The sequence below is a fragment of the Rutidosis leptorrhynchoides genome, chromosome 11 (genome assembly GCF_046630445.1).
Source record: "Rutidosis leptorrhynchoides isolate AG116_Rl617_1_P2 chromosome 11, CSIRO_AGI_Rlap_v1, whole genome shotgun sequence".
NCBI lineage: Eukaryota > Viridiplantae > Streptophyta > Magnoliopsida > Asterales > Asteraceae > Rutidosis > Rutidosis leptorrhynchoides.
Window position 1 is genome coordinate 349,608,221 of NC_092343.1, and position 72,089 is coordinate 349,680,309.

The 72,089-nt window shown below is 35.6% G+C and overlaps 1 protein-coding gene across 1 annotated transcript; it reads left to right on the forward strand.

The window, feature by feature from the left end:
• Positions 1-37,810: 37,810 nt before the first annotated feature.
• On the forward strand, positions 37,811-44,087 carry LOC139875841 (DEMETER-like protein 3). Its single transcript, XM_071863135.1, has 15 exons — positions 37,811-38,189; positions 39,534-39,629; positions 39,728-39,818; positions 39,908-40,076; positions 40,325-40,426; positions 40,949-41,040; positions 41,119-41,187; positions 42,367-42,546; positions 42,647-42,683; positions 42,789-42,846; positions 42,956-43,005; positions 43,095-43,160; positions 43,249-43,363; positions 43,473-43,511; positions 43,601-44,087. The coding sequence occupies exons 1-15, from the start codon at positions 37,811-37,813 to the stop codon at positions 43,738-43,740; spliced, it is 1,683 nt and encodes a 560-aa protein (XP_071719236.1). The 3' UTR covers positions 43,741-44,087.
• Positions 44,088-72,089: the final 28,002 nt, after the last annotated feature.

Genomic DNA, 72,089 nt, shown 5'->3' on the forward strand with positions numbered 1-72,089 from the left:
TGAGGGTGAAGGAGAGCGATGTACTGAAGACTGCGTTCTAAACTCGTTATGGTCGAGTTTCTGGTAATGCCATTCGGTTTAACTAACGCACCTGCCGTGTTTATGGATCTCATGAATCGCGTATGCAAGCCATACCTAGACAAGTTCGTTATCGTCTTCATAGATGATATCCTAATCTATTCAAAAAGCGAAGAAGAACATGAGCAACATCTTCGACTCATGCTAGAACTTTTGAGGAAAGAGTAACTCTATGCCAAATTCTCCAAGTGTGAATTTTGGTTGAAGGAAGTTCAATTTATCAGTCATATCGTGAGCGATCAGGGTATCAAAGTTGATCCTGCAAAGATCGAAGCCATCAGCAAGTGGGAAACCCCCACTACTCCTACTCATATTCGCCAATTTTTAGGCCTCGATGGTTATTATCGTAGGTTCATCGAAGGTTTCTCTTTGATTGGGCATCCTTTGACCGCGCTAACTCACAAGGGGAAGAAGTTCGTTTGGGAAATCGAGCAAGAGTCGGCATTCCAAACCCTGAAGCAGAAGTTAACCACCACACCTATTTTGTCCCTTCCCGAAGGCAGTGATGACTTCGTTGTGTATTGCGATGCCTCCTGACAAGGTTTTGGGTGTGTATTGATGCAATGGAAGAAGGTTATTGCTTACACCTCCCGACAACTGAAGATTCACGAGCGAAACTACATAACTCACGATCTCGAACTTGGAGTTGTCGTCTTTGCACTCAAACTGTGGAGACACTATCTGTATGGAACCAAGAGCACTACCTTCACCGACCACAAAAGACTCCAACACATATTCGATCACAAGCAACTGAACATGAGACAGCGACGGTGGATCGAGACGTTGAACGATTATGATTGTGAACTTCATTACCATCCTGGGAAGGCAAATGTTGTAGCCGATGCCTTGAGCCGAAAGGAGAGAATGGTACCTCTTCGTGTCCGAGCCTTGAATATCACCATCCACACGAATCTCAATAGCCAAATCCGTGTAGCTCAAGAGGAGGCTCTAAAAGAGGAGGATATTTCTCATGAGCACTTGAAAATTCTCATCTCTCGATTCGAGGTCAAGGAGACTGGACTCCGATATTTTGCCGGAAGAATTTGGGTGCCTAGTTATGGGGATTTACGAAGCCTAATTCTAAACGAAGCCCATAAGTCAAGGTATTCGATTCATCCAGGAGCTGTTAAGATATACCACAACCTCAAGGAGCAATATTGGTGGCCAAACCTTAAGAAGGATGTTGCTGTTTACGTTGGAAAGAGTTTAACTTGTTCCAAGATCAAAGTCGAACATCAGAGGCCATCCGGGTTACTTCAGCAACCCGAAATCCCGCAATGGAAGTGGGAAAGAATAACGATGGACTTCATCACGAAGCTACCGAAGACAGTAGGAGGATATGATACCATCTGGGTTATTATTGACCGTCTTACCAAATCTGCTCACTTCCTAGCCATGAAGGAAACTGATACAATGGAGAAACTCGTGCAGCTATACATAAAGTAGATTGTATCTCATCACGGTGTGCCCTTATCGATTACTTTAGACCGAGATACCCGTTTCGCTTCTATATTTTGGCGTTCTTTGCAAGAAGCTTTGGGAACACGTTTAGATATGAGTACCGCGTATCACCCGCAAACCGACGGACAAAGCGAACGCACGATTTAAACCTTGGAGTACATGTTACGAGCTTGTGTTATTGATTTCGGGAAAGCTTGGGAGAAGCATTTGCCTCTAGCCGAATTCTCCTACAACAATAGTTACCATTCGAGCATTAAGGCCGCACCTTTCGAAGCTTTATATGTGTAGTGACCCGAACTTTTCCATGTTTATATATATTAATTGAGATTGATGTTTACATGATTAAATGTTTCCAACATGTTAAGCAATCAAACTTGTTAAGACTTGATTAATTGAAATAGGTTTCATATAGACAATTGACCACCCAAGTTGACCGGTGATTCACGAACTTTAAAACTTGTAAAAAAACTATATGATGACATATATATGGTTATATATATAGTTAACATGATATTATGATAAGTAAACATATCATTAATTATATTAACAATGAACTACATATGTAAAAACAAGACTACTAACTTAATGATTTTGAAACGAGACATATATGTAACGTTTATCGTTGTAACGACATTTAATGTATATATATCATATTAAGAGATATTCGTACATCATAATATCATGATAATATAATAATTTAAAATCTCTTTTGTTATTATAAACATTGGGTTAACAACATTTAACAAGATCGTTAACCTAAAGGTTTCAAAACAACACTTACATGTAACGACTAACGATGACTTAACGACTCAGTTAAAATGTATATACATGTAGTGTTTTAATATGTATTTATACACTTTTGAAAGACTTCAATACACTTATCAAAATACTTCTACTTAACAAAAATGCTTACAATTACATTCTCGTTCAGTTTCATCAACAATTCTACTCGTATGCACCCGTATTCGTACTCGTACAATACACAGCTTTTAGATGTATGTACTATTGGTATATACACTCCAATGATCAGCTCTTAGCAGCCCATGTGAGTCACCTAACACATGTGGGAACCATCATTTGGCAACTAGCATGAAATATCTCATAAGATTACAAAAATATGAGTAATCATTCATGACTTATTTACATGAAAACAAAATTACATATCCTTTATATCTAATCCATACACCAACGACCAAAAACACCTACAAACACTTTCATTCTTCAATTTTCTTCATCTAATTGAACTCTCTCAAGTTCTATCTTCAAGTTCTAAGTGTTCTTCATAAATTCCAAAAGTTCTAGTTTCATAAAATCAAGAATACTTTCAAGTTTGCTAGCTCACTTCCAATCTTGTAAGGTGATCATCCAACCTCAAGAAATCTTTGTTTCTTACAGTAGGTTATCATTCTAATACAAGGTAATAATCATATTCAAACTTTGGTTCAATTTCTATAACTATAACAATCTTATTTCAAGTGATGATCTTACTTGAACTTGTTTTCGTGTCATGATTTTGCTTCAAGAACTTTGAGCCATCCAAGGATCCATTGAAGCTAGATCCATTTTTCTCTTTTCCAGTAGGTTCATCCAAGGAACTTAAGGTAGTAATGATGTTCATAACATCATTCGATTCATACATATAAAGCTATCTTATTCGAAGGTTTAAACTTGTAATCACTAGAACATAGTTTAGTTAATTCTAAACTTGTTCGCAAACAAAAGTTAATCCTTCTAACTTGACTTTTAAAATCAACTAAACACATGTTCTATATCTATATGATATGCTAACTTAATGATTTAAAACCTGGAAACACGAAAAACATCGTAAAACCGGATTTACGCCGTCGTAGTAACACCGCGGGCTGTTTTGGGTTAGTTAATTAAAAACTATGATAAACTTTGATTTAAAAGTTGTTATTCTGAGAAAATGATTTTTATTATGAACATGAAACTATATCCAAAAATTATGGTTAAACTCAAAGTGGAAGTATGTTTTCTAAAATGGTCATCTAGACGTCGTTCTTTCGACTGAAATGACTACCTTTACAAAAACGACTTGTAACTTATTTTTCCGACTAGAAACCTATACTTTTTTTGTTTAGATTCATAAAATAGAGTTCAATATGAAACCATAGCAATTTGATTCACTCAAAACGGATTTAAAATGAAGAAGTTATGGGTAAAACAAGATTGGATAATTTTTCTCATTTTAGCTACGTGAAAATTGGTAACAAATCTATTCCAACCATAACTTAATCAACTTGTATTATATATTATGTAATCTTGAGATACCATAGACACGTATACAATGTTTCGACCTATCATGTCGACACATCTATATATATTTCGGAACAACCATAGACACTCTATATGTGAATGTTGGAGTTAGCTATACAGGGTTGAGGTTGATTCCAAAATATATATAGTTTGAGTTGTGATCAATACTGAGATACGTATACACTGGGTCGTGGATTGATTCAAGATAATATTTATCGATTTATTTCTGTACATCTAACTGTGGACAACTAGTTGTAGGTTACTAACGAGGACAGCTGACTTAATAAACTTAAAACATCAAAATATATTAAAAGTGTTGTAAATATATTTTGAACATACTTTGATATATATGTATATATTGTTATAGGTTCGTGAATCAACCAGTGGCAAAGTCTTACTTCCCGACGAAGTAAAAATCTGTGAAAGTGAGTTATAGTCCCACTTTTAAAATCTAATATTTTTGGGATGAGGATACATGCAGGTTTTATAAATGATTTACAAAATAGACACAAGTACGTGAAACTACATTCTATGGTTGAATTATCGAAATCGAATATGCCCCTTTTTATTAAGTCTGGTAATCTAAGAATTAGGGAACAGACACCCTAATTGACGCGAATCCTAAAGATAGATCTATTGGGCCTAACAAACCCCATCCAAAGTACCGGATGCTTTAGTACTTCGAAATTTATATCATATCCGAAGGGTGTCCCGGAATGATGGGGATATTCTTATATATGCATCTTGTTATTGTCGGTTACCAGGTGTTCACCATATGAATGATTTTTATCTCTATGTATGGGATGTGTATTGAAATATGAAATCTTGTGGTCTATTGTTACGATTTGATATATATAGGTTAAACCTATAACTCACCAACATTTTTGTTGACGTTTTAAGCATGTTTATTCTCAGGTGATTACTAAGAGCTTCCGCTGTCGCATACTTAAATAAGGACGAGATTTGGAGTCCATGCTTGTATGATATTGTGTAAAAACTGCATTCAAGAAACTTATTTTGTTGTAACATATTTGTATTGTAAACCATTATGTAATGGTCGTGTGTAAACAGGATATTTTAGATTATCATTATTTGATAATCTACGTAAAGCTTTTTAAACCTTTATTGATGAAATAAAGGTTATGGTTTGTTTAAAAATGAATGCAGTCTTTGAAAAACGTCTCATATAGAGGTCAAAACCTCGCAACGAAATCAATTAATATGGAACGTTTTTAATCAATAAGAACGGGACATTTCAGTTGGTATCCGAGCGTTGGTCTTAGAGAACCAGAAAATTTGCATTAGTGTGTCTTATCGAGTTTGTTAGGATGCATTAGTGAGTCTGGACTTCGACCGTGTTTTCTTTAAAAATGATTGCTTAACATTTTTGTTGGAAACTATATATTTTTAACATATGAATATTATGTGATATATTAATCTCTTAACGTGTTTGATATTATGTGATAGATGTCTACCTCTAGAACAAGTCCCATTGACTCACCTAATAATAATGAAGAGTCAAATGTAAATTGGAATGATTTGTGGACTGATTCACAAGTTCCCGAAGAGGAACCGGAAGAAGAGTCGGAACCGGAAGAAGAATCGGAACCGGAAGAAGAATCGGAACCGGATGAAGAAATAGAACCGGTGGGGGAAATAATAAAACGGTTAAGTAAAAGAAAATCCTCAACCAACCGACCAAAGTTAATTATGGTCAATGGTGTTTCCGCCAAGGAAGCAAAATATTGGGAGGATTACCAATTCTCCGATGAATCGGATTCCGACGAGAATTCCGATGATGTTATAGAAATTACCCCAACTGAATTTAAAAAGGCAAAAGAAAATAATAAGGGAAAGGGCATAAAAATAGAGAAATCTAATTCCAACCCCGATGAACTTTATATGTATCGTCAACCCCCGAAGTCCTTAAGTTGTAACAATGACCCGGGAACCTCTAAACCACCAGGTTTTTCTAAACCAATGTGGACAACGACGGCTCGTATTAGGGGAACATCATATATCCCTAGAAACTTGGCAAAACGAACCAAAACCGAAGAAGAAGAAACGAGCGAGTCGGAATAAGATAGTTGTATTCGTGTGGTGTAATATATGGAATATAGTGTTCTTATGCTTTATGATATATGTAAAAATTGCTTGTATTAATAAGTATTTTTTTTTTATGAATCTAACTCTTGTCTATTTTACAGTTTAAAAACACATAATGGATAGACAACCCAATATTTTAAGAGACCTACCCGGAGACATGATTGATGAAATCTTGTCTAGAGTCGGCCAGAATTCTTCGGCACAACTATTTAAGGCGAGATCAGTTTGTAAGACATTCGAAGAACGTTCCAAGAATGTCTTGGTTTATAAGAGACTTTCGTTTGAAAGATGGGGGATATCACATTGGGAAACCCATAAGTTACGATGTGTTTACTTTGACGCATATATTGCGGGGAACCCAAATGCTATTTTACGCAACGGGTTAAGAAATTATTTTGACTCAATATATCCGAATATTGGACTTCGTGATTTAGAAAAAGCGGCTAACATGCAACATAAAGAAGCATGTTATGCTTACGGATTAGTAATGTTCGCTTCTCACCAAAGTGAGAACAAGAACATCGGGCTACAACTATTAAACAAAACGTTTCCACAAGTGACGGAGTCGGTAATTGGGGTAAGAAATGAGGTTTTTAGATTATTACGGGACTGTTGGACATTACGTAACCCTCGTCCCTTTGATGACGTTACAACACACTGTCTTATCAACGGCCATAACGGTTATGTTGCACAAGACCAAGGATGGGAAGTAGTCCTAGTAAAACCAGAATGCATGACTTGTTTCTGGACGTATGAATTACGTGTCTTTATTGCCTTTGCTGAACGACTTGTGTACTAGCTAGAATTGTCTTCACAACTATCTTGTATCAAAGTTATTGTGTGCTATATTTCATGCTTTATGTAAAATAAGCGGTATTGTAAGTTTGTAAAATATTGTATAAAAGTTTGAACGCGAAATATTATTATAATCAGTTTTTCATATAGAATTGTAGTAGTTGAATTGTATATTAGCTACTAAGTATGAACTTAACGGGTAGGTACTACCCGAATTTAAACTTATAAAACGCTAATATGAAGAAAAAGCTTTTATAAATGAGTTCATATTATGCTACGAAATACTATTAACTACTCTTAATATTCTGTATGATTAACTTGTTCCATTTAACTATTTTGAAGGAAATGGCACCGACTACTCGACACACCGTGAATATGAATGAAGAGGAATTCCGTACTTTTCTAGCTTCAAACATAGCCGCAGTACAGGCTGCGCTACATACCAACAATAACCTTGGATCTAGCAGTACAGGAAATCGTGTAGGATGCACCTACAAAGAATTCACTGCCTGCAAACCTTTGGAATTTGATGGAACCGAAGGACCGATCAGATTGAAACGGTGGACCGAGAAGGTTGAATCGGTGTTTGCCATAAGTAAGTGTACTGAAGAGGACAAAGTGAAGTACGCTACGCATACCTTCACAGGTTCTGCGTTAACATGGTGGAATACCTATCTAGAGCAAGTGGGACAAGATGATGCGTACGCACTACCGTGGTCAGCATTCAAGCACTTGATGAACGAGAAGTACCGTCCCAGAACCGAGGTCAATAAGCTCAAGACAGAACTTAGAGGGTTACGAACCCAAGAATTTAATATTACCACGTACGAAAGACGATTCACAGAATTGTGCCTATTGTGTCCGGGAGCATTCGAAGATGAGGAAGAGAAGATCGACGCGTTTGTGAAAGGATTACCGGAAAGAATCCAAGAAGATATAAGTTCACACGAGCCCGCCTCCATACAACAGGCATGTAGAATGGCTCACAAACTAGTGAACCAGATTGAAAAAAGAATTAAAGAACAGACTGCTGAAGAGGCCAATGTGAAGCAAGTCAAAAGAAAGTGGGAGGAAAACGGTGATAAGAATCACCAATACAACAACAACAGCAATTACAACAATAATCGCAACAATTATCCCAACAATCGCAACATCAATCGCAACTACAACAAACGGCCCAACAACAACAACAACAACAACAACAACAGCAACTACAACAATCATCCCAACAACAATAATAACCGCAATAACAACAACAATCAGAAGCAACTATGCCAAAGGTGTGAAAAGAATCACTCGGGGTTCTGCACCAAATTTTGCAACAAGTGTAAAAGAAATGGTCATAGCGCGGCGAAGTGTGAGGTCTACGGACCAGGGGTTAATAGAACGAAAGGAACAAATGGTGTCGGAACGAGTAATGGCGGAGCAAGTAGTGTCGGAGCAAGTTATGCCAATGTAGTTTGTTATAAATGTGGAAAACCAGGCCACATTATTAGAAATTGCCCGAACCAGGAGAACACGAATGGACAAGGCCATGGAAGAGTTTTCAATATTAATGCGGTAGAGGCACAGGAAGACCCGGAGCTTGTTACGGGTACGTTTCTTATTGACAATAAATCTGCTTACGTTTTATTTGATTCGGGTGCGGATAGAAGCTATATGAGTAGAGATTTTTGTGCTAAATTAAGTTGTCCAATGACGCCTTTGGATAGTAAATTTTTACTCGAATTAGCAAATGGTAAATTAATTTCAGCAGATAATATATGTCGGAATCGAGAAATTAAACTGGTTAGCGAAACATTTAAGATTGATTTGATACCAGTAGAGTTAGGGAGTTTTGATGTGATAATCGGTATGGACTGGTTGAAAGAAGTGAAAGCGGAGATCGTTTGTTACAAAAATGCAATTCGCATTATACGAGAAAAAGGAAAACCCTTAATGGTGTACGGAGAAAAGGACAACACGAAGCTACATCTTATTAGTAATTTGAAGGCACAAAAACTAATAAGAAAAGGTTGCTATGCTGTTCTAGCACACGTCGAGAAAGTACAAACTGAAGAAAAGAGCATCAATGATGTTCCCATTGCAAAAGAATTTCCCGATGTATTTCCGAAAGAATTACCGGGATTACCCCCACATCGATCCGTTGAATTTCAAATAGATCTTGTACCAGGAGCTGCACCAATAGCTCGTGCTCCTTACAGACTCGCACCCAGCGAGATGAAAGAACTGCAAAGCCAATTACAAGAACTTTTAGAGCGTGGTTTCATTCGACCAAGCACATCACCGTGGGGAGCTCCTGTTTTGTTTGTCAAGAAGAAAGATGGTACATTCAGGTTGTGTATCGACTACCGAGAGTTGAACAAACTTACCATCAAGAACCGCTACCCACTACCGAGAATCGACGACTTATTTGATCAACTACAAGGCTCGTCTGTTTATTCAAAGATTGACTTACGTTCCGGGTATCATCAAATGCGGGTGAAAGAAGATGATATTCCAAAGACTGCTTTCAGAACACGTTACGGTCATTACGAGTTTATGGTCATGCCGTTTGGTTTAACTAATGCACCAGCTGTGTTCATGGACCTTATGAACCGAGTGTGTGGACCATACCTTGACAAGTTTGTCATTGTTTTCATTGATGACATACTTATTTACTCAAAGAATGACCAAGAACACGGTGAACATTTGAGAAAGGTGTTAGAAGTATTGAGGAAGGAAGAATTGTACGCTAAGTTTTCAAAGTGTGCATTTTGGTTGGAAGAAGTTCAATTCCTCGGTCACATAGTGAACAAAGAAGGTATTAAGGTGGATCCGGCAAAGATAGAAACTGTTGAAAAGTGGGAAACCCCGAAAACTCCGAAACACATACGCCAGTTTTTAGGACTAGCTGGTTACTATAGAAGGTTCATCCAAGACTTTTCCAGAATAGCAAAACCCTTGACTGCATTAACACATAAAGGGAAGAAATTTGAATGGAATGATGAACAAGAGAAAGCGTTTCAGTTATTGAAGAAAAAGCTAACTACGGCACCTATATTGTCATTGCCTGAAGGGAATGATGATTTTGTGATTTATTGTGACGCATCAAAGCAAGGTCTCGGTTGTGTATTAATGCAACGAACGAAGGTGATTGCTTATGCGTCTAGACAATTGAAGATTCACGAACAAAATTATACGACGCATGATTTGGAATTAGGCGCGGTTGTTTTTGCATTAAAGACTTGGAGGCACTACTTATATGGGGTCAAAAGTATTATATATACCGACCACAAAGGTCTTCAACACATATTTAATCAGAAACAACTGAATATGAGGCAGCGTAGGTGGATTGAATTATTGAATGATTACGATTTTGAGATTCGTTACCACCCGGGGAAGGCAAACGTGGTAGCCGATGCCTTGAGCAGGAAGGATAGAGAACCCATTCGAGTAAAATCTATGAATATAATGATTCATAATAACATTACTACTCAAATAAAGGAGGCGCAACAAGGAGTTTTAAAAGAGATAAATTTAAAGGATGAAATACCCAAAGGATCGGAGAAGCATCTTAATATTCGGGAAGACGGAACCCGGTATAGGGCTGAAAGGATTTGGGTACCAAAATTTGGAGATATGAGAGAAATGGTACTTAGAGAAGCTCATAAAACCAGATACTCAATACATCCTGGAACGGGGAAGATGTACAAGGATCTCAAGAAACATTTTTGGTGGCCGGGTATGAAAGCCGATGTTGCTAAATACGTAGGAGAATGTTTGACGTGTTCTAAGGTCAAAGCTGATCATCAGAAACCATCAGGTCTACTTCAACAACCCGAAATCCCGGAATGGAAATGGGAAAACATTACCATGGATTTCATCACTAAATTGCCAAGGACTGCAAGTGGTTTTGATACTATTTGGGTAATAGTTGATCGTCTCACCAAATCAGCACACTTCCTACCAATAAGAGAAGATGACAAGATGGAGAAGTTAGCACGACTGTATTTGAAGGAAGTCGTCTCCAGACATGGAATACCAATCTCTATTATCTCTGATAGGGATGGCAGATTTATTTCAAGATTCTGGCAGACATTACAGCAAGCATTAGGAACTCGTCTAGACATGAGTACTGCCTATCATCCACAAACTGATGGGCAGAGCGAAAGGACGATACAAACGCTTGAAGACATGCTACGAGCATGTGTTATTGATTTCGGAAACAGTTGGGATCGACATCTACCGTTAGCAGAATTTTCCTACAACAACAGCTACCATTCAAGCATTGAGATGGCGCCGTTTGAAGCACTTTATGGTAGAAAGTGCAGGTCTCCGATTTGTTGGAGTGAAGTGGGGGATAGACAGATTACGGGTCCGGAGATTATACAAGAAACTACCTAGAAGATCATCCAAATTCAACAACGGTTGAAAACCGCCCAAAGTCGACAAAAGAGCTACGCTGACATTAAAAGAAAAGATATAGAATTTGAAATTGGAGAGATGGTCATGCTTAAAGTTGCACCTTGGAAAGGCGTTGTTCGATTTGGTAAACGAGGGAAATTAAATCCAAGGTATATTGGACCATTCAAGATTATTGATCGTGTCGGACCAGTAGCTTACCGACTTGAGTTACCTCAACAACTCGTGGCTGTACATAACACTTTCCACGTCTCGAATTTGAAGAAATGTTTTGCTAAAGAAGATCTCACTATTCTGTTAGATGAAATCCAAATCAACGAAAAACTCCAATTCATCGAAGAACCCGTCGAAATAATGGATCGTGAGGTTAAAAGACTTAAGCAAAACAAGATACCAATTGTTAAGGTTCGATGGAATGCTCGTAGAGGACCCGAGTTCACCTGGGAGCATGAAGATCAGATGAAGAAGAAATACCCGCATCTATTTCCAGAAGATTCGTCAACACCTTCAACAGCTTAAAATTTCGGGACGAAATTTATTTAACGGGTAGGTACTGTAGTGACCCGAACTTTTCCATGTTTATATATATTAATTGAGATTGATGTTTACATGATTAAATGTTTCCAACATGTTAAGCAATCAAACTTGTTAAGACTTGATTAATTGAAATAGGTTTCATATAGACAATTGACCACCCAAGTTGACCGGTGATTCACGAACTTTAAAACTTGTAAAAAAACTATATGATGACATATATATGGTTATATATATAGTTAACATGATATTATGATAAGTAAACATATCATTAATTATATTAACAATGAACTACATATGTAAAAACAAGACTACTAACTTAATGATTTTGAAACGAGACATATATGTAACGTTTATCGTTGTAACGACATTTAATGTATATATATCATATTAAGAGATATTCGTACATCATAATATCATGATAATATAATAATTTAAAATCTCTTTTGTTATTATAAACATTGGGTTAACAACATTTAACAAGATCGTTAACCTAAAGGTTTCAAAACAACACTTACATGTAACGACTAACGATGACTTAACGACTCAGTTAAAATGTATATACATGTAGTGTTTTAATATGTATTTATACACTTTTGAAAGACTTCAATACACTTATCAAAATACTTCTACTTAACAAAAATGCTTACAATTACATTCTCGTTCAGTTTCATCAACAATTCTACTCGTATGCACCCGTATTCGTACTCGTACAATACACAGCTTTTAGATGTATGTACTATTGGTATATACACTCCAATGATCAGCTCTTAGCAGCCCATGTGAGTCACCTAACACATGTGGGAACCATCATTTGGCAACTAGCATGAAATATCTCATAAGATTACAAAAATATGAGTAATCATTCATGACTTATTTACATGAAAACAAAATTACATATCCTTTATATCTAATCCATACACCAACGACCAAAAACACCTACAAACACTTTCATTCTTCAATTTTCTTCATCTAATTGAACTCTCTCAAGTTCTATCTTCAAGTTCTAAGTGTTCTTCATAAATTCCAAAAGTTCTAGTTTCATAAAATCAAGAATACTTTCAAGTTTGCTAGCTCACTTCCAATCTTGTAAGGTGATCATCCAACCTCAAGAAATCTTTGTTTCTTACAGTAGGTTATCATTCTAATACAAGGTAATAATCATATTCAAACTTTGGTTCAATTTCTATAACTATAACAATCTTATTTCAAGTGATGATCTTACTTGAACTTGTTTTCGTGTCATGATTTTGCTTCAAGAACTTTGAGCCATCCAAGGATCCATTGAAGCTAGATCCATTTTTCTCTTTTCCAGTAGGTTCATCCAAGGAACTTAAGGTAGTAATGATGTTCATAACATCATTCGATTCATACATATAAAGCTATCTTATTCGAAGGTTTAAACTTGTAATCACTAGAACATAGTTTAGTTAATTCTAAACTTGTTCGCAAACAAAAGTTAATCCTTCTAACTTGACTTTTAAAATCAACTAAACACATGTTCTATATCTATATGATATGCTAACTTAATGATTTAAAACCTGGAAACACGAAAAACATCGTAAAACCGGATTTACGCCGTCGTAGTAACACCGCGGGCTGTTTTGGGTTAGTTAATTAAAAACTATGATAAACTTTGATTTAAAAGTTGTTATTCTGAGAAAATGATTTTTATTATGAACATGAAACTATATCCAAAAATTATGGTTAAACTCAAAGTGGAAGTATGTTTTCTAAAATGGTCATCTAGACGTCGTTCTTTCGACTGAAATGACTACCTTTACAAAAACGACTTGTAACTTATTTTTCCGACTAGAAACCTATACTTTTTTTGTTTAGATTCATAAAATAGAGTTCAATATGAAACCATAGCAATTTGATTCACTCAAAACGGATTTAAAATGAAGAAGTTATGGGTAAAACAAGATTGGATAATTTTTCTCATTTTAGCTACGTGAAAATTGGTAACAAATCTATTCCAACCATAACTTAATCAACTTGTATTATATATTATGTAATCTTGAGATACCATAGACACGTATACAATGTTTCGACCTATCATGTCGACACATCTATATATATTTCGGAACAACCATAGACACTCTATATGTGAATGTTGGAGTTAGCTATACAGGGTTGAGGTTGATTCCAAAATATATATAGTTTGAGTTGTGATCAATACTGAGATACGTATACACTGGGTCGTGGATTGATTCAAGATAATATTTATCGATTTATTTCTGTACATCTAACTGTGGACAACTAGTTGTAGGTTACTAACGAGGACAGCTGACTTAATAAACTTAAAACATCAAAATATATTAAAAGTGTTGTAAATATATTTTGAACATACTTTGATATATATGTATATATTGTTATAGGTTCGTGAATCAACCAGTGGCAAAGTCTTACTTCCCGACGAAGTAAAAATCTGTGAAAGTGAGTTATAGTCCCACTTTTAAAATCTAATATTTTTGGGATGAGGATACATGCAGGTTTTATAAATGATTTACAAAATAGACACAAGTACGTGAAACTACATTCTATGGTTGAATTATCGAAATCGAATATGCCCCTTTTTATTAAGTCTGGTAATCTAAGAATTAGGGAACAGACACCCTAATTGACGCGAATCCTAAAGATAGATCTATTGGGCCTAACAAACCCCATCCAAAGTACCGGATGCTTTAGTACTTCGAAATTTATATCATATCCGAAGGGTGTCCCGGAATGATGGGGATATTCTTATATATGCATCTTGTTATTGTCGGTTACCAGGTGTTCACCATATGAATGATTTTTATCTCTATGTATGGGATGTGTATTGAAATATGAAATCTTGTGGTCTATTGTTACGATTTGATATATATAGGTTAAACCTATAACTCACCAACATTTTTGTTGACGTTTTAAGCATGTTTATTCTCAGGTGATTACTAAGAGCTTCCGCTGTCGCATACTTAAATAAGGACGAGATTTGGAGTCCATGCTTGTATGATATTGTGTAAAAACTGCATTCAAGAAACTTATTTTGTTGTAACATATTTGTATTGTAAACCATTATGTAATGGTCGTGTGTAAACAGGATATTTTAGATTATCATTATTTGATAATCTACGTAAAGCTTTTTAAACCTTTATTGATGAAATAAAGGTTATGGTTTGTTTAAAAATGAATGCAGTCTTTGAAAAACGTCTCATATAGAGGTCAAAACCTCGCAACGAAATCAATTAATATGGAACGTTTTTAATCAATAAGAACGGGACATTTCAATATGGCCGTAAATGTCGTTCTCCTATTTGTTGGGCCGAAGTAGGTGAGAAGCAAATCACCAGACCCGAAATTTTCCATAAAACAACCGAGAAGATTATCCAAATTCAAGCGAGGCTCAAGACGGCCCGTGATCGCCAAAAGAGCTATGCCGACCTTAAACGTAAAGATCGCGAATTCCAAGTAGGTGATCGCGTAATATTGAAAGTCACACCATGGAAAGGTGTAATCTGTTTTGGAAAGCGTGGGAAGCTAAATCCGCGATATATTGGTCCTTTTAAAGTCATGGAGCGTGTTAGACCCGTTGCTTACCGTTTGGATCTTCCGACTCAGTTGAGCGTAGTTCATCCCACTTTCCACGTGTCGAATCTGAAGAAATGTCTTGCAGAACTAGAACATGTCATACCTCTTGAGGAGCTTACAATTGATGACAAACTCCATTTCGTAGAAGAGCCTGTTGAAATTATGGACCGTGAGGTCAAAACCTTGAAACGCAACAAGATTCCAATTGTCTGAGTCAGTTGGAATGCTAAACGAGGACCCGAGTTTACTTAGGAACGAGAGGATCAGATGAAGCAGAAGTATCCTCACCTCTTCACAACTCTACCGTCTACCTCAGCTTAAAATTTTGGGACGAAATTTTCTTTCACATGTGGGTAATGTAACGACCCGACTTTTTCGACTTATATTTGTGCTTTATATTTTCACGAAACTGCGTATTTATACGTACTGTGTTAGATTATATTCTGGGATCTTATTTCATGTTGATTACTTTCGTTTATATTTTAGAAAGTGTTATTATGTACGTAGTTACTTAACTTGATCCTCGAATGCGTTTATGACCGTTAGTGTCACTTGACGTTTAGAACGAGCTATGTATTTTGGTACACGTTTAACTTTTTTTCATACTTGGAATATTATGACTACGTAATACTAATTGTTATTTTCTAATGACAATTACTTGGCTTATTGATTGCTTAATTACGCTTAGTAACTTACTAATGCACACTAGTTAGTCTTAGTGGACTTTCTACCCTATTGGACTTAAGCCCACCCTACTCTAGCTAATGGACTCTTATGTTAGCCCAAATTAAATGGATTAATGACCCATTAAGATGTAGGACAAAACCCATTAAGATAAGGCAACATACTAGCATTTTTGTTAACCATTACTACAAATGTGGCATGGGATCCCAACAATAAGAACCACCTTTAGACCACCACTAAGTAAAAATCAAAAAAGTTGTCCCCTTGTCCCCCCATGTAACCCACGACCATGAGGCCTCACCACCACTATAAATACCAAGCTTATTTCACCCATTTCACACTTGATCTCATTCACATTTTACACACACTTGCTCTCTAATTTTCTCTCTAGTCTTTCTCACACTAAATATTGTAAGTTTTAAATTTTCTTCTTCTTCTTCTTCTCATAATCACGACATCATCATCATAGAAAGATCAAGCTTTTTATCTTTTTGATCTCGTTATATCTTGTAGATTCAAACTTTGATTTGAATCCTTCAAGAACATGAAAGATTCAAGCTTTCTAGCTTTGAATCTTCATTACTTTGTTGGATCTAACTTTTCTAGCTTATGATCTCTTTATTTTGTTAAAAAGATCAAAACTTGTGTTTATGATCTTCATGAAACTTGAAGATCTAGCCTTTTGCTTTAAAGATCTTCAAGAACATAAAAGATTCAAGCTTTCTAGCTTTGAATCTTCATTACTTTGATGGATCTAAGCTTTATAGCTTAAGATCACTTTGTTTTTGCTAAAAGATCAAAACTTGTGTTTATGATCTTCATGAAACTTGAAGATCTAGCTTCTTGCTTTAAAGATCTTCAAGAACATAAAAGATTCAAGCTTTCTAGCTTTGAAATCTCATAATTGTTTGTTAAAGGATCCAAGCTCTCTAGCTTAGGGTTCCATTACTTTGATTGATCAAATTTATGTCTTGCTTGTTTGATTGAATCGAAGTTTGTAGCTTTAATCTTGAATAGAACTTGTATTTGTGTTAAGACTAAGAGCATGATGTAACCTTGGTTCATCATCCTTCTAAAACTCTTAAGTGAGTTGTATTACTTCTTAGTCTTGATATTGTGTGTTGATGGTTGAAACTTGGTCAAAGTGATGCTAAAACATCAAAGAGTTGTACACTTGAACCTTACACGCATCAAGGATGAGAACCGTGATGAGCATCAAGCACCAAGAAACCCACCGGAGCACTTGTTTACTGTTTTTCGGGGTCTGACCAGACACCTAGGACTTCTGGAAAGTTTATTTTCAGATAGTTCGTTTCGAGTAGATGACATTTCGTTTAAGACTCGCCTAAATCCAATATACGGTTTAGGATTTATAGCCTTCCGAAAATCACTACGCCTTTGTAACGACGTGCTGAAAATTTTGACCTACTCGCGCTTGAACCGTCGCCACAGTCAAACGACATCGAGTTAGGATCTGAAAATTGGAAAGAGGTACAAGGACTCACATACGGATCCTTGGCCACTAACCACACATCTTTTCAGTTTGTATAGAGGTCGTAAAAGCTGTCCGAAGTCATCCTTTTGTTTCGATCTCTATTCTTGTTGAAAACTTACTTTATCTTTTACGAATGATGATGATGATGATGATACTTAAGACTTAATTTATTTACTTTAAAACCTTTTGGGACAATATACTGACTTAGTAACCTTTGACTTAGGTTGAGGACCTTTCGGACCGACTTACTACTTGCATACTTTTCATATCGACTTTTACCGCATTTATCACTGTGAGTTATAGCTCCCTTTCTACTTTACTATTTTTGGGACTGAGAATACATGCACTTTTTATGTTTTACTTACTTGACACGAGTACTTAAACTTTATATATGTGTGGGTTATATAACGGCATAAACTTTCCCCTTAGCACGGTAACGTTTTAACTATTGGTTTTTGAACCGGTAGACGCGAATCTTAGATATGGATCCATAGGGTTTGACATCCCCACTCGGGCTAGTCGTGCTAGAATTTAACGGGTGTTTAATACTTCGAGAACATACGCACTCGCCAAATGTACTTTTAGGGGGTAATATATTATTTTCACGTTAAGTTAGTTACCGGGTGCCCATGGATAAGCATATACTTTTCATACTGTTTTGAAAACGAAATCTCGTAGTCTACATTATATCGTTAATTACAAAAACTATAGCTCACCAACATTCGTGTTGACTTTTTAGCATATTTTATTCTCAGGTAACTAAGATGCTTATTGCTTCCGCTGTAATAGACTGCTGTGTTAGACTTCCGCTGCATTGTTTAGAGATGTCTAAATCATGGAACTTTTATCTTGCATTCACAACTTATGTTATTTTTGAATAATGGCTTTGTAATGACCTTTGAATCACGTACTTATGTTTATGCTTTCTATTCGTAGAAGCACGTTATCTTTTGTAAAACTTTTGACGTTATCTTTTTATGAATGTAAAACTGATTTTTAAACAGCATATAGTGTTTGACCTTGTAATGAACCTGTTGTTGATGATCCGTACACGATGATTTTGTACGGGGCGTCACACTAATGACAAACATAGTCGAGTCCCTAAATAATGTGTTGTGTCTTGCTTGTATGATGCTAATCAAATCGTTTATTGAATATACGTTTGATTACACCACAAATCACTGTAACAAGCAATCGTTGTATGCTTCAAGTTGGAATTCACCACTGTACAGAAAAATGTTGAAACTCTTAAAGACCGTGAAACAAAATCAATGACATAACGAATAACACCCTATGATTTAAATCAAAGTGTGTACAAGGTCCACTCATCTTATGAGAAAGCCGGCGATGAGGAGACCAAATTCACCGTGACTTATAATAAGAGAAAGTGCTCATGTGGAAGATGGCAACACCAAAGATTTCTATGCGCTGATGCCGTTGCTGTTTGTGGACATTTGGATGTTGATGCAGGTGGGATTATTAGTAGCAATTACACAACTACCAGGTGGAGAGATCAATATAACGAATCATTTGTTCCACTTAGAGACCAAGCATATTGACAAGATCCAACATGGATCATTCATGCCGATTCATCGAGATTAATCATACATAGAGGAAGTAGACGTGGACGACGTATACATAATGAGATGGATGAGCCTAACATTGGTGAAACAAGTGCAGGTTTGAAATGTCGTATTTAATGTGGAAGTGGTCATAACAGAAAAACTTGTCCAGACTCTAATTTTTAAGGTTAATTTGATTGTGTCACAATCAATTTTTATTTATTTAATATTCGTGTAGTTTTTAATGTAATCATTTCAGTTATTATTGTAAATTTATTTGCAAAATGTGTTGTAAATAGAAGATGATATGCAACATAAACATAATAGCCAGAGCATAAACAGAAGATGATATGCAATATATGAAGGTTTTTCGTATGCCCGAGAGACATATTAATTTAATGTGGCTAATATGTTATGATCCAAGTCGGGTCATACCCAATAACAAGCTTACCGACACCCTAAACGTATTCAAGCTTAACGATTAAATCATTAAGTAAATACGCGACACTTGGATTTTAGAAAAATCGGTTTTCTAAAATGTTATCACTTGAGATAAATTATTTGGATAATTTATATATAATTGTTTATAAGTTTTAAATGACTATATTGTGTTACATTTTATAAAAGGTTTATAAAATATAAAAGTAACATAAAAATATACATGTTTTATATATATATATATATATATATATATATATATATATATATATATATATATATATCAAGTTTATATATATGTAAAGACATTATTATATAAAATATATGGTGGCAGATTTTGGGTCTCCAAGACTCATATGCATGCCATGTTATTGTTACTTTTAAGAACATAAAAAGTCCATATAAGCATGGGGAACTCTTGGACCAAAGCAAGACTTATTCTCTCAAGTGTAACTAGTGTTTAAAAGCTTGAAAAAAAAAACTGATTTCAGCATCCTGCTGCTGTCCAAAACCGTGAGGTTTTATATATCAAAGGAGGTTCCAAGTTTTTTTTCAAGCTCACATTAAGTGTCTAATTAAATCCTAACTAAAGGCTAGGGTGTTGGTCATAAGTTTGGGGTATAATCTCTTGAGGTTTCATGCTTTTGGAACTCCATTCATCATCATCTTTTATGGTTGCTGCTGTCCAAAATCAGTGAGCATATTAAAGAGGTCTTCAAGCTTGGTTGGAAGGTGATTAAGTGTCTAAAGTCTATTTAACTCAAAAGGTGGTGTTGGTGCATCAAAGGCTTGGAGTTCTTTACACTTGTTCATCATCTTCATCATCAATTAACCTCCTAACTTGGAGTAGGTACATCCCTTGAACTAGCTCTTTTACATTTGAGCATATTTTCTAGACTTGATCTATTTTGGAATTCATATCAAAATGGTTTAAATATATTGAAAGTTTTTCATGCATAATTGCTTCCGCTTAAATCTTGTTACATGCATGTTTATGAAACTTGTTTATATGATGAATTCCTACAATGGTATCTAGAGCCAAAGTCTTAGAAATATGCTTCTTGTATTTGGCTTTAAAACCCATTTATCTTACATTCTTGTAACATGCATGAAATGAGAATGTAAAAAATAAAAATTTTGGGTTTTGGTGGGGATGGTTTTTTGGCCGAAAATATGGGGTCTCCAAAGTGGGTTTGGAACTTCATTTTGGCCAAAAATATTTGTTGTTTGTTGTTGTTCACAATCGAGCCTAGACCATGTGTTTGAATGTTTGAATGATTTGGTTGTTATTCATGGTTGTAATATTCATTCATTTGGTTTGTATTAATTTGTAATTATTTTGTAATTTGGTATTGTAATTTATTCTATTTTGGTATGTAAAAATAGAGTAGGATGTAATTTCTTTTTCCTAGAAAAATGTAGTAGGTTACATATTTTTTGTAAAAAGAGATGAAGATGCATGAAGATGAAGGATGAACACAAGATGGTGCTTTTGAAGATGCAAGATTAAGTGGGAGATTTTGTAAAATCTCTTACTTTGTGTTTAACCCTTTTCCGGTGACATTTGTTTTTTGGCTAAACAAATGTCCACCACATTGGCTCTTGATTGTGAACATTTTATTATGCTTGCATGTTTGTTTATTATGTGTGTATGTTTGGTTACTACAAGATAATTCACATGTTAACAACTTGCAAAAACAACATTATAATTGGTTATAATAAAACAACAAAAAGGACACTAATAAATGGTTATTAAGGACATGATGTTAATGTATATAAAATGGTTTATATCATGTAATTGGCTTTACTAATATGACATGAAAATTGGTTTTTCATAATATACTATACACCAAATGCATGTTGGTGTATGGCAAATGTTTTCTTAATCTAGAATTTATGAAAACTTAAAATCCCTTAACTAAAACAAGGTAAACAAGTTAAACGCAATTCTTTTGTGGGAACACTTGAACATAGTAGGGAACTCATAATGGGATAAAGGTCACCTAACCATTATGAACTAACTAATATGGTTAAGGTAAAATTCGCATGCTTGTGGGATAAAGGTCACCTAACCACTTGTATGTTAATTTTACATGTTTACACAAGTAGGACGACTTGATTTGGGAATCATGAACTTAGGGTCACCGAAGCATGAGGAACAAATAGGCGTTGATGGGATAAATATGCCATGCAAAAGGATTGCATGATCCCATAATTTAGAAGTTGCAAAAGGATTGCAATTGTCATATAAATGACTACCTAGCTAAATCAAATAACGGGATAAAGGTCACCTAACCGAAATTTGATTTACAGTTGGATTCTAATATTTAATAAGTCAATTAAAATTTAAAAGGGTATTGTTTATTAAATTTAAAATCGATACTTAAATGAACTTTGTTAAATTTTGTAGATGGCCGCCAACAACAACAACATGCAAAACGCACCTATTAACTTGAACAACCTATCGTTAAGGTCTCTCCTCGAGAAAGACAAACTCAACCATACGAACTTTATGGATTGGTCCCGCAATCTTAGGATTGTCCTCAAACTTGAGGATAAGGCGTATGTGTTGGAAGACCCCATTCCCGATCAACCCGACGAGGATGATACGGAAGGCATGGCTTATTGGGATAAGTATTGTGCCGATTCGGTGCAAGTCGCTTGCCTAATGCTTGGGACTATGATACCCGAACTCCAAAAGGATTTCGAGCATCATACTGTATACGACATGATCACGCAGTTGAAAGAGATGTTCCTTCAACAAGCACGTGTCGAGCGCTTCGAGACCGTTCGAGCGCTTCATGCATGTCGTATGGACGACTCCCAATCCGTTTCATCTTATGTCCTTAAGATGAAAAGTCTCATTGATCGCGCAAACCGTCTTAATCTCAACATATCTAATGAGCTAGCCACGGATCTTATCCTAAACTCCTTGTCAAAGAGGTTTGACCAATTTGTAATTAATTACAATATGAATGGGATGGATAAGACCATTGGCGAACTTCATGGCATGCTTAGGACGGCGGAAACTAGCATGGGTAAGAGGGCTTCACCCGTGCTAATGATCAATGATGGTGGGTCCAAAGGTAACAACACCTCCAAGCCAAAGGCGGCTAAGAGGAAAGGACCCGCCCATCAAGGCAAGGGAAAGGGGAGGATGGTTACCCCAACCAAAAACAAGAACAAGAAGAAAAAGGTTGCCGGACAAGCAAACCCTAAGGAAGACCCGTGCTTCGGTTGCGGTGAAATGGGTCACTGGAAACGCAACTGCCCGGTATACCTTAAGGAGTTGAAGGAAAAGAGGGATGCGGGGCAAACCTCAGGTAATATATATATGGTATATATAGAGCTTAGTATTACTTCTTCTAATACCTGGGTATTAGACACTGGATGTGGAACTCACATTTGCAATTCTTTGCAGGGGTTCAAAAGAAGTAACAAACAAATGGGAACATCAAGTCTCTTTATGGGTAATGGAGCCAAAGTGCAAGTGAAGGCTCAAAGAGACTTTGTATTAAAGCTTCCAAGCGGTTTGGAACTTATTTTGAACAATGTTTTGTATGCACCGGATTTATGTCCAAACATTATTTCAGTTTCCAGTTTAAAACAATGTGGTTTTTATCTTAATTTTGTTAATAATGATATCCACGTTTATTTAGATAATGTATTCTATTTTAAGGCTTCGCCTTCAAATGGAATTTATGAATTGGTTCATGATGATACATCATCTAGTAGCTCAATATACCATACTAGCACCAAGAAACTCAAAAGGGATTTGAGTGATTCCTACTTATGGAATTGTCGCCTTGGTCACATAAACAAGAACCGAATGCGTACACTTCAAAAGAATGGACTCTTGAAATCAAATGAGATGGACTCGTTTGATGTATGTGAATCTTGTTTACAAGGCAAAATGACTAAAGCACCTTTCAAAGGGACCAATGAAGGGGCTAAAGATTTATTGGGATTAATACATTCGGATGTATGTAGACCCTTTAAACCCATGACTAGGAATGGTGAAAGATACTTTGTTACTTTCATTGATGACTTTAGTCGTTTCGGATATGTCTACTTATTAAGACATAAGGATGAAACTTTTGAAGCATTCAAAGAATATCAAAACGAAGTACAAAATCAACTCAACAAGACAATCAAGGTACTTCGTACCGATAGAGGAGGTGAATACCTAAGCGATGCCTTCCAAGTTCATCTTAGGAGTTGTGGGATTGTCTCACAACTTACTCCACCAGGAACACCCCAACTTAATGGGGTTTCCGAAAGGAGGAACCGAACCCTAATGGATATGGTTCGATCTATGATGGCTAGAAGCACGTTACCTTTATCATTTTGGGGTTATTGTCTATGCTTCGCGGCTCGTATTTTAAATATAGCCCCAACCAAGAAAGTGGAACGAACTCCTCATGAGATGTGGTTTGGAAAACCTCCATCTCTATCATACTTAAAGGTATGGGGATGTGAAGCTTATCCTAAGCGTTATGTCCCTAATAAGTTGAATGCTCGATCCACGAAGTGCATCTTCATAGGATATCCCAAGGATGATATGGGATACTATTTCTATGATCCAACCGAGCAAAATGTATTTGTTGCTCGAAAGGCTGAATTCCTTGAAACTAAATTCCTATTGGAAGGAAATAGTGAAAGGAAGATAGATCTTGAAGAGGTTCAAGATCAAGTAGATGATACACAATTGGTTAACACTAGCACTCAACATGAAAATGTTGAGAATGATCAAATGGATGATCAAAGTATACAAGACGTTCGCAGATCTGGTAGGATTAGTAATCCTCCTGAGAGATATGGGTTTCTCATGGATGGTTGCTATGTGGTTGATTTGGACGAACCAACAAACTACCAAGATGCTTTATCAAGGATTGATAAAGATAAATGGCAGGAAGCCATGAACGCTGAGATGCAATCCATGTATGACAACCAAGTTTGGGAACTAGTTGTACAACCTGCTAACTCCAAGTTAGTTGATTGTAAATGGATTTTCAAGATGAAAACCGACATGCATGGAAACTTAAATACATATAAAGCTAGACTTGTATCAAAAGGTTTCACTCAAACTCAAGGGGTTGACTATGATGAAACCTTTTCGCCTGTGGCGATGCTAAAGTCTATTAGGATATTATTTACCATTGCTGCTCATTATGATTATGAGATATGGTAAATGGATGTCAAGACCGCTTTCCTAAATGGATATCTTGAGGAAGATGTCTATATGGTTCAGCCTGAAGGTTTTGTCAATCCGAAACATCCTAACAAAGTATGTAAGTTAAAGAAGTCAATCTACGGATTGAAACAAGCATCTAGAATGTGGAATCATCGTTTTAATGAGGAAGCCAAGAAGTTTGGCTTCATTAAAAATGGTGATGAAGCTTGTGTATACAAGAAAGCTAGTGGGAGCACTATCATGTTCCTTGTATTATATGTGGATGATATATTGTTATTTGGAAACGATATTCCGACAATGCAAGGTGTTAAGACTTGGCTAAAAAGCTGCTTCTCCATTAAGGATCTTGAAGAAGCACAATACATTTTGGGGATTAGGATCTACAGGGATAGATCCAAGAAATTGATAGGTTTGAATCAAAGTGCATACATTGAAAAGATCTTGAAAAGGTTCAAGATGGAAAACTCTAAGAAAGGTTTGGTACCTATTCAAAGAGGAACGCTCCTTAGTTCATCTCAGTGCCCCACCACGAAAGATGAACAAGAGAAAATGAAGAAAGTCCCATATGCGTCTGCCATTGGGTCAATCATGTATGCAATGATATGCACTAGACCGGATGTGTCATGCGCTCTTAGCCTGACAAGCAGATACCAGAATAACCCAGGAAACAGTCATTCGATTGCTGTTAAAAGTATATTGAAATACCTTAGGAGGACTAAGGATATGTTTCTAATATATGGGTCTGGTGAGGAGGAACTCGCTGTAAGAGGTTACGTGGACGCGAGTTTCCAAACGGATCGTGATGATTCTCGATCACAATCCGGTTATGTCTTCACATTAAATGGAGGTGCGGTCTCTTGGAAGAGTTCAAAACAGGATGTTGTTGCATTATCCACTACAGAGTCGGAGTACATTGCCGCCTCATTGGCAGCTCAGGAAGCTGCATGGATGAAGAAATTCATCGACGACTTAGGAGTAGTCCCTTCCATTCAGGACCCTCTTGAGATCTTTTGAGACAACGAGGGTGCGATTGCTCAAATCAAGGAACCTCGTGCTCACCAAAAGACCCGTCACATTGAGCGGAGATTCAACTACATAAGGGATGAAGTTGAAAAGGGAAAGATATGTAAGTTCACACAGATCTTAATATAGCGGATCCACTCACGAAGCTCTTACATGGTGCGAAACATCAAGGGCATGTTAGCGCATTAGGGCTTCGATATTCTAGTGATTGGTTGTGATCTGTTTTAAGTATTGTAACGGAACGAAATTGTTCAAACTCATCAATATAATTATGGTATTAATTTATTTTGAGTCAAGTTCCTATTTTGCATATTTTATCCATGAATAAGTAATTATTCTAAATTCCGTAGTCGATCACATTTGTGGGAACAAGTGTGAGGTTTAGACTATTATGAACTTGGATTGGTATACATTCACGGGATGAATGTAGGGCAAGGTTGCAACCAAGGTTCATAGATATTTGTGGGATACAAATATTGAAAGACCCGCCCTCAAGATTTACTAAATGGAGCCTTTGTGGTTGATCACATGTAATCTTGAGTAAAGGCGAATATCATTGTATCCTCTGACCTGAGATACATATTGGGTTCGGATATTTACCAAGTATCGTGCCTTGATTCTTTCCTTCGCTATTCTGAAATATGGTAGTTCACAAGGAAGAGCTCAGGCATAATGCAAGGTACATATTTAGGACGTATGTAGTCAAGATGGAATTTGTCCCTCTTATTCGTTGAGAGTCAGATGTCTAAGTGTAACACCCCAAATATTTAAGGTATTATTTTATGTAAAATTTTATTGCTAAGAAATTAATGGTAAAGGATATTTTATGTTAAATGGACGAAAGTTAATGTTGTTAGTTAAGTTTCAAGGGACTAAAGATGCAAGGTTATGATTTAGGACCTCCTTAACTATAGTTTACATGGGGAGGGTAGAAATTGCAATTATGCCATAGTTGTTTTAATAAAAGAAATTAGAAATGCTGGAAATTGATTATTATTCACAAAAAATAATATACAGAGAGTGCTCCTGGGTTGTGTATGTCGACATTTGCAAGGGAAGAAGGAGGATCCATCATTTGTTGAAATTTAACTCATGCAAGCTTGAATTTGTGAAATCTAACACACCCTAATCACTTTAGCAAGCTCTAATCTTCCAATTTCATCTTCATTGTGCACAATTAGGGTTCTTAAAACTCTAAAAGACAAGGTATGGATTTTGTGTCTAATTATTGCTTGCATTGTATGCTAATGATGAGATTATGCTTAAGAAAGTTGCTATTTGTTAAATTGTGCACATTTGGATGAGTTAGTATGGATTTGTTGTTGATTTTGGAAGTAATTACATGTATGAACTTGCATTATAGATTTATGGCATGATTATGGTGAGAATGATGATGTTCTAGTTAGATTTCTAGTCATGCACACCAAGTGTTTGTTAAAATGCCTCAATGAGATGATTTTGTGTTCTAGCTAGAAATTTTGATGAAGGATGCTCATGTATGAACTTTTGTTATAGTCATAAGTTATAGAAATTGATAATTTGATAAGTTAATGGTGTTAGTAATGAAATTGAATTATTATGCACATTTGATGTTTAATGAAAGGATTAAAGGAAAAGTTGCATGATAAAGCTAAAAGTGATGAGTTAGTAATATACATGATTAAAATGTGATGTTTGATTGGTAACATGCTTGTTTTAGAAAAGATGGGTTCAAAGTTAGAAAGTATGAACGAATGTATGTTGTGATTAGGGGGTAAAGTGTAAGTGTAAGTATGAATGACGTAATGATTCAAGAAAGTTGTGATTTTGATTTAGTTATGTGATTAATGAGATTAGCTCATGTATAGGTGCTAATCAAGGAAAAGAAGTTACAAGTGACCAAGGAAATTCAATTAAGCAAGGTGAGTTTATAGGGGGTAATATGGGCGGGTCAAGAGTGGCTTAGTGTTCTCGGATTGCATCCGTGCAAGAGAGTAACGACTAAGTGCACTAGTTACGTAGCTTAGATAGAACTATTGGGTTAGCTCAATAGTTGTGTCTATGGATGATGCTTAGCTTAGGCAAGGTTATTACATTGCTAGTAATCTTGCCTATGGTTCATGTTAGCTTAGACACTTCGGGTGTCTATGTATGAGATGATGATAGCTTAGGCATATTTAGTATGTCTATGTTTAGCTTAGACATGATTACTAGGTTCGGCCTAGTAAGTCATGCCTATGGTATGAAAGATCGGATCCGAAAGTATGCAAGCAATCTAAGGGTTGAAGGATAAGTGTTTTGATTATGCCCAAATGATTTATGTTTTGTGTTTTGTTACTTTCCTATAACTCACTAAGTGTAAAAGCTTACCCCCATGATGTTTTATGTTTTAGGTGCTAAGGTTCATCGAGAAGGTAAGGAACCCGTGTGAAGAGCTGGAGGAGCATTGGCATTAGCGTAAGTGGTATTGCAAGTCCCTTTTGTAATCACGCTCTATGGTTACCGCTTATCAAACGCCATGTATTTGAAGTGTCATGTTTGTCATTATTGAATTTGGGACCAAATGATGGTTTTGTTTCATGAAAACACGTTTGATGTCTAAATGTTGTTATTAGATGGTATACGATGTTAGAAACTGAATCTTAAGTTTGTGTATGAATTTGGTTGTTTTAAATGTGTTTGAGAATGATGGAACGTGCAAAAGTTGGTTTAAATACAATGTTGCAGGTCAGGCACCCGGATTAGGGTTATGTCGCGCCGCGGCAAAGGGGTCCGCGCCGCGGCATATAACTGAAGTTGGGAACAGAAGCAAGGTTAAGGAGTCTAAAATTTCCTGTGTTGTGTCGCGCCGCGACAAGGCTTGCCGCGCCGCGGCATAAGCCTTGTCCGGCCAGTGACTTAACTTTTCAAAAAAAAAAAAAAAAAAAAAAAAAAAAAAAAAAATTTTACTCGAATCAAGGCGTTAAAAGTTGGTATCAGAGCTGTGGTTTAAGGGACTTGGGTAATCCACGATAGGGATTATCTAGGCTTAAACCATTGTTGTGAAAGGATAAGCGGTTTAGGACTTGCATAAGTGTTATAGTCGTATAGTTGTGCCATGCTCCATAGGGTAGAGTCATCGACTAGACCCGTAGTATATTGATTGATCTATGAAAGGAGTTTGATACCCGTTAGCCATGATGTCATAGTGGACTTAATGTGTAATGAAATGGTGTAATAACAACAGGCCATTGTTATTACTTCATTTTAGTACACATGAACGTCTACTATAGTCATGGTGAATCGAGTTAGGAATTCTTTCGAATGGTTTGGTTTTGTTGAATAATGGTGTTATCGGTATTTGAACTAATGGGTTGAATGTGATTTTTTTAGAAATGGCTATTGTATCACCAAACCGAGGTCAAGATGAGGATGATGAGTACGTCCGCACCCCATCCGCGGAGTCTATAGAAGACTCTCAAAACGAATCGGGAGAAGTTAACATGCCAAATGACATTTCGGGGCAAATAGGGCAAGCCTTGATACGTTATACTCCAACTTTGTTAGAGAAGATTAAGACGTTGATCAATGATCAATTAGATGAGAAGTTAAAGACTTTTGTTGCTAATAACCCTACCTTAAGAGGTGAAGGGGGAAGTGGAGTAAGGCAAGAAGAGGTAGAAGCCCCTAAGAGAAAGGATGACCGTTTTGAATATAAGAACTTCGCAAATTGCCATCCTCCCGAGTTTCATGGTAAGGTTGACCCTATTGTTAGTCAAAGATGGATTGATGAGATTGAAGAAACCTTCATGTTGTGTGAATGCCCCGAACATTTGAAGGTAATTTATGCGGCTCATCAAATGAAGGGTAGTGGATACGAGTGGTGGAATTTTATAGTTAAGTCTCATGGGCGAGACGTGGCTACGAGTTTCTCATGGGACAAGTTCCGTGAAATGTTTATGACCCAATTTGCTCCACCCGCCGAGGTTAGTAGGTTGAAATCCGAGTTTATGAATATAGAGCATGGAGGTAAGTCGGTGACCGAGTTTAATGCCGAGTTTAATGATAAGTCTCGTTTTTGTCCGGACTTCGTGTCAAGTCCCAAGTTGATGATGGATCATTATCATGAAAAGTTGAATCCCGAAATAAGTGAGTTTATCGATAAGAGTACTTATAAGACTTTAGCCGAGATGATGAATCGAGCACTTGTTAGAGAACATGAACTTAGGAAGAAGGCGGCGTTCAAGCGAAAGTTAGATCAAGAGTCCAAGGTAATGCAAAATGTTAGTCCGAAAAAGGGTAAGTTTGGTTTCGAATCCCCGCACAAGTCAAAAGGGGGTTTTGTGTCGGGTAAGAGCGGTGGGAAAGAAGCCAAGTCGTGTACCAGGTGTGGTAAGAATCATACGGGTGAATGTAAAGCGGGTACCACCGATTGTTACTCTTGCGGGAGGCCGGGTCATAGGGCCGCCGAATGCCCTAAGAAAGGTAAGCAATGTTACTATTGTTTTGAGAAAGGTCACTTTCAAGCCGAATGTCCGGAATACAAGAAGGATTTAGCTAGTGGTAGTGTTAAGAAAGAGGTTAAGACGGAACCGAAGACTAGTGATAGCCGACCAAGGGCCCGAGCTCATCAGATTACCGCACTCGAAGCGAAGGAGTCCCAAAATGTGGTGTCAGGTACCTTTATTGTAAACTCTTTACCTGCGCATGTTTTGTTTGATTCCGGTGCTACGCGGTCGTTTGTATCATATTCTTTTTGTAAGCATTTTAATATGACCCCAAGTATGTTAGAACACCCATTAGAGGTTGAAATAGCGGATAATAAGACCGTGATGGTGTATAGTATCATTAAGGGGTGTGAAATTATTTTGGATAATGAAAAGTTTGTCATTGATTTAATACCCATGCAAATGGGTGAATTTCAAGTAATTGTGGGCATGGATTGGCTAGATAACAATGAGGGGATAATTTTGTGTCGTAAGAAAATAGTGTTAGTTCAATCACCAAGTGGAAAAGTTATATGGATTTATGGGGAACGAGCTAGGCGTGCAATTCCTATATGCACATATGCTAAGGCTACAAGATTTTTATCTCATGGGTGTTGTGCGTTTTTGGCACATGTTGTTGATGATTTGAAAAAGGTTGTTGAATTAGATGATGTACCAATAGTTAACGAGTTTCCGGATGTGTTTCCAAGTGAATTGCCCGGTGTACCTCCCGAGCGAGAGGTAGAGTTTAGAATAGATTTGATACCCGGGGCCACGCCAATTGCCAAAGCTCCATATCGATTAGCCCCATCGGAAATGAGAGAAATGATGACTCAATTGCAAGATTTGATAGATAAAGGTTTTATACGCCCTAGTAGTTCACCTTGGGGAGCTCCGGTTTTATTTGTGAAAAAGAAGGATGGAACTATGAGAATGTGTATTGATTATCGAGAATTGAATAAAGTCACTATTAAGAATAAGTATCCGTTGCCGAGGATAGACGATTTGTTTGATCAATTGCAAGGTGCAAGTTTCTTTTCAAAGATAGATTTGAGGTCGGGTTACCATCAATTGAAGGTGAGGGAAGAAGATGTCCCTAAAACAGCTTTTCGAACAAGGTATGGTCATTATGAGTTTGTGGTTATGCCGTTTGGATTAACAAATGCTCCGGCCGCGTTTATGGATTTGATGAATAGAGTTTGTCGACCGATGCTTGATAGGTTTGTAATTGTGTTCATTGATGACATTTTGATATATTCTAAGAGTGAAGAGGAACATACGGTACATTTAAGACAAGTATTAGAGACTTTAAGAAGGGAAAGATTGTTTGCTAAGTTCTCTAAGTGCGAGTTTTGGCTTCGTGAAGTTCAATTTTTGGGCCATGTCATTAACAAGAAGGGTATTTGTGTTGATCCGGTGAAGATAGAGGCAATTATGAGATGGGAACCACCTACGAATCCTACCGAGGTTAGGAGTTTTCTAGGTTTAGCGGGGTATTATCGGCGATTTATACAAGATTTTTCTAGAATAGCCACCCCACTCACCAAGTTGACTCGTAAAAGTGTGCCATGGAGATGGGAAGAAAAGCAAGAACAAGCGTTTCAACTCCTTAAGGAAAAGCTCGTTCAAGCTCCCATATTGGTTTTACCGGAAGGGAATGAGAACATGACGGTTTATTGTGATGCTTCTAAGAAAGGCTTAGGGTGTGTATTGATGCAAAATGGGAAGGTCATAGCTTATGCTTCCCGACAATTGAAGGAACACGAGAAACGCTATCCTACGCATGATTTAGAATTGACGGCCGTGGTTTTTGCTCTAAAGATTTGGCGTCATTATCTTTATGGTGTTAAGTTTTCCATTTATACCGATCATAAGAACTTAAAGTATTTGTTTGATCAAAGGGATTTGAACGATAGGCAAAGGAGAGGTCTCGATTTGGTGAAAGATTATGATTGTGAGATCTTATATCACCCCGGAAAAGCGAATGTAGTAGCGGATGCTCTTAGTAGGAAGTCAAGTCATCAACCGATTAAGATAACAAGCTTGGCTATGGTAATATCACCTCAAATATTTGACGATATTCGTGTTGCACAAGGTGAAGCATTATCGCCCGAAAACGTGAGAAAAGAAAGAATCAAGGGGCAAGTTGACGATTTTGTGGTAGATTCTCGTGGTTTAAGGCTTAGATATGGGAGAATTTGGGTACCTTTGCAAAGTGATGTTAGAAGTGAGCTCCTTGACTTAGCTCACAAGTCTAAGTATTCGATTCACCCCGGTGCTACGAAAATGTATAGAGATTTAAGGAAAGACTATTGGTGGCCGGGAATGAAGAGGGATATAGTTAAGTATGTGCACAAGTGTCTTACTTGTCTTCAAGTGAAAGCCGATCATCAAATGCCCTACGGTGAAATGCAACCTTTAGAGGTACCGGTGTGGAAATGGGAGCATATTACGATGGATTTAGTGACTAAGTTGCCTAAGACCCTTAGACAACACGATGCAATTTGGGTTATTGTTGATAGATTGACTAAGAGTGCATTATTTTTGGCAATAAGAGAAGCTTCGTCATCGGAAGCAATGTCTAAGTTGTATATGAAAGAAGTTGTTGCAAGGCATGGAGTGCCGGTTTCCATAGTTTCGGATAGAGACACTCGATTTACATCTCGATATTGGAGGAAATTTCAAGAGGAAATGGGTACTAAGTTACATGTAAGTACCGCGTTTCACCCGCAAACGGATGGTCAAAGTGAGCGGACTATACAAACTCTCGAGGATATGTTAAGAGCATGTGTTATCGATTTTGGTGGTAGTTGGGATACTCACTTACCTTTAGTTGAATTTTCATACAACAATAGTTATCACTCTACAATTGGAATGGCACCATATGAGATGTTGTATGGAAGGAGGTGTAGAACCCCGATTTGTTGGGGCGAGGTAGGTCAACGAGAATTGGGAAGCACGGAAATAGTGCAACAAACCACCGAGATGATTGATCAAATTCGTGAAAGAATGAAGGCGGCACAAGATAGACAAAAGTCATATGTTGATAAGAGGAGAAAGCCGATAGAATTTCAAGTAGGTGATAAAGTGATGCTAAAAGTTTCTCCATGGAAAGGCATCATCCGTTTTAGAAAGAGGGGAAAATTGGGTCCAAGGTTCGTGGGACCATTTGAGATAGTGGCGAAAGTTGGGAAGGTAGCCTACCGTTTGGCTTTACCCGATGAATTGAGTAATATACATGACACGTTTCACGTGTCACAATTGAGAAAGTGTTTGGCGGATGATTCAACCTATGTTCCTTTGAATGAAATTGAGGTCGATAATAAGTTAAGATATGCGGAGAAGCCGGTAAGGATTTTGGATCAAAAGGTTAAGCACTTGAGAAATAAGTCGGTTATATTGTTGAAGGTATTATGGCAATTTAGAAAAGGTTCCGAATGCACATGGGAACCCGAAGAATGGCTCATAAAATATTATCCGGCGTTGCATCAAGAATGGTTCGCGAGGACGCGAACAATCCAAGAGGGGGAGAGTTGTAACACCCCAAATATTTAAGGTATTATTTTATGTAAAATTTTATTGCTAAGAAATTAATGGTAAAGGATATTTTATGTTAAATGGACGAAAGTTAATGTTGTTAGTTAAGTTTCAAGGGACTAAAGATGCAAGGTTATGATTTAGGACCTCCTTAACTATAGTTTACATGGGGAGGGTAGAAATTGCAATTATGCCATAGTTGTTTTAATAAAAGAAATTAGAAATGCTGGAAATTGATTATTATTCACAAAAAATAATATACAGAGAGTGCTCCTGGGTTGTGTATGTCGACATTTGCAAGGGAAGAAGGAGGATCCATCATTTGTTGAAATTTAACTCATGCAAGCTTGAATTTGTGAAATCTAACACACCCTAATCACTTTAGCAAGCTCTAATCTTCCAATTTCATCTTCATTGTGCACAATTAGGGTTCTTAAAACTCTAAAAGACAAGGTATGGATTTTGTGTCTAATTATTGCTTGCATTGTATGCTAATGATGAGATTATGCTTAAGAAAGTTGCTATTTGTTAAATTGTGCACATTTGGATGAGTTAGTATGGATTTGTTGTTGATTTTGGAAGTAATTACATGTATGAACTTGCATTATAGATTTATGGCATGATTATGGTGAGAATGATGATGTTCTAGTTAGATTTCTAGTCATGCACACCAAGTGTTTGTTAAAATGCCTCAATGAGATGATTTTGTGTTCTAGCTAGAAATTTTGATGAAGGATGCTCATGTATGAACTTTTGTTATAGTCATAAGTTATAGAAATTGATAATTTGATAAGTTAATGGTGTTAGTAATGAAATTGAATTATTATGCACATTTGATGTTTAATGAAAGGATTAAAGGAAAAGTTGCATGATAAAGCTAAAAGTGATGAGTTAGTAATATACATGATTAAAATGTGATGTTTGATTGGTAACATGCTTGTTTTAGAAAAGATGGGTTCAAAGTTAGAAAGTATGAACGAATGTATGTTGTGATTAGGGGGTAAAGTGTAAGTGTAAGTATGAATGACGTAATGATTCAAGAAAGTTGTGATTTTGATTTAGTTATGTGATTAATGAGATTAGCTCATGTATAGGTGCTAATCAAGGAAAAGAAGTTACAAGTGACCAAGGAAATTCAATTAAGCAAGGTGAGTTTATAGGGGGTAATATGGGCGGGTCAAGAGTGGCTTAGTGTTCTCGGATTGCATCCGTGCAAGAGAGTAACGACTAAGTGCACTAGTTACGTAGCTTAGATAGAACTATTGGGTTAGCTCAATAGTTGTGTCTATGGATGATGCTTAGCTTAGGCAAGGTTATTACATTGCTAGTAATCTTGCCTATGGTTCATGTTAGCTTAGACACTTCGGGTGTCTATGTATGAGATGATGATAGCTTAGGCATATTTAGTATGTCTATGTTTAGCTTAGACATGATTACTAGGTTCGGCCTAGTAAGTCATGCCTATGGTATGAAAGATCGGATCCGAAAGTATGCAAGCAATCTAAGGGTTGAAGGATAAGTGTTTTGATTATGCCCAAATGATTTATGTTTTGTGTTTTGTTACTTTCCTATAACTCACTAAGTGTAAAAGCTTACCCCCATGATGTTTTATGTTTTAGGTGCTAAGGTTCATCGAGAAGGTAAGGAACCCGTGTGAAGAGCTGGAGGAGCATTGGCATTAGCGTAAGTGGTATTGCAAGTCCCTTTTGTAATCACGCTCTATGGTTACCGCTTATCAAACGCCATGTATTTGAAGTGTCATGTTTGTCATTATTGAATTTGGGACCAAATGATGGTTTTGTTTCATGAAAACACGTTTGATGTCTAAATGTTGTTATTAGATGGTATACGATGTTAGAAACTGAATCTTAAGTTTGTGTATGAATTTGGTTGTTTTAAATGTGTTTGAGAATGATGGAACGTGCAAAAGTTGGTTTAAATACAATGTTGCAGGTCAGGCACCCGGATTAGGGTTATGTCGCGCCGCGGCAAAGGGGTCCGCGCCGCGGCATATAACTGAAGTTGGGAACAGAAGCAAGGTTAAGGAGTCTAAAATTTCCTGTGTTGTGTCGCGCCGCGACAAGGCTTGCCGCGCCGCGGCATAAGCCTTGTCCGGCCAGTGACTTAACTTTTCAAAAAAAAAAAAAAAAAAAAAAAAAAAAAAAAAATTTTACTCGAATCAAGGCGTTAAACTAAGGCCTGATAAAGTTAAATCTAAAAGAGAGTGATCATTCTGTGTCTCTTGGGTTTAACATGACATCTAGGACGAAAGGACATAATGAAAAGATTCACCTATTCATATTCGAGATGGGAACTCGAAAAGGATGATGTTATTGAATGGCACAAATTCATAACATATTGGGGGTGATGGACGGTCGTTAGGTGGTATCCATCACTTGCATTAATTTCTTATGTTTCTCGTGCAAGTGGGAGATTGAAGGTTTTTCGTATGCCCGAGAGACATATTAATTTAATGTGGCTAATATGTTATGATCCAAGTCGGGTCATACCCAATAACAAGCTTACCGACACCCTAAACGTATTCAAGCTTAACGATTAAATCATTAAGTAAATACGCGACACTTGGATTTTAGAAAAATCGGTTTTCTAAAATGTTATCACTTGAGATAAATTATTTGGATAATTTATATATAATTGTTTATAAGTTTTAAATGACTATATTGTGTTACATTTTATAAAAGGTTTATAAAATATAAAAGTAACATAAAAATATACATGTTTTATATATATATATATATATATATATATATATATATATATATATATATATATATATATATATATATATATATATATCAAGTTTATATATATGTAAAGACATTATTATATAAAATATATGGTGGCAGATTTTGGGTCTCCAAGACTCATATGCATGCCATGTTATTGTTACTTTTAAGAACATAAAAAGTCCATATAAGCATGGGGAACTCTTGGACCAAAGCAAGACTTATTCTCTCAAGTGTAACTAGTGTTTAAAAGCTTGAAAAAAAAAACTGATTTCAGCATCCTGCTGCTGTCCAAAACCGTGAGGTTTTATATATCAAAGGAGGTTCCAAGTTTGATTTTCAAGCTCACATTAAGTGTCTAATTAAATCCTAACTAAAGGCTAGGGTGTTGGTCATAAGTTTGGGGTATAATCTCTTGAGGTTTCATGCTTTTGGAACTCCATTCATCATCATCTTTTATGGTTGCTGCTGTCCAAAATCAGTGAGCATATTAAAGAGGTCTTCAATCTTGGTTGGAAGGTGATTAAGTGTCTAAAGTCTATTTAACTCAAAAGGTGGTGTTGGTGCATCAAAGGCTTGGAGTTCTTTACACTTGTTCATCATCTTCATCATCAATTAACCTCCTAACTTGGAGTAGGTACATCCCTTGAACTAGCTCTTTTACATTTGAGCATATTTTCTAGACTTGATCTATTTTGGAATTTATATCAAAATGGTTTAAATATATTGAAAGTTTTTTATGCATAATTGCTTCCGCTTAAATCTTGTTACATGCATGTTTATGAAACTTGTTTATATGATGAATTCCTACAATATAAACATGATAGCCAGGTTACAATATAGGTGTAGAGAGAATGGAATCCCAATACAATATATTTATAGAGATGTGAAAAAAAGATGAACTAGGGTTTTAATAATTAGGGTTCCATTGAAAACCGGTTTTCACAAAGCTGGTTTCAGTTCCTGTAAGTGAAATCGGTTTTCCAAACACGGTTTAAGGTTACATGTTACAGGTATGCATGCACATCAACAAAACGATTTTCTCATATTCGGTTTAAGGTGAGATGGTATAAATTGGCTTTGACAAACTCGGTTATAGTTGTTTTGTAAAAACTAATCTCATGAATACGTAAACTACAAAACGTAACAAAATATATACCCCAAAGAAATTCCATGTAACTTCACAATATTCTCCTTATATATATATTATTAAATCTATCATCTATACATTAAAAACACATAAACCCATAAGATTAGAAACGATATATTTAACACCTCTCAAAGTTATCTAAAATGAAAAAACTTTTCCATTTTACATGTTCCCATGCATACAGTTGTGGCGGTGGATCTATGAAATGACACTTTTGCAGTAAAAATCATTACTTTCTATCCATTTGCATTACAAATTCCCATTATATATCACACTGTTTTTGTGGGTGTCACATGCACATAGAAATATGAACAAGAAAAAACAAGGTAAAAACATTAAAGGCAAACAAGCTACCATTAATCCCAATGATCTATCAGCAACAATAGGTAGAAAAATGGTTGCGGTTTCAGATATATTAACAACAACTACACCACCAATAAATGTTGAGACTAAGAAGATAAAAAAGAAGGCTAAGTTTAGGCCAAAAGTAATGAGTAATTCACCCATGACCGTTACTCCTTCATCACCGGGTTCAAGTTCCGGTTCGGGTTCGAGTTCTTGCAAAAGGATTTTAGATTTTGGTGATTGTGAGGTTGTAAAGATGAAGATTTTTACTAAAGGGGGATTTAGTTTCACTCGCGAGGTTTGCAGATACATAAAACCTAAAGATCGTCAGTTAAAACAGAGTAAGCATATATTATATACGGTTCTTATTTTTGTTTTTAGTTTATTTGGTGAATGTTAAGTTTATTTCATATATATTTTACAGTTTGGAGTTCTCTAACTCTAAGGTACTACTGTATAAAAGTTGACATAAAATATTTTGGATGAGTTTTCTTGACCAGTTACAACTATTTTTACTAATATGTAACCGTGTAAATACGAGTACATAATTCTTTACACCCCGGTCATTCGCGGTTAGTCTGAACATGAAAACTTAATTTATTCGATTAATCACTAGGTATCTAACCTTGTGTTGTAGCTCATGTTATAGTGACCCGCCTCTCTTAGCGAGATATCATGTGTTCGACTCCCGTGGGGTTGAGCACAACTCACAATGTTGGTCTTGTTGGTAAGTTATCTCACATCGGCCATGGACAAAACAAATGTGTGCATATAAGTCTAAGGGGAAGTCCCTCTATCACTAGTTGGTTTTTAGAAAAGGATGGACTCTTGAACTTATATGTTGTACATGTTGTTGTACATCTAGTTGAAGGCGGGTTATGCAACTGCGAGAGATGAACGTGTGGATGGTTTAGTCCCCTGGTGATCCCGAACGGAAACATAATTTATATAGTTGAGTAGATGCATACCTGAGAAACAAATTTTTATTGTATGTATTAAACTTGGTGCCGGCTTCTAGGGTAGGGCGACCGCACTCGGCTACAAAAAATTAGAAAAATTAGAATCAATAAACAAGAAGAATCATTATGGATTTTCTAAAAATTTTAAAATAATTGTTTGTACCAGAAAACAAAATCAAACCGGAAGCTTTTAACAATGGGAGATGAAAGAAACGAAATATTATTTTGTTATCCACTCAAGTCTTTCATGCAAGTATCTACTATTGTACTAAAGTAACTTTTATTATTTAAACAATTACATCTAAATTTACTTACATATTCTCAAATGATAAACTACACAAATTTTATGTTAAAAGTTATTACACAAATTTTATGTTAAAAGTTATTTGAGGTTATTTTGAAAAGATAGCATCAAATAATTGTGGATTTATCAAATAATTTATTTATCAAATAATTGATTTATCCTCTTTTGAAAAAAGTTAGGGGCATTTTTTATTTTATTTTTACTATATCGCACTAGGCATCAAAATGCTGGAACTACTCAAAACTTGTTGTATGTATGTGGCGTACCCCCTTTAATATGTAATCAGATGATGTGTCATCGATTATGATCATCGATTGAACTTTTGTTAGATCGAAAAATTCAGTAGTAAAATGGTACATTTGTGTATCATTTGCCATAATTTGTACTAAATAAGTATATGTTCCCTGTTAATGGTATCAAAGACTATAAAAAAAAGGAAGATGAATGGTGGAAGAACGAGCAGGAGTTATTCCAACATCGGGTGTCGTCTTTCATTAGCGCCACACGTGTTGTTCAAGGTAATTACTGTAACCACTTATAGTTAAATTCATAAACCGAATTCAATTTTCTATGCAGGTAAATAAACAAATGTTAATATATTAACTTTAATTAACAGGAAATAGACCATTTATGGGTTGGAAAGGTTCAGTTGTGGATTCAGTTGTGGGTGCATTCTTAGCACAAAATGTAGCAGACAATATGTCAAGGTTAGTGTATAGTAGTACACAGTTTGACAATTTGTGATGCGTAATAACGTTTCTTTACATTAATTGTTGTATTACGAAATGTTGTTTAGTTCTGTTTTCATGTCTCTTGCTGCGAAATACCCGAAAGTGAATAAGATTAAAGACAATCAAACCGAGGATGCTATAGATTGGAATGCAGTACGATGTGCAGATCTAAATGACTTTTCTCGTGTTATCCAACTTAGAGGACAGAACAACAGAATTGCAACACGAATCCTGGTAATCAATACTATATATTCACACACACACACACACACACACACACACACACAAAACTAATGGATGTTGAACTTATGCAGGACTTCCTTAATAATATACATGATAACAAGTCTGGGATTATTGACCTCGAGTGGTTACGAAATGCGGAACAACAAGAAGCAACGTAAAATTTTCCAAATAGGATACAAATTTTTTTTTTTTTTTAATTAGTCGTGGTTTGGTTTGTAAACAAGTTACTTATCCTGCAGAGATTACTTTATGGGGGTGTTCGGATTGGGCATAAAAAGCACGGAATGTTTGCGGTTATTGACACTACGACAACGTGCGTTCCCGGTAAGCCTGGCAAACAGGTCGGGTTGGGTTGACAAACAGGTCGGGTTGGGTTGAGACCCAAATGGGTTTGGGTCAACACGAGTCATGGGTCGAACGGGTCTCGAGACCCATTTTTTCTCATAAAATTATTTCTCAAAAAAAAAAAAAAAAAAAAAAAAACTATGTTTTATTTTTTCATTTCTATTATTCAAATAAAATTAATTTTTTATTTTATAATTTTTTGTTTTTCTATTTTGTAAGCTTATTAATTTTTCGTTTTTATAATTTTATCATACTGAATGGGTTGGAAATGGGTTTTAGCAGGTCTAGATGGACCTTCGAATAATAATATCAATGGATTAAAGATGGGTCCATATTGGACCCATTCACTTTGTTTTCTCAAAACCCAATAGACCCAAATGGTTGACCTAATAGACCTGATTTTTGGTGTATGGGTCTTGATTGCCGGATATAGTACTTCACGGTAAGATTATTTCTTAAAATATCATGTCGAATTGTACTATTTGTATAATGTATGTATATTGTGAAATTTTTACAAGGTTGACACACATGTAAGCCGAATAGTCGTACGTTTGGGGTGGGTCCCAGTTGAAAAGCTTCCTGATGGGGTTCAAATACATCAACTAACAGAGTGAGCTTCATTTGAAATAACAACATTGTGTTTCGCTTATTTGATACGATAACGTTAATTTTGTGTTGTTGCGTTCAGGTACCCTATGATGGATCGTGTTCAAGAGTACCTCTCACTGAGGTTTTCGAACCTCGATAAAGAAACTCTGTATGTAACACCCCAATTTTCTATCCGTATCATCATTAAATATTTATTATGCTGATATACTAAAACACAAAGTATTGTTCATCTCAGGGGTATAATCATCATTTTCTTTTGTTTTTTTTTTCAAAAAAACTTTTTTTACAATATAACCTGCAAACTGATTGATATGTTATGCAATACAGGTACGAGCTTCATTACCAAATGATTACTTTTGGAAAGGTACGAGATTAGTTTAGTTAGTTATCCAACACAAAACAGTAATTCATATTAGTAATGAATAATATATCTAAGGGTGCGTTTGATAAAACTGAATAATTTAGCGCTGAATGGTTCAGAATCTGAATGATTTAAAGCCTCTGAATAAAGTTTGTTCTGAATGAAAATAAGCTGTTTGATAATCATTTAGAATGAACTATAAGTACAGGGTAAAATTACCTTACTAACGTTAACATGAATAAAAAATTTAATATAGTTGTTGATTAATTGTTCAGGATAATTTGAAGAGAATATTACAGAAAATTTAGGCACTTAATGGTTAAGAGAGCATTTCAGCTCTGAATGGTTCAGCACTGAATTCTGAACCATTCAGCACCATATGTCATTCATATGTCATTCAGAGTTCAGAAACAAACACGCTGAATGCTGAACGGTTTAGCATTCAGCGCTGAACCATTTCATTAAGAGTCAAACAAACACCCCCTAAGTGCAATTTGTACCAAAATCTCCAGCTACCAGCTTCAAAAATAAGCCCTAACTCCATCTCTAGCCATAAACTTAAGCTCCAGCTCTAGCTAGTTTCATCGAAACACACCCTAATGTATATTCAATGTCAAAATCATGCAGGTCTTTTGCACGAAAAAGAAACCAAAGTGCAATTATTGTCCACTCAAGAAAGACTGCAAGCATTTTGCTAGTGAATCTTCGAGGTTTCTAAACGTCTTATTTATTATTATTATTTTAATAGTCATAATGATGATATAGTAACGGCCAATGGGGCTTTGCCTCATTGGTAACCATGCTTGCATGGTTTCGAGGAGACCCGGGTTCGAGTCTCACCAGGGGGTTTTCCCCACCTGCCCGTTTGGATGGTGGCGGTTTCCTCCTGGAACGTGCGATGCTGTGCGATGAAAAACTAACATGCCGTTCCAAAAAAAAAAAAAAAAAATGATGATATAGTAACAGGTATCGAGAGTTAGAAGAAAAGCCCGTTCGAATTACTAATGGTGCTCCATGTACACCTATATCATATGAGCCAGTTTTGCCAATCGCATCTCCTGAATTGGTTGATATTGAAGATTTATTCCTTGATCACGAGGTGAATAAACTGAAAAATGCAGGTCGATCAAGGACAGAACACCTAGTGTAAGTATAATATTTGTCAAATCTTAACTATATAAAAGTTGTGAAAACGGAAATATGTCATAAAACATATCTTATCCCAATTATTGTTTATAAATTGCAGCTATGAGCTTCCAGATTCGCATCATCTTCTGCAAGCGGTCAGCTATGAACTTATCCCCCTCTCGTTTTTTTTTTTTTTTTTTTTACAGCAAGTTATATTAAGGTATATATTTCATAATACTGTTTCAATGGATGTGTTGCAGTTGGACAAAAGAGACACTGATGATAGGAACCCTTATCTACTTGCTATATGGCCGCTAGGTAACATCGTTTAATTATTATTTTGTTTGTGCAATAGGAAAAACCTAAATATATAGGTACGTATATCGTATCTTAGGAGAAACTAAGAATCCTACGAAACGTGTTTCAGCAAAGTCGAATGATTTACAAGACGAAGAAACGGTGTTTGGAACACTTTTGGTAAGCTAAAGTATATGTGAATGTCTAATGAAGTTAGGAATATTCTATATCTATTAATATATGTATAATTGTTAACAATAAAATTTCAGGTTCCATGTAGGACAGCGACTAGAGGATCATTTCCACTTGACGGAGCGTTCTTTCAGATCAATGAGGTTTTTTTTTTAGTAAATATAATTTTTTGATAAATATACATTTGTGGTTTGAATATGTTACTAAAAATAGCATACGCTATTACTGCAGGTTTTTTCTGACGATGAATCGAGTGAAAAACTACTAGTTGTACCCAGAAAGTTGTTATTGGGTCTCACTACAAGGACCCTTTCTTGTGGAACCTCTATAACAGCCATTTTTGAAGGTACAAAAAGTACTACATACTCTTGTTTCAAATTTAAAATTTACCAAATTAGTAAATTTTAAGGTCAAGTAAAGTTGGTAAAATTAGTGATATTTTTAATGTGACACAGGTATGTCAACTATGGATATACAAGACTGTTTTTGTGAAGGTATTAATGAGAAAATTACACTCGTAGTTTCGGTAGATTCTTTACTCGAAAATTTGCTTTCTTGATCAGAATCAAAAACGAATGCGCAGGGTATGTTTGTATTAGGGGCTTTAATATGAAGACAAGAGAACCAAGACCTCTGCATCAGCGATTCCATGGTAGTTTGACCAAAACTGCCAAAGTCAACAAAGTTGTAAAATCGCCAAGGACAAGAAGAACCAATAAGTAACTTATGATTAGAGGATTGCATCATTCGTGCGAATCATGGAGTATTATGCACTTGAAAAGATATATACTAAGCGATTAGTATGGAGGTAATGATACAGAGTGAACTCAAGTCAACGAGAATGTTTATAGGTCAAAATTAGTCAAGAACTTTACATGCGGGTCATCATTCTTGTTAAATTTTGCTTGATGTGATCCCAAGTTAAATTTTTGACCGATTTGACCTACTAACATTTTCGTTGACTTGGTTGAATCTGTATCATTACCTCTATAATAAGCACTTAATATTTATCTTTTCAAGTTTATAATACTCCATGATTCGTATAAATGATGCAATCCCCTAATAATAAGTTACCGGTTCTAAAAATAATAGGATACCTTCTTTACGATGTTTTACCATGAATGATGCAACTTGTCCCACTGGGAAAGTGTGTCCTATGGTTTGTTATTTCATGGTGTTAGTGTATTAGTATTTACTTTTGTTGCAAGTTGATAGACCCCATAACGTCGATCAAGCAAAAGAATTAAGCATTATCTTAGTGCGGAAACGAAAAACAAAAGAAGTTTCTCAAAGTTTAACATTTTATTGAATAAATGAAGAACATAAACAATGAAAAACAGAGGATAGACGATCTCCAAGTTATGAGATCGGTTCTTGCTGCAGGCAAAGACAACTAACCTCACCCCAAGACCTCTAGAGTCTTGGGGATAAGAATTAGGAAACTAAATCCCCTAAGATAAATGAAAATCCCACTAATTAATTAAGGAATTTATACCCGTACCGATTTTATCCAATCAATTCTAATATATAGAAAATCTTTTCTTAAAAATAGGAAATCTTTTCCTAACACAAGTATTTGATGGTACACGTTGTTTATGTTTTGTCAATGTAAGGGGTGAAAACCAGCGTTTGTTTTTGTGTCGCACATATCCATTTTGTGGGTGTAATGGGTTACTTTTAGTCATATAGTTAAAGTATTTGTTTAAATTTATGGGAATATATATAGTGCTATTTAATTTAATTTAAAATATAATTTAATTTATTATTTTTAACTATAAACTAATACGCACCCAATTTCATGCCGTATTAGTTTTTCTTAACGTCGTCTACATAATCTTTTATTACATCCAAATGATTAAAATCTTCAATTGTTTTTGAATTTTATGCTTATACTATTTTATTGCACACATAAATAAATACATGCTTATTATATTATATTTATCTATTATTTTGGAGATTTATACTCTTCCATCTCACCGCAAGTGTCTATATTACTATTTTGAAATATCTAATTTCAGATATATACTTTGTATTTCAACCAATCAGAAGATGTTATTCTGAAGAGAGAATATTTTTGATTGTTAGAGAATAAAGTTAGTGTGATTTTTTCTAAAATTGCGTTCAAAAAATAAGTAGACACTTATAATGAGACTAATGTAGTAATTCTTCCGTTTTATTGGATGGATTCGATGTTAATTTTTATCGCAACAACGTGCGGTCCGACCATTTGCTAGTTGCTAACATAATTAATACTCATAGAAGTGGATACTACAGCCCAAGAACATGCCTCAAACACCTCATCACGAGCCCAATGCAAACACCAATACCCAAGAACCTACACAGCCTGTTTCTGAATCACCCACTAGCGACTCTACTCCATTCTGCTCAAATGATCCTACCCAATCAAATAACCCGTCGAATGCTCCACTAGAAGTGGATACTACTGTCCCTTTTTGCCATGATACAACCAGTAATAACAACACGAATACCACCCCTTCCCAGCCTCCTAAAACATGTACTAACGATGAGCCCGACATACTGTCCAACCCCACCATCGCTACAATCAAAACAAAAGGAAAAGTCAGCAAAAAACCTATAAGTCAATGTAAAACATCCTCGAATATCCTCAGCTATGACAGCAATTTTTTCAAGAAAAAGTTGCATGATAACCCCTTACCAAACCCCCATCCGATATCGCCTCAACCAACTAAACCACCTGCCCCAACTAATAGGAAAGCCCCACGATCCAAATTTATGTATATCAAACAATGCGCAAGAAGCGGGCAAAAGCTGAAACTATCACACCTCACTCGTAAGACGACCTCTTCTTCAAAAACCTCGGGTAACACAACTAAAAAAGGAATGACCTATTCAAGAGTGAACTCTACCAGCTCCCTCAACACCAACGATTTCGGTCGGGGTCTGGGAATCCACTGGACCGCTGATCAATGATCATCCACTCCTCCATTCGTTTGTAAGTTTTTCTAATGTCTTGCATTTCTCTTAATATTCGGGGCGTGGGACAATCGAGTAAAATTAAATGGCTTAAAAAAATATGTAACGAGGAAAATCCGGTTATCCTAGGACTACAAGAAACCAAATGTGCTCAAGCACCTGACTCTCTAATCGAATCCTTTTGGCATAGCTCAAACCTTATGTTCGTTCAAAAAGACGCAATAGGTGCATCAAGAGGCTTACTTTTAATTTGGGACCCTGCCACTTTTTTATTCGAACAAGCCTTAGAAGGGGAATTCTTTATTGCCATTAAAGGAAAATGGGCGGGTTACGATACTGACATGGCATTTGTAAATGTATATGGGCCACACTCTCACCAGAAAAAACTCAAGTTTTGGACTGAACTATCTACCCTAACCAACCACATTAATGTCCCCCACATAATCTTTGGCGATTTTAATGAAGTTAGATCCAAATCCGAACGCCTCAACTGTATCTTTAAACAAACCTGGGCTGACAATTTTAACAACTTCATAAATAGTGCTAATCTCATCGACCTCCCACTTGGTGGTAAAAAATTCACCCGCATTTGCATCAACAAATTGAAATTCAGCAAACTTGACCGTTTTCTTGTCTCCGAAAGTGTCCTTAAATTGTGGCCAGACATCTCCTCAAAAACCCTAGATAGAGACCTCTCCGACCACTGCCCGATTATTCTCAAAAACTCATTCGTTGATTTCGGTCCAAAACCTACGCGCGTCTTTAATACTTGGTTAAACCTAGAAAATGCTGACGAAATTGTAAAAACTACATGGCTCCTCCCTGTAGCTGGTAACCGTCCTGACTGTATCTTTCGGAACAAACTAAAAAACGTTAAAATCGAACTTAAAAAATGTAGCCAACAGTTAAGCAACCTTGACAACGAAATTAAAATGCACTTGAACGCCTCCAATGATTGGGAAAAAATCGCGGAATCTAGACCACTTACGGAATCCGAAAGAAATACTTGGATAAATGATAAAATACAACACTTTGAAAAAGAAAAAAAGAAGACTAATATGCTTAAACAAAAGGCACGTATTAAATGGAACCTCGAAGGTGATGAAAATTCCAAATACTTCCATAATTATATTAAAAGACGTTCAAACAAAAACAACATCCGAGGTATATCACTAAATGGATCATGGTCGGAGGAACCCAACATAATAAAAAATGAAGCACTCAAATACTTTGAAACACTTTTCACATCCAAAAAACGAAAAGGAACCTGCCCTTTCGAAAATGATCCTCACCGCTCCTATATATCCCCCTCAGATAATCTCCTTCTTGAAGCTCGATTCTCCGAAAACGAAGTATGGGATGCACTTCATGATTGTGATAGCTCAAAGGCCCCCGGGCCTGATGGCTTCAACATGAAATTCTTCAAAAAATATTGGTGGTTGATTAAAGAGGACCTCATTAATGCACTAGAATGGTTTTGGTGTAACACCGAAATATCTAAGGGATGCAACGCCTCTTTCTTCACACTAATCCCTAAGAAAGCCAACCCAATCGGATTTAATGAATATCGACCAATCTGTCTAATCGGAAGCTACTATAAAATCCTCACCAAAATTCTCGCAAACCGCATCTCAAAAGTAATACACAAGATAATTGGCATCGAACAAACCGCATTCCTAAAAGGACGAAATATCCTAGATAGTGTCTTGATCGCAAATGAAATAATTGACGAACTCAAAAGGAAAAAGCAAAAAGGTCTCATTTTCAAAGTTGACTTCGAAAAAGCTTTTGATTGCATAGAATGGGACTTCCTTTTCGACACTATGAGGTACATGGGTTTCGGCACCAAATGGGTCAACTTTATCCGAGCTTGTCTCTCTTCTTCTTCCATCTCCATCCTTATTAATGGATCCCCGACTAGGGAATTCTTCCCCGGAAGGGGAATCCGCCAAGGAGACCCCATCTCTCCTTTTCTCTTCATCATTGCTGCTGAAGGTCTCAACATCCTCACCAAGCGGGCAATCGCAAATGATCAACTCCATGGTATTAGCGTTGGCCATGACAAGATTGTGGTATCCCATCTCCAATATGCGGATGACACGATCTTTTTTGGTGAATGGAGCAAACGAAACGCAAAGAACATCTCTAAATTACTAAAATGCTTCGAAAACATATCCGGTCTAAAAGTAAATCTTAAAAAAAGTAATCTCTATGGAATTGGGGTCCCAAAAAAGGATGTAGAGGATATGGCTAAGTGCATTGACTGCTCGCCCGGCTCAACTCCTGTCACATACCTGGGACTTCCCATCGGCACTCCTTCTACAAAAGCTTCCACATGGCAGCCTATCATCGAAAAATTCGATAAACGTCTCTCTGACTGGAAAGCGAAATCAGTTTCATTTGGTGGTCGTCTAACCTTAATCAAATCAGTTCTCACTAGTATTCCTTTGTATTATTTTTCCCTATTCCATGCACCCACTAAAATAATTAACACACTAGAAACAAAACGAAGAAATTTTTTTTGGGGAGGGTCGGAAGCGGATAATAAAATAAGTTGGATCAAGTGGGAACATATCCTCTTACCATATGAAAAAGGCGGGTTAAACATCGGGTCTCTAATTAATAAAAACACCTCCCTACTATGCAAATGGTGGTGGAGATTTTTTAATGAAAAGAATGCGCTGTGGGTTAAAATCATATCGAGCATTTATGGGGAGGGGGGGGGGGGGGGTTAACTCTAACGTTTTATCTAGAAATGTTCCAGGTCGCACAATTTGGAATGAAATCATCAAGGCAGATCAAATTGCAGATAATTGCGGAGCTAACTTCACCAACTCAATTTCTAAAGTCATTGGAGACGGATCCAGCACCAAATTTTGGCATGATAACTGGTGCGGAACAGATAAATTTTGTAATCAATTTCGAAGGTTATATATGCTCGAATCCAACAAAAGTGTCTCGGTAGCGGATCGACTCAAGCCAAACAACCCGGCATCAATCACTTCATGGAATTGGACTAGACCACCTAATGGACGTAATCTCACCGAATTAGAAGAACTACAGAATCTTGTTGCAACCATCACCCTCTCCGATAAGCCCGATACTTGGAAATGGAAATTATATCAAACCGGAATTTTTACAACAAAAGCATTAGCCTCAATTCTCGATAACCTAAGACTCAACACACCGGCAACCATCATTAAAACACCTAGAAACAAACTCATACCCCAAAAAATTAACATCTTCATTTGGAGAGTTCTGCACGGAAGAATCCCGACCCGTGTAGAGCTTGACAAAAGAGGCGTCGATCTTGACTCAATCCTATGTCCACTATGCAACTTACACAGAGAATCTATCGAACACATACTATTCCATTGTTCGAAATCATCCAACGTTTGGAAAGCAATTCTACAATGGTGGAACCTCCCGGACAACACCTTCTCCAATCTTACAGACATAACCTCAAACAATCAACCACTCAACACATCGAAAAATGGTTCTTACACTTGGCAAGCCATTAAATGGGCCTCCACTTACATCATCTGGAAATTTCGAAATCTCAAGGTCTTTAGTAAAAAAGAATGGTGTGTTGCCACAATACTATCCGAAATCCAGACTCAATCATTCGCATGGATATCCAAAAGATTCAAAAAGTCAATACTCATGTGGCAACAATGGCTAGTCAATCCTCTCTTTTACATCTCTCCAAACCACCAGAGATCTGGCATCGGTTAATCGATATCATAAGTCCTATCCGATAAAGCACTCATGGCTTGGTTCCCTCATTCACACTTGGTTAAATGGGTAGGGTCAGCTAACTTTGTCATCGCAATTGCGGTACTGTATGGCTGCCTCTTCTCAGCTTGTCGTTTCAAGTTCCGTGGTGTTAATGGCCTCCTTGCCCATGAAATTGTATATATCTATTCGGTGCATTATAATATTTTGTATAGATTATAGGGATTTTGTAAACTCCCGTTATATTAATAAAATTTTTGCTTGCTTTTAAAAAAAAAAAAGTTATTGTTAAGGATTTATATAAAGAGATTACGTAAGTAATTTTACATCCTTAATATATAACTTTCGCAAGATGGGCTAAAGGTTGATATCCTATTATACTTGCAATAGCTAGGTTTTAGAGCATACATAGTTGATACCCAATTTTCGCAGTTTTCCAAATTATACATATATGTATAATTGAAAAATTACACGGTTGGTCCATAATTTGTTCTATATTGCACATTTGCCATTTATCTATTTTTCAGACAAGCTGAGGTTGGTCACCAAAATATCGTTTATTACTTGGTTCGTACTCTCACTAATGCCCGTTAGTAAAATTCAGTCAAGTGTTAACATGTGTCTAGCACATGAGGATCTTTTCATTCTTTTATCGTTCACCTCATCTTCATTCTTAATAGAATTCACAAACCTAAATCGTCACCTACGTGCTCTATCACCGATTTATTTTGTTCATGATAAATTCACCAACAAATTTGAACCGGACGCTCAAAAAACATTCGTTAACCAATTAAAAATAAATACCATCAATAATGATAATTTAATTGATTGAATCCACCATTCAATTTACAATTGCCATTCAAACACAAACGAAGTTTGGCTTGAGTGGTATGGGGTGAGATCTAACTTCGGGTACTGTCAAAATAGGTTCGATTCTCACTCCAAGCAGGGAGTTTCTAACTTTTAATGGTAGTGCCAACATTAATGCGATATGAGGTCTCTGGGGGTTTTTCCAACTTTTAATGATACTGCCAACATCGTCACGACTTAAGTTTTCTTCTTACGTGTATGTGAGTGACAAATGAAAGTATTCGATGTCGATATCGCCGTTCAAAAAAAAAGTAAAACAAAATAATCACATCCAATCACCATTTAAGAACTTGATCTACAATGCAAAGGTAATTGAGATGCAAAGATATAATTATCGTAAAATCTAAAAGTTCAAAATTCACCTTTGAAAATAAGAAAACGTATATATCAGCGTCGAAACTGAAAGGATCCGTTCATATACGTTATAAACGATTCACAATAGTTGATTACATCGCGAGGTATTTGACCTCTAAATGATACATTTTACAAACATTGCATTCGTTTTTAAAAGACAAACTTTCATTTCATCGAAAGTTAACAAACATGCATACCATTTCATATTATATCAAACTATCAATGACTTAATAATAATCTTGTTGAACTCAACGATTCGAATGCAACGTCTTTTGAAATATGTCATGAATGACTCCAAGTATTATCCTTAAAATAAGCTAATGCACAGCGGAAGATTTCTTTAATACCTGAGAATAAACATGCTTTAAAGTGTCAACCAAAAGGTTGGTGAGTTCATTAGTTTATCATAAACAATCATTTTCATCATTTTAATAGACCACAAGATTTTCAGATATTTAATTGTACATGTAACCCGAGCACAAAATAACACGCGTAACCCGCGAATTAAAAATCATTCATATGGTGAACGCTTAATAACCGAACTAACAGGATGCATATAGAATATCCCCATCATTCCGGGACTCTCATCGGACATGATAGTCGAAGTACTAAAGCATTCGTAACCCGAATGGGACGTGTCGAGGTCCATAGATCTATCTTTAGGATTCGAGTCAATTGGTGGCAATTATCATAAACACCAATTCTTAGGCTACCAAGCTAAAAAGGGGCATATTCGATTCGATAATCCAACCATAGAATGTAGTTTCGATTACTTGTGTCTATTTCGTAAAACGTTTATAAAAGCAGCGCATGTAATCTCAGTCCCAAAAATATAATAAAAGGGAGTAATGAAACTCACAATACTGTATTTCGTAGTAAAAATACATATGACGTCATTGAACAAGTGCAAGGTTGGCCTCGGATTCACGAACCTATATTATTCATATATATATTAAAACACATACTCGTAATCGAACAATTTCATATATTCTAACTTTGTATATTATATATTTAATTTGTATACATATTTGAAAATAATTTATTATTTGTATAGTTATATATATATATATATATATATATATATATATATATATATATATATATATATATATATATATATATATTAAAAATACCTAATTGGTTACATATAAGTATTTATATAAAGATTGTTAATATAATTAATTCATACTTATACGTAATATTACTTATAAGTGTATTTTTTATATACATAATAATATATAATATCAATAATAGTAAATAAAAGTCGTATTTGATTATAATGATAATATTAATAATAACATTACTTATAATAATAATAATTATAATAGGAATCATAATAATATTAATGATACTAGTAGTAAAATGATAATAATAATAATAATTATATAATTGTAATGATAACAAAATAATAATTTTTGGTAAAAATGATAATAATTTTTAATATTAACATTACTAATAATGATAATCATATTAATAATACTTTTGTTACTAATAACAGTAATACTACTAAAAATGATACAATGCTATTATTTATGAAAATAATATTACTTTGTGGTATGATAGTAATAATAATACTTAACTTAACAATAATAATAATAATATTTATTTTTGTAGTTATAATCGTAATAATAATAATAAATGATTTTTATTACTTGTATTAGTAATAATAATAACAATAATAATAATTCTAATACTAATAGTACTAACAATAATAATACAATAATAATAATACTAATAATAATAATATTATTAGTAATGATAGTACTAATAAATTTTTAAATGATAATACTAGTAATAATAATGATAATATCATAACTTATATTCATAATCATTTCTTTAATAATAATAACTAACATAATAACAATAATAATTAATAATAATAATAATAATAATAATAATAATAATAATAATAATAATAATAATAATAATAATAATAATAACAATAATACCAATAAAAAAGATTTTTGGAATTAAAAACTACCTCAAAAAGCTTTTAAAAAAAATTGCCACGAGCCGGGCTCGAACCCGAGACCTCTCGCCCACGTACTAACACCTTTAACCATTGAACCCATTCGGTTTTTCTGATTAATATCGAATACCCATTTAATTAAACCCGTCATTCTGTTTTCCCTCCTTCTTCATCCTCTCCAAGACTCAATCGACCCAAACCAGTTCAACACACATCAAATTGAGTTACCAGATTAATTTAGGTTTTAAAATAGAAACAGAAACATTTAGAATGTGTTCAAAGTAATTAGCAAACATAATAAAAAAAATTAAAACAGCCTCTGCTGTTGTGCCTCTGCTGTTGTTCGTTGTTTGGGAAAAAAATATAATTGATTTTGAAATTTAAAACGTTTTAGATAAAAATTCCTAAATAACATAAGTTCTAAATCATTGTTAGAAACTATCTTGATCATCAATTGAACCTATAACATCAAAACGATTATGAATTTCCTCATGAACACAATTTTTGACTTTTTAAAAAAAAAAGCTTTGACTCCAAAATTAAGATTCGATAGGAAGAATTGAATCTTCAAATTTTGCAGAACGATTGTTTAGAGTATTACTATCAAGACTACATTACTACTTTTTTTGAAATTAATTTCAATTTCGAGCGTTTAAAAAAAATAAAACAAGAACAGGGCAGGGACCTGTTCTTCCCCTTTTTTTTGTTAAAATTAATCAAATAAATAAATGAAAGTGATAATTGATAATGAGAATATGAATTTGATTAAATGTGTTAATATCCTAGAGTAATTCCTTCGATTTATAACCAGTGGGTGTCGACAAGAATATATTCGATCAGGAAAAAAAATAAAGATAATAAGAAAAGTAAAAAGCTTGATCAAGTTGGCTAACTGAATTGGATTTATCTGTGATTGATTTTGATTCTTATTACAGGATTAGAGACAACAAACAAAATTTGAAAAAGTTCGATGCTGACATTAAATAGAAATCGTACTAATTCTTGATTTTATAATTTATATAATTAACTAATATTAATAATTTATAAATATATTAATAATAATAATAAATAATAATGATACTAATAATAAAAAAATAATGATTATAATCATATTATTAATGTTAATAACAATAAAATGTATTATTTCTAATAATATTATTAATAACACTAAAATAATTATTTTAATAATAATTGTAATAATATTAGGTGATAATAATGATATTAATTTTAAAAATTTTATTAATAATATTATTCATAATACTAATTATAATAATACTAATTATAATAATATTAATATTATTAATGATAATAATAATAATAATAATAATAATAATAATAATAATATAACAATTTATTAAATTTCATATTTATATCATAATATTATTATTATTGATATTTATTTTAATAATAATACTAAGAGTAATAATATTATAACATCTATATATATATTAATAATTTTTAATATAAATCATAATAATATTATATATATATATATATATATATATATATATATATATATATATATATATATATATATATATATATATACATATATATATATATATATACATATATATATATACATTTGTATATATTCATGTTAGTAGCAACTTAATTATTTTAATTATTATTTTACATTTTTAATTTCAATTGATTAAGTGTACTTTATTAATTTAGATATTATCTATGCACTTATATTTATATTTATATATACATATTTATTTACACACAATTGTTCGTGAATCGTCGGGAATTGTTGAAGGGTAATTGCATATATAAAAACAGTTCAAAAATTTTCGAGACTCAACATTACAGACTTTGCTTATCGTGTCGAAAGCATATAAAGATTAAGTTTAAATTTGGTCGAAAATTTTCGGGTCGTCACAGAAACTACTTTGAATGGCAGAAAGTCTTCACGAAGTTGTGCTCATAACGTTGTTCTCTAGTCATCGTGCGAAAATGGGTCTAATCTTCAACCAAAATATTTTTAGCTCATTTGGGACATAATTCAACACGATTATGTGGCGAATGTAATATGTTAAAATGTGTTTTGCGACCATGAATTATTATCAAAACGAAACTACAATCAAATATATTTGCATTCAATATGATTTTTTTATTAAAAATACAGTTATGAATTGAGAGAAATCAAAAAACAAAAATTGCCATAAAATACTCGAACCATTAAACCAAGATGACACAAAAGGCGTTAGGATTTGTGGCTAATGGGGTGATATTAACGCCAAAAATATTATCAATGTAGTTAAATACAATGTTGCATAAAAACAAGTATTAAAATGGTATATAAATAGGCATAGTAATTCACAGGTGATAATTATCGTGACATATGAAAGTACAAAATTCACCTTTAAAAATAGTAAAATGCATTTTTTGGCATCGAAACTACTTTAAATGGCAGAAAGCCTGCAAAATATATTGCTCGTAGCGTCGTTCTCAAGCGAAAATGGGTCCAATCTTCAATCAAAAATATTTTAGCACATTCGCCACATAATTTAACACAACTATGTGACGAATGTAATGTGTTCAAAAATGTATTTTGAGGCCATCAATTATTATCGAAATGAAACTAGAATGAAATATATTTGCATTGAATATGAAATATTAAAACAAAACGGATAATACAGTTATGAGATGAGAGAAATCAAAAAGCGCCACAAAATGCTCGTACCATCAAATCAAGATGTCACAAAAGGCGTAAGAATTTGTAGCTAATGGGATGATATTAGCCCCCAAAAGATTCTGAACGTACGTAAATTTAATGTTACATAAAAATAGTATCAAAATGGTATTTAAATATGCATAGTAATTCACATGCAAAAGTAATAGTTATAGTAAAATTTAAAAATTCAAAATTCACCTTTAAAAATAGTAAGACGCATGTTTCAACGTTAGAACTACTTCGAATGGCAGAAAGCCTTCAAGAAGTCTTGCTCGTAGCTCCATTCTCTAGTCATCATTCGAAAATGGGTCCAATCTTCAATCGAAATTGTTTTAGCACATCGCCACATACTTCAACTCGATTATGTGGCGAATGTAATGTGTTAAAAAAGTGCTTTGCGGCAATGAATTAACGAAACTACATTAAAATACATTTTCATTTAATATGAAATTTTAGAACAAAAATAATAATACAGTTATGAGTGGAGAGAAATTAAAAAGTGCTACAAAATACTCGAACTAAAAACCAAGATGTCACTAAAGGCGTAAGGATTTGTGGCTAGTGAGGTGATATTAACCCAAAAAGGATTCTCAATGTACAAAAATACAATGTTACATAAAGTCTCAAAATGGTATTTAAATTTAAATAAGCATAGTAATTCACATTAAAGCATAATTTTTGAAATCTTTAACATTCAAAGCATAAGTTTTAAGTGTGGAAGCGTTTGTGTTGTTAATGCAAGTATGTAAAGAATGTAAAGTGCACAAACACAAGAATTTATAGTGGTTGGGGTGGATGTTAACTAATCCACCTTAATCCACTCCTCGATAATCCATATCGAGAGTTAGATTCACTAAGCTTTTTATCCAAACTCGGTGAAGAGCCGTTTACACCAATAGTTCTTTAATAAGCCACACTAACTTACTTAGATTAAACTTGTCTTTACCTTGGACAAGTATTAATTCCAATGGAATTAATCATCTTCCTAGATCCCTTAAAGGAAGAATAATCACTAAGTCAAGTGGTGTGCTTATTACAAGAACTAATCTACTTCCTTGATCACCTAAGGAAATGATTCACAAGTAAACTTAAGAATACAAATAATAAACATAAAGTTTACATCATGATTCTACTAATTAAATAGAATCTCTCTTTCTCTTTCTCATGATCTCTCAAATGATATGTAGTTGAAGCTTAAGAGATTATCTTGATTTGTTTGTGAAAGTATATTGGAAAGAGGTAAGTTGCATATGTCTTCAAGCATTTGCTTTTGTAGATCAAGAACCTCATTTGAATTATATCAGTTGCAACTTATTTTTGTCTTTGATCTTCTTGGCTTCTTTACTCAATATGGAACCTACAAAAGCATGTTAGAAGGATGACATCTTTTGACTTGCTTCTTATTTCCATTGAATAGCCGTTGATGAGTTTTCTCCATTTGACATTGACAAGAGTCCAAGAAACCAAAGAGAAACAAACAAATGTTGTCTCTTCCTTTTGATGACACCATATTACTAGCCATGTACTACATACTTGTAGTCTTTTAGATTTATTCCTTGAAAGCGATTTAACATCAACTAAATGAGTAAGTCTTTCATTCTTGGCTTTCCATCCTATTTACCAAAAGAATTAAGTGCATAACTTTTCACCATATGAACCAAAGTAATGACGTAATTTTGAACTCAAATGACATTTAAGTTTTCAACACAATACCAAAAGAGGGTGGCATCTTCTTTCTTGGTTTTCTTTTGTCATAAGCTAGCTCACTCAAAGAGGTAAGTTGATGTCATTGTTCTTTGACAAATAGCAACCTTTCAAAACTCTTTTTGTAAGACTTACATACATGTGTCAACATTTAATCTTGGAAGCATACATGTGATTATTTGACTCAAGAAAACATATTTGATTAAGCTTAAATAATCCAAGTATCAATATTAACATGTCATGTCTTTGAGATCAAACATAATGCATTAATTATCCATTGAAATATAATGCCATCAATGGATAAATAAGCATATTTGAACATTAAGTTCATCTCTACTCATTCATCATATTTAAAATTCACAAATCATGCAAGATAATTAATGACCTTTTATAGATATTATAAAGCACACTTAGTCACATAAGTCATTTAAATAAATTGAGCATAACGTACACTCAATATTCTGACACATGTATTAAGGAGGAGCATCTCCTAATGGATCTTGGTGACCATCTGATATAGCCAAAACGAACGGTTAATTTGGTATAGCACATGGAAGTTGTCGTTTAATTTATATTGTGCGGGGCCTAAATTTACTTTTAACTTTCTAATGTAGAAGGTGTAAGTTAACCTAGGGTCGTGCTTTTGAATGGTTTAACGAATTGAAGATCAAGTGGATAATTGTCTTTTATTTAAATTACATGGATAAAAGATTAAAAGATAGTAGTTGGTTTAAGCTAAAGTCCTAATTGCGGAAAAGTAAATAAAGTGGGAGGATGTCTGGAGTATGCAGATCAAGGAAATGTTGACCAAGATATTAGTTTGGGTTAGTGAAAGGTAATTATGTTGATATCAAAGCTTATGATTGAAATGATGTAGATCTGGCTGGATGAGCCAATTACACAGACCTACTTATCACTAGACTCTCAGAGTTCTCGTTGAGTAGTGAAAAGTATGTCACGTGGTTGTATAATTGAAATGTAACTATATCTCGAAGGTTATCCTTAGTAAAGCACTAGGTTCATTAGTGAGTTGAGTTCTAATCCTAACCCTCGTTATCAGTTTGGTTAACTGAATAACAACGTGCCGTGTTGATTGAACACTGATTACAAACGGAAGGAGTCGGTCGAGTTAAGTTGACAAAACTTTAAATAAAAACTAACAACCATTTCATCATACTAATGAGATAAAACCAAGACAAATATTATACAGCATTAAAGTTGATATACTGAAAGTAAAGCAGATAGAAACCTAGCAGGTTCCTAGACGGTGAATATGACTTAATCTTAGGGCAACAATCAAACAAGAACATGCAATAGGTTGGGATCATACATTCAGGGCACTAGCTAGATCTTAATAGCTCCTAAGAGGTCTCTTTGGAACAGTCAATAGGCATACTAGGTCATTCATGTCTCAATTCCTAAGTTCTGTGTCCTAAAAGCGCATTAAATTCCTCTCGGGAACTCCGGCCATACCGAGTTCATAGGATCTTCAGGTACAGTATAACCAGGGGTCTTAATCCTATGAAGTAGCTAAGTTTATATAGGTGGATAAGTCCTGATCACAACCTAGGTTGGTTGATATAGCCAAAACGGACGGTTTTATTCGTGCGGTGTCGTTAGGTCGCAGGGCGTCAGATTCGGTATAGCATGCAGGGATTTTCGTTTAATTTATATTTTGCGGGGCCTAAATTTACTTTTAATTTCTAAAGTGTAGAAGGTGTAAGTTAACCTAGTGTTGAATTTTATGCTGTTTAACGAATTGAAGATCAAGTGGATAACTGTCTTTTAGTTAAATTACCTAGATAAAAGATAGTAGTTGATTTTAGCTAAAGGTCCTAAATGCAGAAAAGTAAATAAAGTGGAAGGATATCCGGAGTATGCAGATCAGGGAAATGTTTACCAATATATCAAAGTTGGGTTAGGGAAAGGTAATCATGCTTATGTTAAGACTATGCTTGGAATGATGTAGATCTGGTTGGATGAGCCAATTACACAGACCTACTTAACTCTGAACTCTCGGAGTTCTCTTTGAGCAGTGAGAAGTATGTCACTTGGTCGTATAACTGAAGTGTAACAATACCTCGGATGTTATCCTCAGTAGAGTACTAGGTTTATTAGTGAGTTAAGCTCTTATCCTAAACCTCGTTATCAGTTTAGGTAACTGAATAACAACATGCCATGTTGATTGAACACTGATCACAAACGAAAGGAGTCCGTTGGTTTAAGTTGGCAAAACCTTAAATGAAAACTAACAACCATTCCATCATACTAATGAGATCACAACAAATCAAACATTATACAGTATTACAGTTAACATACTGATAGTAAAGCAGATAGAAACCTAATGAACACCTAAACGGTTGATATGACTAAGACCTAGGGCAACAATCAGACAAGAACATGCAATAGGCTTGGGTCATACAGTAAAGGCACTAACTAGATCTTAACAGCTCCTAAGAGGTCTCTTCAAAACACTCAATAGGCATACTAGGTCATTCATGTCTCAATTCCTAGGTTCCGTGTCCTAAAAGGGCATTAGATGCCTCTCGGGAACTCCGGCCATACCGAGTTCATAGAATCTTCAGATATAGTATAACCAGGGGTCTTAATCCTATGAAGTAGCTAATTTCATATAGGTGGATAAGTCCTAATCACAACCTAAGTTGGTCAATCCTTAAGATGCTAGCATACAAATCTATCAGACTTCCTAATTCAGTATTATAACAGTAATCGTACTAAATTAACATAATTACGCTAACCCAAACTTCTATCATGGCAACATACAGATAAATTAAGCTATCATGGCAATATCAGAACGCATTATTAAACATAAAAGGTAAGCATACATGTTTAATACAAAAGACAAGCATTTCGGATAAAAACCTGAAAAGGCCGAACAAATCTGCCCGAGATCGCAGAGACTTGCCAGGATATCCTCCGAAAAATAAAAGCTAAGCTAACTACTACTAAAACTAACTAAAAGATTGAAAATATAAATTGAATTGAAAGTTGAATGTGTGTTGGAATGGATGGAGAAGGCCCTTTAAATAGACTAGGAATTTGCCAAAATACGGTTGGCAGGCCGTATGGCAGCCCGTTTGGTGGCCCGTATTTGGCAGGCCATTTTCATGGCAATCCGTTTGGCAGCCCGTTTGGTGAGCTGTATTTGGCAGGCCGTTTACATACTGGCAGGCCGTATGGCAGGCCGTTTTGCAGGCCGTTTTTGGTGCCTGGTCAGTCTGATTCACTGGATCGTAACTTGATTTCTTGTCTTTCACCGTTTTCGCTCTAGAATCTTCGTTTTAGCTCCGTTTTGCTTGATTCTTTTTGCATCGCCTTTGTAATTACTTGATCTACAAAATCAATCAAAAAAGCAATAATTTTACTGACAAAGTTTTAATCTTTATTGTTTTGGGGCTCAATTTAGGGGGTAAAAACGTGACTTTTTGCCCGATATCAAATACCCCACACTTAGCTTTGCTTATCCTCAAGCAAGAAAGTGGGAATATAAGGATCTTTCTAATAGATTCTCCCCTGCTCTACCCGTAGATCTTTTTATTATGCCTTCATCAGAAGTCGGCACATCTTTCGAAAGTATTAGAAAAAGTTTCGAGCTTCAATGATTCGGTCGCCAGATTTTAATTGCGTCCATAGTGGAAAAGGCATACTTTCCAACCCTCGGATGTAGAGTATACATGATCAGGCTCCTCACTAGCGGATCACTCATATCACTCAAGTGTTTAGGGTGTCCTATTCTAATTGTATTGTCGCTCAGAACCCAGTTGTGTAACAGTTCTCATCATAGGCTTGGTAAAGCATCGATATCTCCACCGGTTAAGTAAGGACGACACTGATCTTCTTCCTAAGCATTCTTTCAAGAGAAAGACGGGTTATAGGGTTTGGTTGGAAATTTATGAATTTGGTGAAAGAGATCCAGATCTCTTAATTTCTGAGAGAATTGATAGACTTTGATTCTTCAGAGTATCCATTTTAGATAGATAATGGCTGAGAATTCCCGTAAAGGTTTTCTTTGAAAGAGGCAGATTTTGCTAAGACTTTGTCTAGAATTTTCTTTTGCTCTTCCAACTTTCTTCTTCAGGGCATCTCCTTGGGTTTCTTTTTGCCTTATTAGAGACTTTGTTCTTTTTTTTTTTCGGCATACCCTTTCTTCATAACTTTTGTCTTTCGTTCCTGGTGCCCAGAGAGGAAGTGATAATCCACTGAAAATAGGTCTTTGACCTATCAAAAATAATCAGGGGTTCGGAATCTTTCAACTAGTGCTTTTGAAGAGAATTTGATCGACCTATCTCTTCATTAATCTCTAGATCTTTTGGTGAATGAAAAGGGAAGTGAATAGTAAATGGTGTATTTTGGGGGTGAATTTGGGGTGAATATTTCTGATTCATCAACTCTTTGTGTGAGTTGGTCGGTTTAAATTGCGTGGAGTGGAAACGGAAACGGATGGCTTTTTGTCTTCTCTATTCAGAATGATTTCGGAAGGAGTATCGCACCTGCACCACGTATGGCGCTCACTAACCATTGACCTTGAAACGTATGACTAAACCAAGTTCTAACTTGAACCGTACACCGGCACGCTCATCAATTGAAATAACAAAGTACTGCAGATTTGATGGGTCATACAGATACTTTGGGTCCGATATTCCTCACTTTTTAGAGTAGGGGTCGTGCTTGATCATGCATTGCCTTTTACATATTTTCTTAAAAGAAATCTTTTGACACAAAACATAAGTTTCAGCTAAATAGTTCAGTTCTAATAAATGTTCCAAAAACCGATTTCTAGCAATTTTATTAGATCTTTTGGGCAAAAACAAAGTAAGAATTTTTCAAAATTACACAATATCCATTGCTTAATTACTTTTGGACAAAAGAATTTTTTAAAACTTAGCGTTTTATGGTTACTTGACTTTAAAACTTCGACCTTTAAAAATCTTACCCGTTACCCCACACTTAGAAGAACATTGTCCCTAATGTTCTCTAGAAAGAATATTTTAATACTTTATAAATTAAGAACATTGACTTCTAAAATTCTAAGTTAGTTGCGGGGGTTACCCCACACTTAGAGGTTTTAGTGTGTTATAATTGAAATAGGTTTAAGGAAGGATTACATCCCTACGGTAGTGTTACTTTCTTAGTGCCGGGCCTTCCTACGGTCAATCTCCTAGGGACCAGTCTCTTTTGATAATATTTCCGCATGAAGAACAAAAAGAGAAAGGCAGCATTTCCACTATATATAATTTTTCATTACAATGCTTTTAAAAAGATAAAAACTAAAAGATAAAATAAAGATAAAGTAGTCTATGGGATACTATCCTGGTCAATGTTGTGCTGGCGTTGCGAAATATCTACAGATCTCATCATCATCATCCTCTAGGCTCGGTATGTAGTCGAAAGGTTGCCCTTATATCCAACTCAGGGCCTAGTAGTGAATCCAGACATAAGTCTGATGGCAGCTCCAGGTGGGATAAGTCTGGGAAAGGCTCCTTGTCAGGTATGCTCCCAGTGATCTCAAATGCCTGGGCCATTGGTGGCTCCGTAGTGTATCACTATCTTTGGCTCATGTGTATCTGGACACTGTGTGTGTTCGGCTGGTCTCCTGGCTTAAACGTCTAGATCGTCGAACGGGAGGAGCTGGCGGTGCTGTGCAGATATCCTCCTCAACGCTCTCCAATATCAATCTCCTTGGGCCTAGTTACCCTGTTGATGGCCTGTTATGATCAGCACTGCTTCCGGATGAGTAAACTACAAGAGTCCTCCTCCTGCGAACGGGAATGTAAACTGAAGCTCCTGAGCTTGGCATTCCACCTAAACATATTCAACAAACTTGTAAGCACTAAGCGCAAGTATGGCGCTTAGTTGTTAGTACACAGAGATAATATCTTAAGACTGAAAGTAATTGAAAAGAAAATAATAAGTAATAAAAAGGATAAGCAAGGGGTGCCTCCCAAGAGCGCTTTGTTTATCAAGTCATTATAGCTCGACTTTTCTTTGTCAGATCCTTAGAATGGATCAAAGGAGAAGAGGTGCTCCTCCTTATCGTGATCTTCTAGATAAGCTTTCAATCGGTGGCCATTAACTTTGAAGTTACCAGTATGTCCTTCCAATTCAACGGCTCCGTGAGGAAAAGCATGTACAACTTTGTATGGGCCACTCCATCTTGATCTAAATTTTCCCGCGAACTTCTTAAACTGAGAATTGAAGAGAAGAACTTTATCTCCAGGGGCGAACTTTGTAGGAATCAGTTTTGCATCATGCGCAAGCATCGTTCGTTCCTTGTAGATGTATGACGTTTCATATGCTTGGTCTCTCAATTCGACGAGTTCGTTCATTTGCATTTTCCTATGTCTTCCGGTAACTGAGGGATCGAGGTTGCAGGTCTTCAGTGCCCAGAGTGCTTTGTATTCAAGTTCCAACGGAAGGTGACAAGCTTTTCCATAGATCATGCGGTAGGGTGTAGTTCCTAGAGGATTCTTGTAGGCAGTCCGGAATGCCCACAGATCATCATCTAGCTTCTCGGCCCATTTATTTCCATGATGGCCGATAGTTCATTCTAAGATTCTTTTGAGTGCTCTGTTTGTGACCTCTGCTTGTCCGTTGGTTTGCGGATGATAGGCAGTAGACATCTTGTGGGTAACTCCGTATTGTTGCATCACCTTCATAAACTGAGTATTACAGAAGTATGTGCCTCTATCACTAATTATCGCACGGGGAGCTCCAAATCTGCAGAAGAGTCTCTTCAGGAAATTGGTGACGACTTTGGCATCATTGGTCGGAAATGCTTGGGTTTCGACCCATCTGGAGACGTAATCTACTGCTACGAGGACATATTCTTTCCCGTTACACTGGCTCCTAAGTCTGCTAAAGCATTGCTAATCTGGACATCTTGTAGGTAGCAAGGTACCGTAAATCTTCCTGTATCTCATAACTTAGGGGGAATACCATGTTGTAACACTAATGAGCATTCTTCACTTAAGGGCAAGCTAACTATCTCTCTTAATCTCTCTTTGTCTGAAAGTAATTCTTTGAAAAATTTAGCGCAGTTTGGCATTTCTACTAAAGCATCTACTATTCACACATTCAAATGTAAATTCTTAATAATGTCCCAATACTTTATGAATTGCGCTTCTTGTTTTTCCTTCCTAAGCCTACCTGGGAAAGGTATGCGAGTGCGCGGAATGATTTCCGGGGCCTTAGGAGAGATAGGTTCCGGTGGATTGACAACTGGGTTAATTGACATGGGTTCCTTATCGGAAAAATCTTGAATGGGCATGTTAACAGTTGTTTCCTTCCCACCTCTAGTTACTACTAGGGCATCAAACTCACTACTCTCTAATTCAACTTTAGCGGTTAAACGTTTTAGTGTAAGCTGAAAATTGATTATTAATTTTTCAAAGGTCTTTATCAAGGTATCAAATTTGTTCTGGAATTCTATGACCTGAAGATTTATCGTGTATTTCTTTTTCATAAATTCAACCAAAGTTTCTTTAGAGAGGCTAGCAGGTTGGTGTAGTGGGAGGAGTATATTAAAGTCCGAGCAATTCTGCTATTTGTACGCCCATCTAGGGTAAGGATACCTTAGATTGGTTCTAGTAGCATCGGTACTTTTAGGATTTGATAAATTTTGAAGAGTGAGGGTGAGATCTTGTAACTTGGTTTCCAGCATTTGTACCATATGAGCGAAGATGTCATCCTTCTCAGCAGCTTCATTGTTCCAATCCTCTGGCTGTGCAGCTATTGTGTCCAAAAGATCCCATGCTTCGTTTGCTGTTCGGGACATGAAATTGTCTTGCGAGGCCATGTCTAGGAGAGACTTATCATCCTTGGTCAAACTATTGTAAAGCGTGCAGATTATGTCTGCCCGACTTAACGAATGATTCGGACATCTTTTAAGCATCACTTTTACTCTATTCCATGCTAGACACAATGACTCGTTTTCTTTTTGAGAAAAGTTGGTGATGTTAAACAAGTTTGCAGGGAAGGTGGATAAAATTTGTTCAAAAACTTAGTGGCTAATTCTTCCCATGAATGTATTGAATTCGGGTTAAGACCATCAAACCATGTTAAAGCGTGTGAAGAGAGATAATATTGGAAAAGATGAAGTTTTAAAAGGTTTTTCTCATTTTCCTCTTTCTTAAAAGAGTCAACCAGACTGATAAATTTGTTTAAGTGAAAGTTCGGATCGTCAGTCGGTAATCCTTGAAATTTACAGATCATACTGACCATCTTGATCATGTGTGAACTAATTTCAGGAGTTCCCTCGGTCCCTAAGGTGATTGGTCCTCCTCTTTCTTCTAAGCATGATTTTTGCATAGAAGCAAGGGTGTTTTGTTGTTCTATTTTTATGATTTTCTGTTTAAAAAGGCTTAAAAGTAACTTTTATAAAATATTAATTGACTAAAAGGATCGATAATTTAAGAAAAACAATTATTCTTGAAATTCGGTCGCTAACCTTATCGATATTTCAATTGATAGGATTTCTTACAGATTACTGAGTATCTAGCTGGCCAGGCCGACTACGGAGAAGCAGGATCCTTTTGGTTCCCATATAATTGGAGACTGTTCGAAAAATTCAACAACCAAGTCCGTGTATAAATGTCTTTCTTAGACACCACCAAACAATACTTTTGTCTATTTAAAATCTTTCTTAATCAAAATATTCGATCCCCGGCAATGGCGCCAAAAAGATTTCCTTCCTTATGATATAGCCAAAATGGACGGTTTTGTTCGTGAAGTGTCGTTATGTCGCAGAGCGTCAAATTTGGTATAGCACACGGCCGTTGTCGTTTAATTTATATTGTGAGGGGCCTAATTTACTTTTAACTTTCTAATGTAGAGGGTACTAGTTAACCTAGGGTCGTGCTTTTGAATGGTTTAATGAATTGAAGATCAAGTGGATAATTGTCTTTTATTTAAATTACCTGGATAAAAGATAGTCGTTAGTTTAAGCTAAAGTCCTAATTGTGGAAAAGTAAATAAAGTGGGAGGATGTTCGGAGTATGCAGATCAAGGAAATGTTGACCAAGATATTACTTTGGGTTAGGGAAAGGTAATTATGTTGATATCAAAGCTTATGATTGAAATGGTATAGATCTGGTTGGATGAGCCAATTACACAGACCTACTTATCTCTAGACTCTCAGAGTTCTTGTTGAGTAGTGAAAAGTATGTCACGTGGTTGTATAATTGAAATGTAACTATACCTCGGAGGTTATCCTTAGTAAAGCACTAGGTTTATTAGTGATTTGAGTTCTAATCTTAACCCTCGTTATCAGTTTGGTTAACTAAATAACAATGTATCGTGTTGATTGAACACTGATCACAAATGGAAGGAGTCTGTCGAGTTAAGTTGACAAAACCTTAAATGAAAACTAACAATCATTTCATCATACTAATGAGATCAAACCAAGACAAACATTATACAACATTAAAGTTGATATACTGAAAGTAAAGCAGATAGAAACCTAGCAGGTACCTAAACGGTGAATATGACTTAATCCTAAGGCAACAATCAAACAAGAACATGCAATAGGTTGGGATCATACAGTCAGGGCACTAGCTAGATCTTAATAGCTCCTAAGAGGTCTCTTTGGAACAGTCAATAGGCATACTAGGTCATTCATGTCTCAATTCCTAAGTTCCGTGTCCTAAAAGCGCATTAAATGCCTCTCGAGAACTCCGGCCATACCGAGTTCATAGAATCTTCAGGTACAGTATAACCAGGGGTCTTAATCCTATAAAGTAGCTAAGTTCATATAGGTGGATAAGTCCTGATCATAACCTAGGTTGCTCAATCCTTAAGATGCTAGCATACAAATCTATCAGACTTTTTAGTTCAGCATAATAACGATAACCGTACTAATTTAACATAATCACGCTAACCCAAACTTCTATCATGGCAACATACAGATTAATTAAGCTATCATGGTAATATCGGAATACATTAAGAATACATGTTTAATACAAAGACAAGCGTTTCGGATAAAAACCTGAAAAAGGCGAAGAAATCTGCCCGAGATCGCAGGGACTCGCCGGGATATCCTCCGAAAAATAAAAGCTAAGCTAGCTACTACTAAAAACTAACCTAAAACTTGAAAATATAAAATGAATTGTAAATTGAGTGTGTGTTGAAATGGATGGAGAAGGCCCAATAAATAGACTTGATTTTTACCTGCAAAAGGCTGGCAGGCTGTTTGCCAAGCCAGCCCGTTTGCAGGGGCCGTTTGCTGAACCCGTTTGATAGGCCATTTTTGAGCCAGGCAAGCCGTTTGGCAGGCTGTTTGGTAGTCTGTTTGGCAGGTCATTTGGCTTGCCTGGTCAGCCAGATTTCATGGGTCGTAACTTGATTTCTTGTCTTTCACCGTTTTCGCTCTAGATTCTTCGTTTTAGCTCCGTTTTACTTGATTCTTTTTGCATCGCCTTTGTAATTACTTAATCTACAAAATCAACCGACAAAGCAATTATTTTTGCGATAAAGTTTGGAACTTTATGGGTTTTAGGGTCCAATATCGGGGGTAAAAATGTGACTTTTTGGCCGATATCACCATCCTAAATATGTCTAGGTAGATTTTAGGATCAAAAATATGTTTTGCAACACTTATGTGTTTATCCTTAATCACAAGCTAAAGTGTCATTAAGACGTCATTAGTGTGATTAATCAAGATTAGTGTCCTAGCTACCAAAACTCTTTTGGATGTGAAAAGGGAAGCTATATTAAGCATGTTGAAAAATGTTTCGTAAATTATAGATGCCTTGAGGTGGTAAAACTTTATTTGGATAAATGGCATTTTGATTAGAGGGTATGCGATCGAACCACGGTCTACCATGGTGTCGATCGTGTACAAGGTTTTGTAGAAACCTTGGTACAGGGGCACGCACGGCTGACCTGCGGTCGACCGTAGGCCAGACTGTGGACCCCCTGCGCTTTATAAAAAGACTCTTTTGACTTATTCATTATGTGCATTGGTCGTTTGCTAGAGATCGTGTAGGTTTGTGAACTTGTATTGTTGCTCTAGGTGTTGAGTCCTAATATGTATGAATATCGTGTATATTGATATGAATGTTGAGAGAATTAGCCAAATAGTCAAGATTGAGTAATTCCACAACTCTCTTGAACTCTCTTAGGTGCTTTGGCTATGTGTGATTGCTCACTTCTAAGGATGCCTTGGTACGATATTTATAGCCCTCATCATATCCCACCACTCCAAGGCTTGGCACACTATCTTTGCAATTCCTGGGGTTCTAACAATCTCCCCTTTGCATCAATAGTGTGCAAAAATTTAGCATCCTTACTAATTACATACAAAAAATCTAAAACTACTAATCTAGTCTTCGAATTATGTATGTTGCCATTGTTGACGATCTTGAATTTCTTGAATTCTTGGAACTTCAACGGACTTCTTGAGAATCTTCTTTAAATTGCTGGAAGACATCGTACTTTTCCTTATATCTCCCCCTCAAAATGTGATTAACTCTTAAGCATATTTTGATCTGAGAGGAAAGGGTATCAGAACGCATGCAAAAGTAATTGATGTTGTATCTTCATGCATAGCTACCCTTTGACTAATTCGGAAACTTAATCAAGGTATCAGAGTCAGGAATCGTGGTAAGCATGTTTTCACTCTCCCTGGAAAGAATAACCGGTGCTCCTCCTGTAAGAACACTTTCTCCCCCTTGACAAGTTACGTCAGTCAAGGTACATGTGATGTTTAACATCTTTTTAAAGTGCGGGTCCCATACAGAAGTATATGAAAACTGTAGTGAAGTCCAATCATCTTCGTGTATAATACCACTTGTAGGTATTATCAATTGCATCTATGGATTCTTCACTCCACTTTATCGAATACTTGGTTTAGCTTGTGAGAATAATTCCGGCGGCACTGAAGGGAATAAAGGTTTAGCCATAATCACGGACCGTGGCTTAAACTTGAGCAACTCTTATAAAGAGTATTTGGTTGTTGTTGAAGAAACAGGTGTGGTACCAGCTTTGATTGACACTTGTTTCGGGAACTGAAGCTTTGAGGTTTGAGAAACAAGGTCAACTATGGTACGAGGGGTTTTTCTCGGACCTATGGATGACTTCTTGGTTTTGTATGGAAACCAACCATATTGATCCCGATAACCTGTAATCTCTCCATTCTCCCCATATGTGGTTTTCAGAAACGGATAATCACATTGGTCTCATAATCGGAATAATCCTTTTCGCTTGAGGAAAAGGATTTCTTGGGTTTAGGAACTGTAGGATGAGTGGATTTCGTCTTGATGACCTTCTTCTCAACCGTTTGAGGAGAATCTAGAATCGTAGTCTTTTGATTCATTCACTACTGATATCAGATCAGTATTAACTCCTATTGACACCTTATTGGGTTTCGGAATTAGTGTTGATTTAACATCTAAATCCTTTTGTAACTTAGAAATAAGTTTCTCAAAGTCACGAGTTAATGTTCGATTTTGAATCCGAGCATGATCAAGATCATTGCGAAAGTTGAATAATGATCTTTGAATCAAGCTCACGTTCCTTGAAAAGTATTTGATTTTCAACAATCTGTGAACGAATATCCCAAATGATGTGAGCGGTACTCTCATATTTTTCTTTGTAAGTCATTGCTTAACTCTCTAAGTCACTTTGAAGAGTAGTCACTTTCTTTTGAATCTTTTCAGATTCTGATTTACTATATGTAACGAGAGATTCCAATTCTTTGATTTGAGCTGCAACTTGGAAATCTCTGTTGAAGATGTCGTTTGAATTCTCGTTTGTTCTCTCATCTGTTGAAGTTCTGTTTGAAGCTGTTGATGAAGTTTGTGTTGTATAAAGATACAATTGGAACGTTTACTTCTGTTGTGGCATAAAAAGCCATATTCATAATGTATAGTCACTTCAACAGATGGTTCTGTTGGAGTCATTAACAAAGCAATCGACTCAAATTGTGTAGCTTTTGTTGTTTCCACAAATATGATAAAAGCACATTTCTTCGGAGTGTTGTAATAACAAGAACATCTCTTGTCTCCATGATTAAATCATTCAATGAAATCTGGTTTTGGAGGTAAATCTTGTGTAGCATGCTTCATTATCACGAAACGTCGAATAATATCAAGAATTATCGCTTTTTCTCCCCCTCAGAATATGATTCTCGTGAATCAAACTTTGTTTTTGGACGTTTCATTAGCTTTTGTTAAGTTTTTGTTAAATTTGAACTGGTGAAAAGTATTGCATAGTTAATCCAGATTCAGTAAGGACTGGTCTTGCAAAGAGTTGAAAGCTGTCAGGGACTTGTTGTGAAATTTATCCCCTGATTATACTTGGGCTAGAGATTCGGTAAGCTTGTTGGGCTAAGGATTCGGTAAGCCCAAAAAGCTTATGAGAATTGATTAAACCTTTGATGGGCCACAATGTGAACCAGTAACAAATTATATAACCTAGATTCGATTAGTGGGCCAAATGAGATCCAGTAACTTTGTTTGTGCATATACCCAAAATCAGATGGATTTAAACTGAATTCAGTACCGAATGTGTAACCAATTCAAATATACCGAATGTGATTTGTTCACACGAACCGAATCAAAATGTAAACCTGGACCGAATTTCAACTGCTATACCGAATAAGAACCGAATCTCATTCATCCAAACAGTAACCGTCGAGTATCAATCATGAACAACTAAAAATTCACCATCATCAAAATCAAAAAATTGAGCCAGATGCTTGATTGATAGTGCAACTATAACCCGTGATTATCACTTTTTGTGAAGATTCATGAAACAAAAACAGCAATTAAATCCAGATTTTAGGTAGAACAGTTAGCGGCCTTCAAACTTCAAGTGAAATTTGATTTTGCGATGCATAAGGTTTTTGATATACATGCCTTCATGAAAAACACTGCAAAACCTCCATCAAATGTTCGAAAATCATCTGCACAACGTGAATTAACACATATCTTCTGAATTCGATCAAAATCAAATAATTGACTTTTTTTATCACGAACTTTGACCTGAAAATTGGAGCTCGATTCAAGGAGTTAGGATTTGAAAATTTGCAGCGAGATTCACGAGATGAACCTGAAGAGAACTACAATTTTACATTTGCTCAATTCGTTATGAATCATTCCGGAGCTCAAATCGAACTCGTGTTCGGTTAAGGAAGAACTCAAATTGATGATGTTTGAATCTGTTGTTATTTGTGGTTGCTAAGGATGCACGAAGGTTCGCTTGATGATTTTGAACACTTTTTGTTTTCAATTTGTTTCCAGAATCTTCAAATAAGTGAAATCAAGTTTTAAGGTTTGGTAGAGGATGAACTCGATGTACTTTAGCGAAAATATGAATAACGAATCTGAGTTTTATGACATATTGTTGTTTGATGAGAGAGATAGATCGATTATATCTGATGTTTGATGATTATGTTGAAGATGATGTTCGATGAAGGTTGTAACGACCTGACTTTTTCGACTTGCATTCTTATATGTGTTGTATATTTTATGTGCGTATATGCTTTTGTCATCTTGGCGACTTTCGAAAGTCCCGTCTCACTTAGAAATTATTTCGCTATATCTCAGAAACGCGTATTAGCATGAATAGCCTACTTTAATTTATTTCCGAATGAATTCGACCGTTAGTGTCACTAGCCAGAAGGACTTAAACATTTGGATGACTTACATTTTCCTTAATAATAATTGAAATATTATTATTATTTTTATTTATTATTAATTAGTAACAACTAGTTGTGGAGCCCTCGCTTAGCGCCGGGGCTCCGTTTTGAATGCGAGTTAAAAAAAAAAGTCTTGATCTATTTTGTAA

Bases quoted from the DNA above. Each gene is read 5' to 3' on its own strand.
- LOC139875841 (XM_071863135.1), top strand. From the start codon at position 37,811: ATGAACAAGAAAAAACAAGGTAAAAACATTAAAGGCAAACAAGCTACC. The intron at 41,041-41,118 runs GTGAGCTTCATT...TGTTGCGTTCAG, and splicing joins CAAATACATCAACTAACAGA to GTACCCTATGATGGATCGTG. The intron at 42,547-42,646 runs GTAAGTATAATA...TATAAATTGCAG, and splicing joins TCAAGGACAGAACACCTAGT to CTATGAGCTTCCAGATTCGC.